At 48.9% G+C, this 52755-nt stretch overlaps 1 protein-coding gene across 1 annotated transcript; it reads left to right on the top strand.

Moving 5' to 3' along the window:
* The first annotated feature begins 30156 nt into the window (after positions 1-30156).
* Positions 30157-42160, top strand: LOC120390506 (intelectin-like protein). Its single transcript, XM_039513237.1, has 7 exons — positions 30157-30246; positions 30714-30872; positions 34748-34995; positions 35360-35589; positions 36774-36832; positions 37096-37199; positions 41901-42160. The coding sequence occupies exons 1-7, from the start codon at positions 30189-30191 to the stop codon at positions 42051-42053; spliced, it is 1011 nt and encodes a 336-aa protein (XP_039369171.1). The 5' UTR covers positions 30157-30188; the 3' UTR covers positions 42054-42160.
* Positions 42161-52755: the final 10595 nt, after the last annotated feature.

The following is a 52755-nucleotide window of genomic DNA, read 5'->3' on the forward strand; positions in this document are numbered from 1 at the left end:
AAACAAATAAATAATTATTTATTTAGAGAAATGAGTGTGTAACCCTGCGCGGGACTCACCCTTGCGGTGCCTCCTGCTTGTACCTTCTGGGAATTAGCTCTCTAGTTGTCAGAGCGCTCTCTCCAGGCCAGTGTCCCGCTTTTCCTGGCCCCCGTGTCCCTCCTGGACCCGTTACCCCTTGCATGCCGGGGGTGGACGAGCACAAGTCCATGGGACTAGATGTACTGCATCCGAGGGTGCTAAAGGAGTGGGTGGATGTGATTGCAGAGCCGTTGGCCATTATCTTTGAAAACTCATGGCCATTGGGGAGAGATCCCGGATGACTGGAAAAAGGCTAATGTAGTGTCCATCTGTAAAAAAGGAAAGAAGGAGGATTCAGGGAACTACAGGCCAGTCAGCCTCACATCAGTCCCTGGAAAAATCATGGCGCAGGTCCTCAAGGAATCACTTCTGAAGCACTTGGAGAGGAAAGTGATCAGGAACAGTCAGCATGGATTCACCAAGGGAAAGTCATGCCTGACTACCTAATTGCCTTCTATGATGAGATTACTGGCTCTGTGGATGAGGGGAAAGCTTGACTTTAGCAAAGCTTTTGATACGGTCTCCCACAGTATTCTTGCCAGCAAGTTAAAGTAGTATGGGCTGAATGAATTGACTATAAGGTGGCTAGAAAGCTGGCTAGATCATCGGGCTCAGTGGATAGTGATCAATGGCTCCATGTCTAGTTGGCAGCTGGTTTCAAGCGGAATGCCCCAAGGGTCGGTCCTCGGGCTAGTTTTGTTCAATATCTTCATTAATGATCCAGAGGATGGCATGGATTGCACCCTCAGCAAGTTTGCAGATAACACTAAACTGAGAGGAGTGGTAGATACGCTGGAGGGTAGGGATAGGATACAGAGGGACGTAGACAAATTAGAGGATTGGGCCAAAAGAAATCTGGTGAGGTTCAACAAGGATAAGTGCAGAGTTCTGCACTTAGGACAGAAGAATCCCATGCACTGCTACAGACAAGAGACCGAGTGGCTAGGCAGCAGTTCTGCAGAAAAGGACTTACAGATTACGGTGGATGAGAAGCTGGATAGGAGTCGGCAGTGTGCCCTTGTTGCCAAGAAGGCTAACAGCATTTTTGGCAGTATAAATAGGAGCATTGCCAGCAGATTGAGGGACGTGATCATTCCCCTCTATTCAACATTGGTGAGGCCTCATCTGGAGTACTGTGTCCAGTTTTGGGCCCCACACTACAAGAAGGATGTGGAAAAGTTAGAAAGAGTTCAGCAGAGGGCTACAACAAATAATTAGGGGGCTGGAGCACATGAGGAGCGGCTGAGGGAACTGGGATTATTTAGTCTGCAGAAGAGCAGAATGAGGGGGGATTTGACAGCTACTTTCAACTACCTTAAAGGGAGGAGGTTCCAAAGAAGATGTAGCTAGACTGTTCTCAGTGGTACCAGATGACAGAACAAGGAATAATGGTCTCAAGTTGCAATGACGGCGGTTTAGGTTGGATATTAGGAAAAACTTTTTCACTAGGAGGGTAGTGAAGCACTGGAATGGGTTTCCTTGGGAGGTGGTGGAATTTCCTTCCTTAGAGATTTTTAAGGTCAGGCTTGACAAAGCCCTATCTGGGATGATTTAGTTGGGGATTGGTCCTGCTTTGAGCAGGGGGTTGGACTAGATGACCTCCTGAGGTCCCTTCCAACCCTGAGATTCTGTGTTTTCCTAAATTTAAACTAACAATATTTTTTACTTAATTAGACCCTTTAGTCTTAAAACTAATTACTGTTTTATGTAAACTAAAATGTCTTGATACTGTCACCACTCTTTTTATGTCCAATTAAGAGAAATGTAATTTTGCAATATTTAAACCCCTTCTGAGATTTTTCTGCAAGCCTCTATTTAAGGTGCTGCAAGATATTTTAAAACAGCTAAAAGCTAAATCTCGTTACACCCCAGCTTTCTTTTTTTTTTAAAGTAAGAATACAGCCCCTCATGGTTGTAGAGAAAAGCTTGTAAATGTGACCCAAGTGCATCCTAAAAGTTCAGAAACCAGCAGGCAAATTAAAAACAACCCATCTTTCCTTTCCTTTGTTTAACCTCAGGATTTTTTGAGGCCTGACTCTCGATTTTTGAAGGTGTGGAGTGGGCAGCACTGCCCTGATCTCTGGCATATACCTCTTTTATGTGAAAGGACAAACCTAGCAGATCTTACTGGCATGTACATCGGATGCTGTTCTGTGCTAGGAAGGGTAAATTAATAGCCACCTAGTTTGTGTAGAGTCAGGAATGTTTATTGCAACTGGGCTGACTGGTTGTTAAGGTGGGGTTTAAAGAGATGAAAAAGAAGCCGCTGTCCTACGGACCTATTCGTTTTAATTCTGCTTTAGTCAACCCTCTCCCTCATTTTGAAAGAAGAGTGTTCCTTGTTTAGTTATGGATAAAATATCTCACCTTGTCATCAGATGTTCAGCTGCGTGTGTGTGTTCTTTGTGTGCTGTCCCAGCTCTGCACAAACAGTTGGCACAGCAGACCTCAATCAACCTGCCCAGTGACCACACGACTGGGTTTAGTAGTGACGGCGCCTGTCCACGAGTATTGTCGACGAAGCACGATAATAGCACCTGGCAGACGATGCGAGGATGCTAAGACATGTATGCCCGTGACAATGGATGCAGCTCAATTAATGGTGGGACTTTCCATTGCCCCCTAGGCTGCACGAAGGGTTAAAGTGAGGTATCCCAACATTTATAGACTGAAACAAACAATCTGGGATAGACAGCTCATGTATCATTTTATGCTTTTCATGCCAGGTTTGTTACTTCCCCTTGTACTTTCCTCCGCAAGTTTCAGACAAAACACTCCTATTCACCACCTGTTTTTGTACTTCCACTCCTAATGGTTCAGACAAAATATCCCTAGTCATCACTTTTGTCAAACCATTTAATCATGTGCTAGGCTGGGGTGTTCTTGTGTCTGCCTGCTGGAATGTGTTCACATATTCAGTGTGTTTTAGCAATGCTAGCAATACTGGTGCCAAGTTCGTGGACCAGACGCTGACTTGCAGACAAGCATCTGCTTTTGGCAGGGCCTGATTGTTGCTCAGAGCATAACTTTTGCAGACTTTGGTTCAGGCCTCAGGCCTTGCACCAGGCCCAGGCTTCAGGCTCTTTCTTTCTACTACATCCCCCCGCTCTTTGTCTTTTTGTGGAAAAGCATACTGCATGGACTGAAGACGACCCCGTGGGCTACGCACTATTATGTGGTCACCTTACTTTTACCATCCACACATACATGCCCCATCTGTCTCTTGGTCCACACATTCCCTTGTACGACTGATGGACAGATTTTATTTTCCAACTGTGTTTAGTCCCTTATGGTCGGCCTGGGACTTTAACTGAGGAATGTAGTTTTATGATTGAGCCTTGGGGCTCTGTGAGTGTGTGTGTGTGTGTGTCCCTTCTGCCCCTCTGAGTCGGCAGCAACAAGGGCCGGGTTCAGTATCCAGGGGTTCCGTTTCAATAACGCAATGCAAAACCGGCTCAAGCCCCCACCCAGTGACCGGGGACAATTACATACCACCCCCCGGGCGCCTCAAGGAGACAATACTTCCCCTCTCGCAAGCACAGAGTCTGAGTGTAGCAAAATCCTTTTAATAAAGGAGGGAAACAATGTGGCATCATATTGGGGAAACACCACAAACAGGATTCATAACGTAAACCATGAGCAAAAGACCCACCAAGTAAGTTTTGGCAGTGTCCTTTTCCTCTTAGGGTCTTAAGTCCAATCACCCCAAAGTCCAACAACCCAAAAGTCTCTGTCCCTGATCAGTGCCGCCTCAGAGTTCAAAAGTTTATCACTGGGTTTTGGCACTCATGTCCCTTGTCTAGCGAGTGCTACTTAATTGATGGTGAGACTCTCTGTCATAAAACAGTCTCATAGTTCCTCATTCACATAATCAGGGTGACAACACTTTATTCCTCCTGCCCCAATAACAAAGAAATTGGGGATCCCAGAACTGTCAAAATAACCATCCCAGGCTGCTTGGGCTATGCTAGGCGGGGTGGGTGTGCAAATGCATACACCTGAAACTCCTTTCCACACTCCCCATAATTCACCACCAGATGTCAGGGTAGAGCTCATCCTGACTCTGCTTACATCTGTAACCCTTCTGATAGCATCTGTAACCCTTCTGAATTGATAGCAGCAAGGGCCGGGTTCAATACATAGGGGTCCCTTGCCTACAACGTAATGCAAACCAGCTCGAGCCCCCACCCAGTGACCTGGGAAAATCCTACACACACCCCAGGGCACCTCAAAGAGGCAATATTTCCCCTCTTGCAAGCACAGAGTCTCGGTGTAGCAGAGAATGTTTAATAACATGAGATAAACAGCATAGCATTAAATTGGGAAAACACTTCAACTAGGCCGTGTCCTTTTCCCTGGGCTCTTGAGTCCAGCAACCCCAAAATCACCCCAAGACTCCAAAGTCCAATACCTCAAATGTTCCAAGAGTCCAGCAACCCAAAAATCACCCACAGTCCCAAAAGTCCTGCAACCCAAAAGTCTCTGTCCCAGGTCAGTGCAGCCCCAGAATTCAAGAGTCTATCTGCAGGGGTTCCCCCCCTCCCCGCCAGCCTGGGTAGAAAGGGGCATCTTACGTGGTCCGGGGCTGACTGCCCTGCCTCTCCGTGGGATTCTGCTTCCGCCTTCCCCACAAACTGCTCAGCTCTGCTCCGCTCTGCCAGCTGCTCTGCTCCACCAGCTGGCCCGTGATCCGCTCTAACCGTCCCCGCAAACTGCCCCGCTCTGTCTGCTGCTCTGCTCCACCAGCCGACCTGTGATCTGCTCCAGCCGTCTTGGCAAACTGCTCGGCTCCGCTCGCTCCGTGGGCACTCCAACTGTCCCACAAACTATTCTGCTCCACCAGCTGCTCTGCTCCGCAATTTAGCTTCAGGCTCCCCCACTAGCTAGCACAGCACTCAGTAATCTCAGCTCAGTAATTTTAGCTCTTTAGTGATTTCAGCTCATAGTAGGGGAGCCCCGGGGCTGGTGCACCATTAGCCCAAAGTGAGTTCAGCTCAACAACCTGTAACTTAGATTCTTAAGGGAATCAAAAATCAGCTCTGATATTCAACGGTGGAGAAAGGAGGAGATGCAATTGGTGCTTCTGGCTCACACAATGAGCCCACACCACCAGGTACAGACACCTATCCCCAGCCTCTCTCAATTCACTGGGTTTTGGCACCCATGTCCTTTGTCTAGCGAGTGCTACTAAATTGATGGTGAGACTCTCTGTCATAAAGCAGTTTCATAGTTCCTCATTCACATAATCAGGATGACAACACTTTATTCCTCCTGTCCCAATAACAAATATTGGGGATCCCACAGCTGTCAAAGTAACCATTTTAGGCTGTCGTGGGCTATGCTAGGTGGGTGTGCCTATGCAAACACGATCAGCCCCTGAAATTCTTTTCTACACTCGCCATAATTCACCACCATATGTCAGGGTAGAGCTCATCCTGACTCTGCTTACATATAATAAATATAATATAATATAATATATATACCTTGGTGGGTCCTGTGCTTATTGGTGGATTTGCTTGCCTCACAGATTCACAGCAGCAAACTTGCTGTTCACTTAGCTAACCTCATCACTGGCCAGCATGGGGAAAGGGAGGAGAACAATCCCTGCAGTTTCTGCTGACCCACCTAGTGGGTCAGGGGACAGGCCAGGGACCTTCCCCTCTGGTGGGACCCACAGTCAGGTCAACTCCTCTTGTATCAAATAGGAAGTTGGGGGGATGGGGGATACACAGGCCCACCCTCTACTTCAGGTTCCAGCCGAGGGCCCTGTGGATCGCAGCTGTCTACAGGGTTTCCTGTACAGTACTGTCCAGCCATGTTACAGGTTACCCTTACTGCTGGTTGTTCCCCTCTGGGATAAGCTTTACTGGGCAGGAAACAGGAACGGCTAGCTTCTCTGTTCCACTGGTTGCATTGCTCTGCGATACCCCAGCAGCTGACACAGGTCCAGTTATTTCTTATAGCTGCTGTCTTCCAGATAACCTACTGAATGGACAGTAGCCAATTTATCAAACATTGCTGTGTCAGGATTTAGTGTTGGTACCCAGACATTGAACAAGGTTGTTTTGAAAAACATGTGCTGTTAGCCCAAAACAGTTTAACTATGGTCTACACAGATCAGAAGATGGGCTGTCTGCAGATCCCACCCCCTCCAGCATCTATCATCGGGTGATTTATTAAGACAGAGGCAGAATAAGATGTAACACACAAATATTTATTATGTCACTAGTCAGTAAACTAGACAAGGACCCCTTCAGACAATAAACATAAGCAAGACACACTCAGTTGTTAACAGTTACCAGAAGCTCAGAGCCCTTAAACCCCCTTAACCTATGGATGTAAAACAGAGGAAAACCCCAATGGGTATTACAATACCATATCCTGAAGACAAGGACACAATGACAAAAACTCAGGATACCGACAGGAATAGCGGTGAAAATCAGGGGCACTGGACACCAAACAGGAACTCAGGAACTGGGTATTCTTCTTCCTCTGGATAGGTCCTCTGGGCAGGTCTTCTCCCTCTTGGGCAGATCTTCTCCCTCAGATAGGTCTTCAGTGCTTGCCCACACAGTCTCTGCGTGACCTTGTAGTCCAGTGCAAGTATGCACTTACTAATGGTGTGTAGCAGTTGAGTTCAAGTATGTTAATAGAGACCAAGAATCCAAAGTCCTATAAGTCCCAGGGCCGCCCAGAGGGGGGGGCAAGAGGGGCAATTTGCCCCAGGCCCCGAGCCCCACAGGGGCCCCCACCAGAGTTTTTCGGGGCCCCTGGAGCGGGGTCCTTCACTCGCTCCAGGGGTCCCGGAAAACTCTTGCGGGGCCGGGCGCAGGAGCTTCTTCCGCTCCCGGTCTTCGCAGGTGGGGGTCCTTCCGCTCCGGTCTGGACGAATTACCGCCGAAGACGGAGTGGGACCCGCCGCCGAATTTCAGCTCGGTCTTCGGCGGTAATTCGGCGGCGGGGGGCCCTTCCTTTCCGGGACCTGCCGCCGAAGTGCCCCGAAGACCCGCGGCTGGGGGCCCCCCGCCGCCGAATTACCACCGTAGACCAGGCTGCGCTTCGGCGGCGGGTCCCACTTCGGCGGTAATTCGGCGGTGGGGGGGGCCCCGCCGCGGGTCTTCGGAACACTTCGGCGGCGGGTCCTGGAAAGGAAGGGCCCCCCGCCGCCGAAGACCCCGGGTCCCCGGAATCCTCTGGGTGGCCCTGATGAGTCCTGGTCCCTCTAGGGCTCCTCGCAGCTAGCTGAACTGTGTGGGACACTGGCTGCCACTCACTAAATAACCTGCAGTTGCTAGGCAGATTATGGTGGTCACATGACTCTAATTGCCCTGACCTTTCCCCTCCTTGATTTGAAAAAGGCTGAAAGGGCACTAAATCATCTGAGGAGAACAGTATCCAAGATGGAGGCTTAGCTGTCCTTTTACAAATCCAAGATGGACATTACATAAATCAGGTCAGAAACAGATTTTACCCAACAGTGCCTCAGTTAGGATGCAGTGTCAGTGACCCCAAATTATGACCGGTGCTACCAGGGAATTTTTATTTATCCGATTTGTAGTTACTGTGTAACGTAAGGTGTATTTTTTTACCAATTTTTTTTTCTTGCCTTCATGTTGTTTGTTGTGAAAATATTAGCCTTTTAGGCCTAGGGTAAAGTTAAGTTATGTTACCAAAGTTATGTTGAAAACTGTTATGGAAAGCTTACAGAACTTATTGAACTGAACTCCTCTACTAAACTAGCTAGTCAGTTGTATCAGTTTTTTTTGCTCCCCAAGTATATGTTGGCTCCAGTATATGTATGCAGGTTCACATGTGTATGCATCCAAAGTATCTAGTACAAAGGTATCTAGGATGTATCTTGTGTCCTTGAATGACAAATGTATCCTCACAACAACTGTATCTCTCTTGTAGCCCCCACAAAATGATATATGATATCCCCATGTATATATCCACCATTTTTAGGGTTTATAGGTCAACCAATACCAAAGCGAAGCGGCTGTTGTGTGTTACCGCTATAAAAAGGTAGGCGTTTGGCCATGAAAGGTGTGTCTCTCTCTCTGGCACTGGAGAGAGGAACACCCACCAGACCGATGATCAAAGGGTGGTGTGGTACTGTCTTCCTGTCTCCGTGCCCCTGCCTCTGTATTTAGGTAAGCAGGGGAAACGAGCCCTTTTGGCTAACAGTTGCCATTCATTTGTTGGTTCTTACCTGTGTTTTGATTAAACAGTTTAGCAAGGTTATGCACAATGTAAATGTTGTACAGCAATAATACAGTAATACAGCAATAATACAGGTGCAATTACGCAGTAACCAAATTTAAATTAAATGACAGTTTAACCTGATCCAGCTAGTGTTTTTTAGCTGATTGCTAACTTAATTATCCATATATCATACACGGAGGTGTAATTGACCAGTCTGTATTTATAAAGCACTTAATTTTTTATTTTCTTGATGTTTGGGGGTTCCTTCACTGTGTACTGATATCTTCTGGTGTCTTTGGGGTGTGATATCTTCTGGTGTCTTTGGTCTGTGGGATGAAACCTTAAACAGCTTAAGTTAGTTCACATAATAAAGTCATTTGTTTGTTTGTTTGTTTGACATTTCTCTTCAGGGCCGGCGCTAGGTTTTTGCTGCCCCAAGCAAAAAAATTTTGGCTGTTCCCCCGCCCCTTGCTTTTTTTGGCTTTTACATATGCTTGCACTTTGCAATTTTGTTTTGACTGTTTAAAATTTAAAAAAAATTAAAACAGAGAATTTGTAGTTAGTGAAATAAAACAATTTCCTACTAGTGTAATTTTAACATTTAATTTTAACAAAAACACAATTACAAACAATTTGAGTTCAACTATACACTGTAATGAAAAACGTTAGTGTCTTCCAGTTTCTCATAAATTAAAAGAATTTATATGAACTGAATTTTTCTGGGTTTTATACTTGCGTAGTCTTTTAATAAGTCAGTGAAATCTAAATTTTTTGCAATAGTAATTTCAATTGAAATTAATGCAAGTCCTGACATACGATTTTGAGACATTGTGGACCTCAAATAATTTGTTAGTAATTTCAGTTTTGAGAAACTGCGCTCACCAGGAGCCACTGATACTGTTGACATTAAAAGAATGCGTAATGCTATAGCAGTGTTTGGAGTGAAAAAATCATTTCTTGCTATAAATTCTAATACTTTTAGAGAAGTTTTAGGACTTATTAGCTCAGATAAAGCTATTAATTCATCATACAATTCTACTGCATCAATGTCAGCAGCGTTATCAGTACTGAGCACTAAATGGAGGTCTTGGCACTGCTTCATGAGGTCTTCTTTGGAAAACTGATTTTTAATATTTCCAATATCGTATAAAAATTCAAAAGTTTCACAATGACCATGCAACTGACAAAATCTTTCTTCAATGGAAGTTATAGCTACATCCAAAATACAATAGAAACATTCAACTTTAAACCTTTCGTTTGGATCGAGAATAGGATCATCATGAGCCTCATAACAAAACTGTCTTGTTTTTTTCCCCGAGGATGAATGAATTGTTGAGGCACAAACATCGGTTCAAAATCAAGATCCTCTGCTATTGTTGTTGCTTCTTTGACAGTTTCTTCAAATCCTTCATCTGAACGGTATTTTTTTAAATATTCCAGCGTTTTATTCAAAATCGTCTTTGCCTCGGATATGTCTATGGTTATGTTCTGCATAACTTTGCTGGTCAAATTAATTTGATTTAGAATATTGTGCCAAATAACCATGCAACATGAAAATTGAAATTGCATCATTTTCTGAGCCAATGTTTCAGCTTCATGTCGAAATGAAGGATCATACGACAAGTCCTGGCTTATTTTGAATAATGCATCGTAAATCTCTCCTGATGATTATCGAAATGGTCTAATAGCGTCTATCCTGCTTTCCCATCTAGTTTGACTTAGAGGTTTAAGTGTGAGTTTTTGTTCAAGATGCTTCTTCAAGACTGCCCAACGGTGTGTGGAAGCACTAAAAAGCTGTAAATTGCTTGCACTGTGGTAAAATATGAAACAGCATCTTTAGATGATTTGGCGGCATCACTGACAACCAAATTGAGTGAATGCGTATGGCAAAGAATGAAAAAAGCTCGATTGTTTAAATTCAATATTCTTTAATGTACACCTGCATGTCGTCCTCGCATGTTTGAGCCATTATCATACCCTTGGCCGTGCATATTTTCTAAAGGTATTCCATAGTGTTCCAATCGCTGTAGAATTACATCCGTGAGGGCTTTCCCAGTAGTTTCATTCACTGGTATACATTCTACAAAGTGTTCACAAATTTTCACTTCTGCATTTTCATCAAATTTCAGAAATCGTAAAACTATTGACATTTGCTCGGTTTTGCTCAGATCTTGAGTACAATGAACTATAATTGAGTAATATTTGGCATGTTTCAAATTTGATAAAATTTCATTACACACTCCATTAGAAATTAATTCTATCATCTCATTTTGTGTATTTTTACCCAAATAATGGGTGTGAATCTCTCCATCTTTCACTCTTCATACATGCTCAGCCATAACATCATCAAATTTTGCCAATAACTCAACCAATTTTAAGAAATTTCCATTGTTATTCTCATATAAAATATCCGAGGAGCTACTGTTCGGCTAGGAAATTAATGATTGCCAGTAAGCATTCCAACACCGCTTGCCAACGTAGAATTTCTGAATTTAGTTGATGTTGCTGTACCGCATCGATTGTTGTACCGGAACGTAATCTGTTTGACAGCTCAATCCAATTTGTCAATGAGCGTAAATGATTTTTTGATGTTTCATGTTCTTTCAAATGCTGATACAAATTTTGCCAGTCATTAAAACCTGCAGTTGCCAGAAGAATGTCCGAGTTACAGAACAGTTTGCAGCAAAAACAAAAAAATACATCTTTGGTCTGTGAATACACTAACCACGATCTATTAATTTGTTCCCCATTTTTCATTTTTTTCTTCATACTGGATGGCATAAATCGACGATTCGACTCATTAAATGGATATTCAAATGCAGGATCTAGTTTTGAAGGACCTTTTTTCACAATAATAATTTGCATTGTATCAGTAATTATTGTCAGCCATGTACTTGGATCCGATCCTATGTCAGTCTCTCCACCTTCCAATAATTGTTCTTCAGTTTTAGATTTGGATAACAGTTCTTCATTTCTGGACTCTTCAGCTGAAGTAGTAAATCTTCGGATGGATTGTGATTGTTCGTCTTTATCAGTTAGCGAAGATAATCTTTGGTCAGATTGTTGTTCATCTTTATCAGTTGATAAAGGTAATCTTTGGTTCGATCGGTCTTCATCAGTTGATGAATAATCACCTTCAATGCATTGCTTAGAGCTTTCTCCTTGATTGTTGACTTTTTAAAAATACTTTTTTGAAGTATGAGATAGTTTTTCAAATTCTTTTTGCAGATGATACTAAACTTCTCAAGATAGTTAAGACCAAAGCAGATTGTGAAGAACTTCAAAAAGATCTCACAAAACTAAGTGATTGGGCAACAAAATGGCAAATGAAATTTAATGTGGATAAATGTAAAGTAATGCACATTGGAAAAAATAACCCCAACTATACATACAACATGATGGGGGCTAATTTAGCTACAACGAGTCAGGAAAAAGATCTTGGCGTCATCGTGGATAGTTCTCTGAAGATGTCCACGCAGTGTGCAGAGGCGGTCAAAAAAGCAAACAGGATGTTAGGAATCATTAAAAAGGGGATAGAGAATAAGACTGAGAATATATTATTGCCCTTATATAAATCCATGGTACGCTCACATCTCGAATACTGTGTACAGATGTGGTCTCCTCATCTCAAAAAAGATATTCTAGCACTAGAAAAGGTTCAGAAAAGGGCAACTAAAATGATTAGGGGTTTAGAGAGGGTCCCGTACGAGGAAAGATTAAAGAGGCTAGGACTCTTCAGCTTGGAAAAGAGAAGACTAAGGGGGGACATGATAGAGGTATATAAAATCATGAGTGATGTTGAGAAAGTGGATAAGGAAAAGTTATTTACTTATTCCCATAATACAAGAACTAGGGGTCACCAAATGAAATTAATAGGCAGCAGGTTTAAAACAAATAAAAGGAAGTTCTTCTTCACGCAGTGCACAGTCAACTTGTGGAACTCCTTACCTGAGGAGGTTGTGAAGGCTAGGACTATAACAATGTTTAAAAGGGGACTGGATAAATTCATGGTGGCTAAGTCCATAAATGGCTATTAGCCAGAATGGGTAAGAATGGTGTCCCTAGCCTCTGTTCGTCAGAGGATGGAGATGGATGGCAGGAGAGAGATCACTTGATCATTGCCTGTTAGGTTCACTCCCTCAGGGGCACCTGGCATTGGCCACTGTCGGTAGACGGATACTGGGCTAGATGGACCTTTGGTCTGACCCGGTACGGCCTTTCTTATGTTCTTATGTTCTTATTTTTGCCATTTCTCTCTTTGTTGCCGGTAAGCAGCACCAGAAAGTCATTTTCGTTTTTGTCCCGGCATTTTAGCTCTATAACCACTGGCACTGACGCGAAACGGAAATTAGCGCAAATGGCGCCAATAGGGCAGCACAGTACACACACGTAATCATGATTTGAGTGACCGTGTCACAACGTGACATGATATTTTTCACGTCATACTCCTATTGCACTATTGTACTTGCCGTAGGTAAAGCGCTAGTCATTGGGGCGAGAGAGCTCCCCACGAGCTCGGATACACACTGGACCCAGCCCTGCTGGCATTTTCCCAGCGCTGAGGCCGCCCAGTTGGGAGCTAGAGGGGCATGCAATGGAGAGAGCTCTGGGGCTGGAGGAGCCAAGGAAGAGGTGCTGGGCTTGCTGGACAGATGCTGCCCCTCTCTGCCAGGTCGCACACCCCCTGCAGGAGGAGAGGCAGAAGGAGACGCCAGGCACTGGAGTGCTGTGAGGGGCTGGGGAGGGAGGCACCAGCCTCTGGGGCTCCAGCAGGCAGAAGCTCCCAAGGGGTCCCGGGGGCCCTCCCGCCCGGCCCAACTCTTACCTTGCTGCGGATCTGGCCCGAGGTGGATTCGTCTCCCATCACCGCCGCTTCCAGGGCCAGGGGTTGGGGCTGTTGCTGGATCCCAGCCCTGCTCATCCTTGGTCTTTGCCTTGGCCCTTGCACGAGCTGGGCTCAGCCCGGGCTGCCACTCTGCTCCCCTCTCCCCTCCTCTGGCAGGAGGTGGTGCAGATGGGAGGAGGAGGCAGAGGTAGGGACAAGCCAAGGAGGAGCAGCCCGCCCGGGCACCATGTTCCCCCCATCCTCTGCAGCCAGGGAAGGACCGCGCTACTAGCTCCCGCCACTCTTCCGCGGTCAGCGGCCGCCACCCCCACCCGCCAGGCAGAGCCGGTAGCGTGGCCCTGCCCCGGCTGCAGAGGATCGGCCGCTCCTCCTCAGCATGTTCGCGCTGCTCTCCTGTGGTTAGCGGCCACCCCCCCACACTCTCCCAGGCGGGAGCCGGTAGCGCGGCACTGCCCCGGCTGTAGAGGATGGGCCGCTCCTCTTCGGATTGCACCTCCTATATGAGGAGCTGTTCGTAAGAAGGATGGGGAAGGAGGGTGGAAGGGTGGGAGGGCAGAGAATTGGAGTGAATATCCCCTCTCTACTGTGCGGAGTACCCAGCAGTCCAATGTAATAGAGGCCAACACATGGTAGAAAGGGGATAAATGGGATGAAAAGGCAAGATGGGATGGATCCAGTCTTTGCACTGATGCGTTGCCCCCGGGAGCACCTTCAAAAGGCAGGATCTGGGCCTGAGGAGGGTTTAGACTGGCCAGAGCCCTGGCCAGAGGAGGGGAGAGGTCTCTTACTTGAGTTCCTATTTCTCCTGTGCGACCCGTCCTGCCTACCAAGAGGTTGATAATTCCTCTGTGGGGGCTGGGGTCTAAAGTGCCTCCGTTGGGTGGCAGGGGTGTGGAGGCCCAGGGACTTCGAGGTGGCTCAAGAGTCCTTGAGGCTGCACAGACGAGAGTCTGGCTTCTCGGAAAACAAAGACTGACCCTCAAAAGGAGACCAGACCTGCAGCCAGGAACGCCTTCTCATGGCCATGGTGTGAGACACTGAATCCACTGCATCCAGGGCCGCCTGCAAGGATTGACAGGAAATTTATTTGCCCTCCTCTACTAGCGCGGAAAACTCCATAGGGAGGATTCTGCCAATTTTTGTATGGCCCCACAAGTATTATAATTGTACTTGCTAATCACCTCCTGATGGTTAGCAATATAGAGCTGCAACTCCTTCCCCATGGAGTAGCCCTGGTGCTCACGCTGGTTGGACATGTTCAGTACCAGGGAATCCAGTTGGGGGTGCATGTAAAGATGTTCATACCCCTTTAAGGGGATAAATTATCTCCGCATATACCTCTTGGCGGTACGCAGCAATGAGGACGGGGTCTGCCACAGGGTCTTTGTGGCATCACTGATGGTTTTAATCAGCAGCAGGGAGATATGGGATGGCCTTGAAGGGGAAAGAATGTCAACCATTGGGTTGGCGTCCTCCACCACTTCCTCAGGTTTAAAGTTCAGGTTCTGGGCCACCCGTCACAGCAACTGCTGTAGGACCCTGCTGTCCTCTAAGGCTGGAGCGGTTGCTGAGCCCACCACTGCCTCATCTGGAGATGAGGAGGATGAGATGGCGGCCGATACCGGAGCCTGCTCCCTGCCGTCAGCCCCTCTGGTGTCCCTAGGAGCGAGGAACACTGAAGCCACAGTCAGCACCGTGGGCAGTGTCGTGGATGGTGTGGTGGTTGATGCCACAGTCAGTGAAGCTGACGATTCTGTGGGTAGAGCCGCAGTCAGTGTCGCTGGTGGTGCCAGGGTTGGTGATGATGGCGGTGCTGCAGTTGCTTACTGTGGCGGTGCCATGGTTGGTGACTGTGGCGGTGCTGCAGTTGGTGTTGTTGACGGTGCCGCAGTTGGTGTTGCTGGCTGTGCTACGGTCGGTGTCGTTGGTGGTGCCGCGGTTGGTGTTGCTGGTGATGCCGTGGGTGACGATGGCAGTGCCGCAGATGGAGCTGCGATCAGAGCTGCGATCTGAGCCACAATCGGTGCCAAGGATTGTGCAACAATCAACGTCTAGATCGTTGACATCGCGGTTGGTGCCGAGATCGTCGACATCAGTGCAGCTGCCAGATGGGTCCCCTGCAGCGGTGCGGAGGGCATATGTAGCAGCCCAAAGGATGTCAAAGCCACCGACATCAGTCTGGAGCCCTGGCTCTGCCACTGGCTCTGGTGATAGGCCCAGGGTGTCCAGAAGGTCCACTGAGGAGCCTGCCAGTGTCCCGGCCACAGTGCCAGGTAGGGCTGTCGGTTGCAGCGGGAGCAGAATCTTCTGCTCCTACTGGAGAGCAATCACTCTGCTTCCAACTCTGAGGTCTCTGACTGTGAAGATCATGAAGGAGCAGAGCCAACTGGGGGACTGGAGCGGCTCCACCACATGGGCCACCGGTGCCAGAGGTTGGCATGCAGAGGATGATACCCTCATCAATGCCATCATCGCCAGCTTGCCCACAGAGTGGATTGGGCTAGGAACCAGTGCCGGCGACCTCTCCCGCCTTGGAGGGGAGGGTGGTGCTGTCAGCGCCAGGAGGTCCGATGCACCTTGAACGCTTCCGGCATGGAGGGAAGCTGTAGGTCCTTGTGGCAGTGGACTGGTGATCAGTGTGGGCAGGGGTGGCTCTATGTTTTTTGCTGCCCCAAGCATGGCAGTCAGGTGGCCTTCAATGGCATGCCTGTAGGCGGTCTGCAGGCACAGGAAATGTGTCTGTACAAATGGCAAGTTACATACAGCTGTGCTATGCTGAATTGATCAAATTCAAACGCAGGGGGGATGGATGCAGGTTACATTACAACTCCATAGTTACACAGAAACCTTCTCACTTGATATACATTACACATCTCATTGCATTTACTATACATTGCATCACACATATTTGGCTTGGCTTGGTTACTTTGCAGGAACCAATCCCTGTGCAGTAGGTGTTGTGTACAAGCTGACCATGATATGACTTGCTCTTTATCTTATCTCTACATTCTTTGTCTCTTCTTATCAAGTTCATAGTAAATACTTCCCCGAGTGCTTTCGTCTGATTTGAGTTGGCTCAAACATTCTGTCTTCTTGGCCTCCTGACTTATCTGATTTAGAACAAACATTCTGTTTGCCACCGAATCATTTATTTCCTTCCCTAATCTTATATTCCAAATATTAGGCTCCCTCCGTGTGTTAATTACTCATGTCAGGCCAGGCCTTAGCTACATTCCCCTGCTTCTTTCTTTTCATATCAGCATTTGTTTCCTTTGCATCATATTCCTGTCTTTCTGTGCTTTCTTCTTCAAGTTTATTACCCGGCAGCTCATTCCCAGAACTGCAAAGGGGGTAATCATTTGAACCTCCATCAATATTAGGCTTAACGTATGAAGTTCACCTCCTCTGGTACAGCCCACCCTGGTGTTTCCACTGGCTAAGCAGTATTATTCCCAATTGCTTGTTGGGCACCAATTGCTCTATTTTCCTTTGTACCCAATGAGCGGTGTTAATGGACAAGGGAGGTACAGGTGCAAAGAGTTTGTCACCAGTGATTCCCATTCGGTGTTGTCTGTCACAGCCTCTGTCACTTTCTCCTTTATCTTTACACTTGGCCATAGGTTGGGCCCTTTGTTTTCAGTTTTTATTTTATTTAATTTTCCCCAGGAATTTACCACAACAACAAAAACAGGTGAAACTCAGTGCAAAAAACTATTAATGATTTTTCTGGGTAAATATCAGAGTTTATTTTGGTGGAAGGAAAGACAGGGGGAACAAGTATTCAGTAGATTAATTCTTTGAATTGTGTTCATCAACATGGTTTGCTGCCGAACTAAAACAGAACTCAGAACACAAGGTCACCTCGGAGTTTAAGAAAACAAAATATCTCTAATGCCCAAATAAAACTTTTCATTTGAATAAACTGTTTATTGTTGTAGACTTAGAACTATTGGGATATAAATATTTACATTTAATGATTGGGCCACACCCTTTGCAGCACATACACTCAACTTCATCCTTTTCTCCTGTTTTTGTTTTTTTTTAATCCGTTGGATCTTCTCACATGCTTAAAGGTAAACACGTGTATAAATCTTTCAAAGATCGAGGCAATACATAGCAGAAAATGTATAAAAACAAAGCTATCAGTTTACCTGTGAGTAAGGCCCTTCATGTTCAGTTTTATTTTGTTTTAAAATTCCTGGGAATTTATCAGTGTTTACTATAAAAAATGGGTAAAAATCAGAGCAAAAAAATAACTTCATTTTTCTGGTAAATATCATGGGATGGGAGGACAGAAAAAACAACATATGGAGAAAAGTAAGAATACTGAAAGTAAAAGGAGTTTAATTCCGAATTTGGGGCCAGTTGCGTCAAACCCCTCCAAGGCAACAACAGTAGCAATTGGACAAGAACTCAATGAAGCACAATGGTAGCAGCTGCAATGACTGGTCCAGTCCTTTCCGGCCGTTCTGTCACCTCACCCTGGACGGACAAATATGACTCACCACCACATAGCCACCATCCCAGGACAGAAGGTGCGAGATCATTATTGACCGCTGCCCAAGAAGATGTGGGGAGTCGTCAGGGAAGAGATAGAGGCTATGCTGACCTTGGGGGTGACAGGGGAATCTCACAATGAGTGGAGGAGCCCCATCATCTTGGTTCCAAAAGCTGATGGATCCACTCGGTTCTGCATAGACTTCTGGAAAATCAATGCGATCTCCGGGTTCGATGCCTGTCCAGTGCCACAGGTAGATGAGCTGCTGGAGCAGTTGGGGAATGCCAAGTTCATATCTACACTTGCTCTGACAAAGGGATACTGGAAAATTCCCCTGACCCCAGCTTCCCAACAGAAGACAGACTTTGCCATGCCAAATGATCTCTTCCAGTTTATGACTATGCCATTTGGGCTACATGGGGCCACTGCAAACTTTCAAAAGCTTATGGACCAACCACTGTGACCACATGAGTAATACACCGCAGCCTATATTGACAACATAGTAATATACAGTCTCAGCTGGGAAGACCATCTTAGGCATCTCACTATGGTGCTGCAAGCTCTTGGGGAAGGAAGGACTAACAGCAAAACCCTCCAAGTATCACCCAGGGCAGAAGGAGGTGGCATATCTGGGATACACGGTGGGGCAGAAGCAGCTGCTCCCACTTGTGGATAAGGACGAAGCCCTGAGAGACTATCCAACCCCCACAGCCAAGGGATAGATGAGGCAGTTTTTTGGATTGGCCCCCTACTACAGACACTTTGTTACGGATTATGCCACCCAAGCAATGCACCTAGAAGGGTACAGTCGGCCAAGGATTGTGAATATGCTTTACAGACCCTGAAGGAACAGGGGATGTTTAGTTGGGATTATGTTTTCCAATGTACATTACTTTGCATTTATCAACACTGAATTTCATCTGCCATTTTGTTGCCCAGTCACCCAGTTTTGTGAGATCCCTTTGTAGCTTTTTTAAAGTCTGCCCTGGACTTTCATCCACACAGCTGCCTCCGTAGGGAGTGTATCCTAATGGTTAGGCACTAGATTGGGACTCAGGAGATGTGGGTTTAACCCCGGCTCCACCACTGCTCTGCTGGGTGACCCTGGGCAGGCTGCATCCCTCTCTCTGCCTCAGCTAGCCCATCTGTAAAAGGGAATATTGCTTTGAGCTCTAACGAGGAGCTCTCCGCCCAAGCAGGGGGTTATTGGAAAGAAATGTGGCCAAGCTGCACTTTCAATGTATCATTTTTAACACCATTTCCTCTCTGCACCTCCCATTTGCTCCTCGCTTAAACTGCCCTGGCCGACTGTCGCTCGTTCACCTAGGGGTAAAGCAGGAGTGACTCCACAGTTGGTCCCTGGAGTGTCGTCAGTGTGAGTAGAGTCAGGCCTGTAACGGGCTGGCTGGGAACCCAGCATTGTTACTGGCATTAGAGACAGAGCAGACAAGCTGGGCAGGCCGGGAGTGTCGGGGGGTTCAAGGAGCCGGGGGTGGGGGGTTGCAGCTCCTCTGGGGTCATGTGCAGGGTCGGCAGCTGAACGCTGGCAATGTGCAGAAAGACCAGAGAGAGGAGAACGCTTGGGCCAGATCTACAGCTGGTGTAAATCACTCCATTGACTTCAGTGGAGCACAGACAATTTACACCCTCTGGGGTCTGGCCCGGTGTGTCTCGCCTGGTATATACAAGAGCCAGGACGAGGCTGAACCAAGGTCCCCTGCCTGTGCCTGGGGGTGGTTTTATGTGGGGGTCAAAGATCCCCTGGCCCCAGGAGAGGAGTTGGGGATGCTCTGCCAGCACCCTACCCACAGCGCCGCAGCAGTCCCACCCCAGGCTGTAACGTATTGATGATGTGTGTGTGCACGCGCTCCAGTGTAATGACACTCTTTGTACTGCTCTTCCTCCAGGTGCTCACACCAAGCCACTCCCGCTCCAAGGTTCTCCCCTTAAGGAGCCCTCACCATGTTTTCACCCCAAACTGCTCCCTGCAGTGCTCACATCCCATCTCTGGATGCTCACACAAACACCCTCCTCTGGCAGGTGTTCATCCTAAACTCCTTCCCCCAGCTGGATACCTATAGAACGGTTCCCCTCCAGGTGCTCACGGAAACGCACTTAACCCAGCTGCTGAACCAAAACCACTCCCCAAGGTGCTCACACTGAATTCCTCCCCCATGAGTGTCCAACCTAAATTACTCCTAGCTTCTCACATCAAACCTCTCCTCTTCTGAGTGCTCACAGTAAACTGCCTCCAAGGGTGCACCCTAACCACCCTCCTCCACAGGTGCCTGGCCTTGGATCAGGGGCTGGATGAGTTGTGTGGGAGACACAGAGCTAGGTGTGATCCACTTCAGGAAAACCCCATAAGCCTGGCCTCCTTGCTATCCCCTCCCTGACTTCAGATACACACTGAGCAACGGCTAAGAGATTGAACCTGTGGCACCCCACGTGTGAGCGCCTTGGGGTTGGGCTCCCCAGAAGGAACTGCCAGTGCCACAAAGTTTTTGCAGAGTTGGAAACAATCACGATTTCACCCCAAGTCTTGAGACATTTGCTGTTTTAATTAAAGCCCCAGCTCCCAGAGCCACATTTGCAGTTAAGTAAAAAGTATTTTTCAGTCCGTCAGGGTTGTGGAGAAAAGCTCAAAGGCAGAGTGTTAATGAGGCTATTAAGAATGCTGGAGACTACACAGTTCATGCAAACAAACATGGCTGTGGCATCACACTTTCTATTTAGGCAAGAGATACCACACACTACAAACTGGAGGCCAATGTTAAGTGCATTGTCACTTGTTCATCTCAAAGTTGAACACTGGTTCCGAACAAGACCAGCAAATGCTCACTATCTTGCTGCAAGAAACTCAACTGACTGGCTAGATGCATGTGGTGCAACAGTGAAGGACTCAACAGTTGAAAAAGTGAAGAACTCTCTCACCACATTAAAAAAATTTGCATACATGGCTGATGAATGCACCAGTGCAAATGGTCATCAAGTATTAAGTCATTGTGTACGTTATCTTGATGTCAGTGGTAGGCCAGTAGATGCATTTCTAGATGTTCAAGTTATAGAAGACAGATTGGCTGCATCTGTGACAACCCACATCTTAGAAGAGTTAAATGCTTGTCCATTGGCGCCCAAACAGATGGCTGCTTGTGCATTTGATGGAGCTGCAAACTCCTCTGGAAGACATGGTGGAGCACAAGCTTTGCTCAGAGAAAAGTGTAACCCTAGTCTCTCCTATACATACTGCAGAGACCATCTACTCCAACTAGCACTAGTATGAGCTGCAGACTCTTCAAAAGACATTTTAAAAGCTATAAATTTAATGTTTTCATTGAATTCTTTTTTCAGCAAGACTCCAAAAAGACTGAATATCTTGGAAAATATAGAAGATACACTGGGACTGAAGTTCAAATTAGTCCAACCTGGGAAAACTCTCTGGCTTTCTCATGAGCGATCCTTGGCTGTTGTCTTAAAATTACTCCAGCCATTATTACTGGCTTTGGAAAGTATCTACCAAGATAGGATGGATCTAAGTAGTGAGGCTGGTGGATTACTTTTGCTACTATGTTCAGAAAAGACTATTGCCATTCTCTCTCTTGTAAGTCTACTGTTGAAACCACTTAGGTCATTAAACAATGCCATCCAGGCATCTGCTACAACAGTAGTAGATCTTTGTCCAGCAACGCTTGTCCAGAAGCTACACTGGGATCAATCAGAGAGCTATTCATTGAAAAAATACTGGAAGAAGCAAAGACTTCAGTCCAAAAGTTGACTAATGAAGGCATTTATATTGAATCCTTAAGTGAAAAAGACAAGAAGTGTTTGTTAAGACAACTGAAAAAGTACACAGACTTGATTCTTAAAAATCTACAACAGCAACTTCTAGATTCTACTCAACCTCTACGTAGCTTTTACAGATCCCTTTCTTATAAAACACCGACAGTTGAGTGGAGTGAGGCACTACCAGCAATGGGGCTGCCATGTGATCAGGACAGAATAGAGGATTTGAACACAGAGTGGAATATCATACGATGAATGAATGAAGATTTGACTTCAACTTCTTTTTTATCATCACTAGTGGATCGACCCAATCTTTATGCTATGTTTTCTGGGCTGAAAGAAGTAGGAATTTCTCTCTTGCTACTGCCAGTCACAACAGCTACCGTTGAGTGTTCTTTTTCATCACTGAATAGAATTTTGTGTTTTGAAAGAAGTTGCCTTCTGCCTGATCATGTGAATGAACTAATGAGCATATCAATTGAAGGACTGGAAGTACCGGACACACGAGAAGCCACCAAAGATGAATGCCTTGCATTCAAGAAGTTCATTAACAGAGTTGTGCAAAAGTATAACAAGAAACCAAGAAGGAGGTAGATGTAGTGCTTCATAGAAGGCTTGAGTAGCCAACTTTAACTTTTGTGATGATTTTAAAATCTAATAAAATGGTCATGAAACATTTTTTCAGTTTTTACTATGGTGCCATACGGCCCACCTTCACCCTCATGGTCTCACCCCTCATCGGCCCCGACTCCCCCGTACATCTGAACACCCCTGTAACATTGTGGACTCACCCCTGCGGCACCTCCTGCTGGTCATCCATGGGAATTAGCTCTTCAATCCCAGAGCACCCTCTGCAGGCCAGGGATCAACTTGCCGTTGGCCCCCCGTGTCCCTTCCTGGACCCAGTGCCCCTTTGACCTGGGATGCAGCCCCTCTGGCAGTAACCCCTCACAGCCTCAGGATCTCCCCCTCCCAGGGGAACCCCCACCCACTATCCCCACTTCGCCTCAGTGTTAGGCTACTGCCAGTCCCTGTCTAGCCTCCACTCACTGGAGCGGACTGCAGTGTAAGCCACTCATCATAGGCAAAGGGGGTTCGGACCTGCTGCCTCTGCCTACCCATGGGCTGCCCCCTGCAACCCAGTACCTAATAGGCCTTACTAGGCCTGCAGCCTGGGGCTTTCCTAGGCCGGAGCGCCCCGGCTCCCTTTGCCTTTCCCCAGCCCTGCTCCACTCAGGTACCCTGTGTAAGCTCCCTGCAGCTAGGCCCTTCTCCCTCTACAGGCAGAGGGAGACTGCCTGGGCCTCTGGCTCACAGCCTGTTATAGGGGCCAGCTGGGCCTGACTGGGGCTTGGTCACAGCTGAGCCTGCTTTCCCCAATCAGCCCAGGCTTCTTGCCCCAGCCACTGCCCTCTCCTGGGCTGTTTCTAGCCCCACAGGGCAGGAGCGGGTAACCACCCTGCTACAACCCCCCTTATTTCAATTCCTGAGGAAACCACTGCACGGAAGTGAGTGTGTCCAGTTTTGGTGTCCACAATGCAAGAAGGATGCTGATAAAGTAGAAAAGGTTCAAAGAAGAGCCATGAGAATGATTAAAAGATTGGAAAACCTGCCTTATAGTGAGAGACTCAAGAGCTGAATCTATTTATGTGAAAGAGAAAGTTAAGGGGTGACTTGGTCACAGTCTATGAGTACCTACATCGGGAACAAAACTTTGATAACAGGCTATTCATTCTGGTAGACAAATATAACAAGATCCAGTGGCTGGAAGCTGAAGCTAGACAACATCAGACTGAAAATAAGGAGCAGATTTTTAACAATGAGAGTATTTAGCCGCTGGAACAATTCATCAAGGGTCGTGATGGATTCTCCCTCACTGGCAATTTTAAAATGAAGATGGGATGTTTTTCTAGAAGATCTGATCCGTTTCAAACAGGAATTAATTCAGGGAAGTCCTGTGGCCTGGGTGATCCAGGAGGTCAGTGTAGATGATCATAGTGGTCCCTTCTGGCCTTGGAATCTAGGAATCGCTTCCAGCGGGAGATGTAAATATGGGTCAGGTCAGGGCAGAGCCAGGATTTGAGAGGAGGAAGAATGTTTGAAAAGACAGAGTGAGCTTGGAGCTGTCACTGTCCGGAGAGTCAGCTGTCTCCTGGTCTAGGATTTTATAATGGCACCCAAGGCAATAGTATCTGTGTGCCCCATTACAGCAACTTGTGTAGGAATGACACACCTCATTATAGGACGTAGGTAGGAATGGTGCACCATTATTTGCTCTCATTCAAGCAAATGAATGCAGGGAAATTCTGTGGCCTGTGTGTAACAGGCCCTCTTCAGTCCTGCTTCAGTTTCGGTCTACAAAACCACGCAGAGACCCTTTGGCTGGTCCAACGCCCTGTGAAGTTTATTTATAACTGTGTCCTACCACCCTCACAGCATACATAGCACCTTTACCAAGCAGGGGAGAACAATCTCTCTCTCCTCGTCACTGCCTGCTCTCCCCCTGGGCTCTTCATCCTGGGCCTCCTTGTGGTTTCTGCTTAATGGCTTAAATAGCCTTTCTGCCTCATCCACCCACAGACTAGGCACAGCCTGGCACAGTCCGCTCCAATCTGCTTTACCATCTTTTATACCTCGCACTCTGTCACACTGTGCTATACAGGAGGCCAGACTAGAAGATCACAGAGGTCCCATCTGGCCTGAAGAGCTATGAAAAATGTTTCATAATTTTTAATTTTTGAACAAAAATTCAAAATGGAGCCAAAATTTTTCATCCCATTTTGAAATTTTTCCATAAAAAACAAAAACAAAATTTCCTCTGAAAAATTTGAAACCAAATAGTTTCATTTGAAGTTTTGAGATTTTTGAACTCTAGGATGATCTACCCCAATGAGCGGCCTAGACAGCATGCATGACAGATTGCTACTTATGTTCCTAAGCACCCAGGTAGCATTTCCCAAACATGGGCTTGCCAGCTGTTGTGATGTTATCACGAGCCTCACAATGTATTTGTTAAAGCAGCAAAGAGTCCTGCAGCACCTTATAGACTAACAGACGCATTGGAGCATGAGCTTTCGTGGGTATTTGTTATTTCTGGAAGCCCTGGTTCCTAAAGTCAAAGGATCAGGTGAGAATCTCAGCTCTCATTTTAAAAACACAACAGTTTCCTGCCCTTGTGGGTGTAGAGAGAATCTGGAAAAGGTGACCTGACTGTGACCCGAAGGCTCTGAATCCAGAAGGCAATGAAAAAGAATCCAACTTTTTTTCTTTTTGTAAAAAATCTCATGATCTTTAGGGCCTGATCCTTGATTGCCAGGGCCTGGTGTTGGCAAAGCTGCAGATGTTTGAAACCTGATCTCCCGTTCAGGACAACACCACAATTCATGGCCCCTCCCATCCCTGCAGTGCCCAGCACATGCTGTTAAAGGCCTGCACTTAAATCCTACATTGTCCTGGCTGCTCCCTCAGGGGAACATACCCCAAACTTTGGATAATGCTCCTGCAGATCTTCATGCACTCCCTCTTCTTCCTTACACACTTTGATGAAATGGTCTATTCCTTGACTTTAGCAAAGCTTTTGATACAGTCTCCCACAGTATTCTTGCCGGCAAGTTAAAGAAGTTTGGGCTGGATGAATGGACTATAAGGTGGACAGAAAGCTGGCTAGATCATCGGGCTCAACGGGTAGTGATCAACAGCTCCATGTCTAGTTGGCAGCCGGTATCAAGCGGAGTGCCCCAAGGGTTGGTCCTGGGGCCGGTTTTGTTCAGTATCTTCATTAATGATCTGGAGGATGGCATGGATTTCACCCTCAGCAATTTTGCAGGTGACACTAAACTGGGAGGAGTGTTAGATACACTGGAGGGTAGGGCTAGGATACAGAGGGACCTAGAGGCTGAGGGACCTGGAATTGTTTAGTCTGCAGAAGAGAAGAATGAGGGGGGATTTGATAGCTGCTTTCAACTCCCTGAAAGGGGGTTCCAAAGAGGATGGATATAGGCTGTTCTCAGTGGTGGCAGATGACAGAACAAGGAGCAATGGTCTCAAGTTGCAGTGGGGGAGGTCTAGGTTGGATATTAGGAAAAACTTTTTCAATAGGAGGGTGGTGAAGCACTGGAAAGGGTTACCTAGAGAGGTGGTGGAATCTCCCTCCTTAGAGGTTTTTAAGATCAGGCTTGGCAAAGCCCTGGCTGGGATGATTTAGCTGGAGATTGGTCCTGCTTTGAGCATGGGGTTGGACTAGATGACCTCCTGAAGTCCCGTCCAACCCTGATATTCTATGATTCTAAAGGCTGGCAAGATCTGAATTAGCTCCTATTGAAACACATGAGCAGTTCATCCCTCAGTTACTGTTTCAGGCTCTCTGCAGACCCAGGCAAATGTCTCTGCCCTGGTTACCCTTGGCCACCTTTTCAAGGTTTTCTCAACAACCAGAACAGCTGGAGGCTGACTCTGTCAAACGCAAACTGAGACTCTGGAGACCAATTATGAGATCTCTCTGTGTCCCCTTGCTCTATAAAATCCCTGAGTGGGTATGACATACTGGAGCACAATCCAGACTAGTGGGGGACTCTATCACCACTTCCCTGCAACCTTGGGTGCCTTCAGTGCCTTGCTGTAACAGCTCAAACTGGTCCTCTCACAAACAGCCTCCAGCATGAAAGCCACCGCCTGCCCGAGTGTCTGTGTGTGACTACTGCCTGCCAACTACACCCTGGATCTCTCCAGCCTTGGTTATATTTCAGGGTGACCCCAACACACTCTCAACCCTGGGTCATCCCCCAGAAATGTATGTCCTATACCGCGCAGCCCTCTCCTGGGCAGTACAAATATATTCCTTTAAGGGTATAATATGTCAGTTTATTATCTTAAAAAGGGTACCCAGATACTTCACTTTAAACATACCGGATTAGATAAAACAGTAAAACAAGTTAATTAATTACAAAGATACAGAGTCTGAATACAAGCAACGAGGCACAAAAGTGAGAAATGATTACAAGAAAAGTAAAGATAAAATACTTACTAAGGCCTAACTTAACAAATGGTATTAGATTCCAGCAAAATTTCTCACCACATGCTCCAGCAGATTACTAACCAAACTCTCAGGTCAGGAGCTCTTCCCTGGAGTCCAACGGCTGTTTTCCTTTGTCTTCTTAAGTATGATGCCAGACAGGGAGAGATATACAATGACAATAGTGTGTAAGCTGTGAACACGGGTATTTTCTGTCACAGTGGGGCACTGACACACCCCACACATTAACCCGATGTGGTGCATGGTTAACTAGATAATGAGAAAGGGTGGTTTACTCTTTGCAGAGACCCAGAGATACTGGCACGACTGACACCTGGCTGTTTGGGGTCCGGGGCCCCATGCCCATGGAGAGTCCGAGAAGACAATGGCTCCTCCAATTGCCAGGACATTTGGCACCTAGCAATTAATGCCCATGGATGGCCCACCTCCGCAGGCAGCCAGTTGGGTGTGACCAGCTGGAGAACAAAGCACTAAGCAGCAGGGTCAGGTGACAGTGTTTTCCCAGGAACAGAAACCAAGGCCAGAGGAGGGGCCCACTGGGGATGTTAAGTGTGGGCTCCTAGAGGCAAGAGACGCTCCTGCACTGGGACTAAAGAGGGGTCAGAGGGCTCTGTTCTCTGGGACTGACCCAGATGGACCAGGCTGTAACTTCCTGTTCTCTGGGCTAACCAAGGACTTTCCATGCTGTGTTCTAGACATCTCAACCTGCTGCCTTTACCACACTGGCTGAGAGTTACTGCACATTAGAGTTGCCAATTTTGTAATATTTTAAAACCGGACACTTCAGCAGGTGTGCTGGAACCTCCCCCATCCCACCTCTTTCCGCAAGGCCCCACCCCTGTTCTCTCCTCTGCCCCCCTCTCCCCTTTGCCCACTGCTTTTCCCCTCTCCCACCGCCTCTCCTCCCCTCTTCCCAGGTGGGAGAGACTCACTTGTGGAGCCAGGGCTGGGAGCTGCAGCCACCTGATGCCAGTAAGAGGTGATCCCAGCTGAATAGGGGCTGGCGCGGATGATGGCCTCCCCACCTCCCCTGCCTCCAGTAACCGGACTTTGGGTGTCCGATCTGTAGATCTGACCAGACACTGTCAGGGCCCCTTTTTGAACCGGACATTCCTGTCGAAAACCAGGCACCTGGCCACCATACTGCACATGGTGAAGGTGGGGGTGCATTGCTCCCTTTGGGTGTTCAAGTCTCTCTCAGGTGTCCAACTCAGGTGGACTGGCTGAAGCGAGCTCATGGTGCAAAGTGGAGTGCTTAAGGCTCCGAGGTTCGGTCTAAGGAGGTGGTGAAGCCAAGAGGCTTACCCTAGTGAGAGTGTGACCCTAAAGCGGGTCTGGGGCACTGAAGGGGTCCTCCAGGGACTGGTCCAGAATTGATCAAGAGCACCAGACCCATGGATCCGTGACAAAGGGCACAGACGCTGTTTCAATGAAACCTAAATAGCAAAGTTCCTGCTTTAAGCTGCCTTGTTATTATATCAGTGGAGGATCTACAGAGCTCCAACTTCCTTCTTGACTTCATCAGGACCATTCAACTCCACCACTTCAATCAACATTCAGCTGCAGCATGCAAATAATTAGTGATAATGCAGTAACGTCAGGCCTGCCATATGCTTTTGCATCAACAGGGAGTTTCCTGGGTGGACTGCCAGAGGTTGTTTTGAAGGGCAATAAATTCAGATACCTGGAAAATGAACTAGATTTGATCCTGTTTAACATTTTCTCTGGAAACCGTCTCCCCAGCCCCTGGGTGGGGTGCCTGGAGAGTTCTGGTATTTGTAAGCTGTGTTTGCTTTTATTGGGTGGCTCCACTCCCTATAAAAGGTTAGATCTGCGACTGGTACATAAGAGAAATAGCTCTGTCTCTCTGGTCAGAAGCTTCTGTTGCTGAACTCTGTAGTTAGACTCCTCAGTGACACTGGAACTGGGAACCAGGTGAGTCCTGACCCTTCCCTTAGTATGTTACTCTGTGATGGCACGTAGCAGTAGTTGTGATAGGTCAGCACAACATAGTAGCTTTAAAAAGCCCAAGACTACATTGGTTTCTCTACATGTTGTGACAAAGTTCCTCCTCTACCTTGGTGGGTCCTGCGCTTAATGGCAGATTTGCTCACCTCAGTGATCTTCCCCACAGTTTGGGTCAACTCCTCCTGTGTCAGATCAGGAGTTGGGAGGTTTGGGGGGAAGCCGGGCCTGCCCTCTACTCTGGGTTCCAGCCCAGGGCCCTGTGGATTGCAGCTGTCTATAGTGCCTCCTGGTACAGCTGCATGACAGCTACAACTCCCTGGGCTACTTCCCCATGGCCTCCTCCAAACACCTTCTTTATCCTCACCACAGGACCTTCCTCCTGGTGTCTGATAACGCGTGTACTCCTCAGTCCTCCAGCAGCACAGCCTCTCACGCTCAGCTCAGCTCAGCTCAGCTCCTTGGGCCTCTTGCTCCCAGATCCTCACACGCACTTCCTCTCCTCTGGCTTCCCCCCTGCCTGACTGGAGTGAGCTCCTTTTTAAACCCAGGTGCCCTGATTACCCTGCCTTGATTGGCTGCAGGTGATCTAATCAGCCTGGCTGCCTTAATTGGTTCTAGCAGGTTCCTGATTACTCTAGTGCAGCCCCTGCTCTGGTCACTCAGGGAACAGAAAACTGCTCATCCAGTGACCAGTATATTTGCCCTCGACCAGACTCCTGGACCCCACTGGTTTGGGTCTGTCACAATCTGTAAAATGAGGATAATGCTACTGAGCTGCTCTGGAAAGTGCTTTGAGATCTGCTCATGAACAGCACTAGGCATTATTATTACACAGCATCAGCATGGGTCCATCTGGCTGCCCAGCACACACAAGCCTCAATGCACTTATCCTCAGAGCACTGGTGAAGTAGGGACAGTTCTCACCCCTGTTTTACAGCTGAGCCCAGAGAGAGCCCATCACCTGCCTGAGAAGTGAGTGACAGAGGGGAGAATTGAACCCAGCTCTCCTGAATCTGAGCCTTAACAAGCCCCCTCTGCCTGCCGCTAGCCCTGGTAGCGGTGCTGCAGGGCCCTTTGGCTGGGCTCGTAAAGCTGTGGCCGTGCCATGTAGAGGCAGATTCCACAGCATGAGTGAAATGTGCTGGCGTCAGTTCTGCCGCAAAGCAGGAGAGAGACTCCTAGAAAAAGGTCTGAGATGGGACTTGAGTACCGATCCCCTCGCTTCCCTTTTCTGGACCTGATCCCAGCGCTGACTGGAGCCACTGTGAGGCATTCCACTGACTTCAATGGACTTCAGGTCAGGCACTATCTGCCTCAGTTTCCCTATCTGCAAAAAGGGTATAATGAGACCTGGCCACCCTACAGCAGTGATGCAAGGCTCAGTTATCAGAGGAAGTGCAGGGGGAGGGCTTGTTCTGTGCACATGATGCTACTTGGATTCCTCTCAGTGCCCCGTGCAGCACCATGGTCCCCGGTGCTCCCCTCCCAGCCCAGCTCACCTCAGCTTCCCACCCCACAAGCCCATCACTGAGTCCTCGGTGGACTCTGAAGATGAAAACTGCTCTAAGGATGTCACTGCAAGGCCATCCCCACTCCGGCAAACCCCCGCTGAACTCAAGGACTACAGGGAGTTAGTGCCATGAGCAGGCTATTCAGAGAGCCAGGGCAGCCCTGGGACCAGGAGATTTGGGGAGGAGCCGCCCCCCCCACACACACTAACTACCCCAACCTGGCTATTAACCAGCTGATTTACTGTTTTCCCTGCTGCAAAGTCAACAATGAAGCAACTCGCTCTCCTGCTGCTCCTCATCTCAGTGACCAGGGCGACCCCTTGCGGTAAGTGGCTGTTTCATTTTCCTCTTCTGGGAACTAATTCTGCCAAACTCTGACCCTGCCTCTGGGGCCAGGGCTGTGATACATGCAGGGGGAGAGCAGGGCGGGTTGCTACAGGGGAGGCTCTGCTGATACACAAGTGAGGCAATAACGACCCCAACTGGCAGGCAGCCTCCTTCCACCCCAGCTCACCAGGAACCTGCTCCGGGGAATTTCTTCTGTCCGTATCCTGGAGCCCAGGTTTGCAGAGGTGGGTGCCTCATGGGATTACTTGTATTACTCCGGGTTACAGTCGTGCCAAGGTGCCCCGGCCCTGGACCAGTTCCTGTGATTCCAGGCGCAGTACAAACCAGAACAGCCCCTCACGGCTGACAATCTAGGGTATAAAACGTTTGACTCTGAAGCCGTTCTGGCCCCATACATAGTAACAGAGAAAACTCCTAACTAACCCCTAGCCAAACCCTGTGCAGCTGAGAGCGTGGGTGCTGCTGAACTGAAACTCGCCATCCGTGACCTGCTGGAGAACTGGAAAGACAAGTCCTGCTCCCAGAGTGGCCAGAGCGGCCAGAGCTACCAGAGCCTGCCCCGCAGCTGCAAGGAAATTAAATCCACCCAGGCCGGAGCTGGAGGTGAGTGCGGAGGCGGTGTCCCCAGACCTGCAGAAGCTGCTTTACCTCTGTTGGGTGCCTGCTCCAGACCCAGTGTAATGGTCACAGCTGGGTCTCATAGACTCATAGACTTTAAGGTCGGAAGGGACCATTATGATCATCTAGTCTGACCTCCTGCACAATGCAGGCCCCAGAATCTCACCCACCCACTCCTGTAACAACCCCCTAACCTATGTCTGAGTTACTGAAGTCCTCAAATCGTGCTTTGAAGACCTCAAGCTGCAGAGAATCCTCCAGCAAGTGACCCGTGCCCCGTGCTGCAGAGGAAGGCGAAAAAACTCCAAGGCCTCTGCCAATCTGCCTTGGAGGAAAATTCCTTCCCGACCCCAAATATGGCGATCAGCTACACTCTGAGCATGTGGGCAAGACTCACCCGCCAGCACCCAGGAAAGAATTCTCTGTAGTAACTCAGATCCCATCCCATCTAACATCCCATCACAGACCACTGGGCATACTTACCTGCTGATAATCAAAGATCAGTTGCCAAATTAATTGCCAAAATTAGGCTATCCCATCATACCATCCCCTCCATAAACTTATCAAGCTTAGTCTTGGAGCCAGACATGCCTTTTGCCCACACCACTCCCCTTGGAAGGCTGTTCCAGAACTTCACTCCTCTGATGGTTAGAAACCTTCGTCTAATTTCAAGTCTAAACTTCCTAGTGTCCAGTTTATACCCATTTGTTCTTGTGTCCACATTGGTACTGAGCTTAAATAATTCCTCTCCCTCCCTAATATTAACCCCTCTGATATATTTATAAAGAGCAATCATATCCCCCCTCAACCTTCTCTGGGTTAGGCTAAACAAGCCAAGCTCTTTGAGTCTCCTTTCATAAAACAGGTTTTTCATTCCTCGGATCGTCCTAAGAGCCCTTCTTTGTACCTGTTCCAGTTTGAATTCACCCGTCTTAAACATGGGAGACCAGAACTGCACACAGTATTCCAGATGAGGTCTCACCAGTGTATAATGGTACTAACACTTCCTTATTTTTACTGGAAATACCTCGCCTGATGCATCCTAAAATCGCATTAGCTTTTTTAATGGCCATATCACATTGGCGGCTCATAGTCATCCTGTGATCAACCAATACTCCAAGGTCCTTCTCCTCCTCTGTTACTTCCAACTGATGTGTCCCCAATTTATAGCTAAAATTCTTGTTATTAATCCCTAAATGCATGACCTTGCACTTTTCACTATTAAATTTCATCCTATTACTATTACTCCAGTTTCCAAGGTCATCCAGATCTTCCTGGGAGGGATAGCTCAGTGGTTTGAGCATTGGCCTGTTAAACCCAGTTGAGGTCATCCTTGAGGAAGCCACTTAGGGATCTGGGGCAAAAATTGGTCCTGCTAGTGAAGGCAGGGGGCTGGACTTGATGACCTTTCAAGGTCCCTTTCAGTTCTAGGAGATTGGTATATCTCCAATTATTACTATTACTGTATGATATCCTGGTCCAGTCAGTTCAGATGCACCTGGGCATCTCTGTCTGCCTATGGGCACAGTGGGGAACCGCATTACCAGAGCTGGCTGAGAGACACTCTGCTAGCCCTGCCAGCCCCAGCAGGTGGGAGATGTGCTGCAGCTGACAGCTCCCTCCTGCTCCAGCTTGTCTGTCTTGTCAGCAAACTCCTCAGGGCCCTCCCAGCCTAAACCTCACCTGGCCGGTAACTCCGTGAACTCCAGCCCCCGAGCTCCATGGAGACGTCTCTCTGCAGCACGCAGCCCCTAGCACTGCACAGGACAGGAACAACAGCTTGTTATCTTGACCGGAGCTAACAAGCACCTCAGTTCAGTCAAAGCACGGGCTCGGGTTAGAGAAACAGTCAAACCAGTTTATTGAGTAAAGCGAGGGAGGCTTGAAGTGAGTTCCAGTAGACGGGCTCCAGACAGAAAAGGCTCCCAACAAACAAAAGTAAAACGACGCTGTCTAACGGCAAAGACGTAACTTCACAAGGTTTGTTCCAGGCGTTTCCCGACCAAACTTCCTTTCCCAGCAGTGGCTGGTTAGTTCTTATCAGGATCCCCAGAGTCCCAGGTTCTGCTTTTCCTTGTCTCCTCCGGTGAAGGAAATTTAGGGGTTCACTCCCCTCACTTTATAGCCCAATAAACCTTTGAAATGGATGCGGCCAGCGTTCCTGTTCCTGCTGGGGCGGGTGCCAGGCTGTCTTCACCCTGCTGGTGATTTTTACAATGCAAACGAGTGACACGAGACCTCAGCTCTCTGCGTGGCCCTGCTGCTTAGGCCCTTACCACACACAGCAGCTTCCGGCAGAGAAAAGCTCATTGGGGCTCCTGCTGCCTCATCTGGGGCTGGCTGGTCTCCCCGAGCCCCTTTGACAGTCCAGGTGTAGCCAGTGGGTGGCAGATTCTTTGCCTGGCTCTGTTCCACCCATTGTCCCGCCCCCAGACCGAGTCACCGCAGGCTCAGGCGCAAAAGAGGGACACAGCGCAGGGACATAGACAGCAGGAGGGGCAGGGGGCTCTGAATGAGGCCTGGGGCCTTCCCTTAGCACAAATTACCCCCGGGCCTGATTCTTGGTTACACTTAGGCCTGCTCTGCGCACGGTGTCTGTCCCGATGTCACTGTGTCAGGTCGGGGGATGGTTTTTCCTCATATATTGATACCAATCCAGCCCCAGTGTGAACACAGTTATACTGGGAGCAAGGTGCCTTAGACAGGGACGGCCTATTTCCCTCCCCTATGGGAATGGCTATCCCAGTATAAAGCCCCTTTAAGCCGGTATAAATTGTGTCCACACTAAGGATGGAAGAATCCCATGCACGGCTACAGGCTGGGGACCAACTGGCTAAGCAGCAGTTTTGCAGAAAAGGACCTGGGGATTACAGCGGACGAGAAGCTGGATACGAGTCAGCAGTGTGCCCTCGTTGCCAAGAAGGCTAATGGCATATTGGGCTGTATTAGTAGGCGCATTGCCAGCAGATCGAGGGAAGTGATTATTTCCCTCTATTCAGCACTGGTGAGGCCACCTCTGGAGTATTGCGTCCAGTTTTGGTTCCCCCACTACAGAAGGGATGAGGACAAAGTGGAGAGAGTCCAGCGGAGGGCAACGAAAATGATTAGGGGGCCTGGGCATATGACTTACAAGGAGAGGCTGAGGGAACTGGAGTTATTTAGTCTGCAGAAGAGATGAGTGAGGGGGGATATCAACTACTTGAAGGGGGGGGGGGGTTCCAAAGAGGATGGAGCTTGGCTGTTCTCAGTGGTGGCAGATGACAGAACAAGGAGCAATGGTCTCAAGTTGCAGTGAGGGAGTCTAGGTTGGATATTAGGATCACCAATTCACTACGAGGGTGGTGAAGCACTGTAGTAGATTACCTAGGGGGTGGTGGTGGAATCTCCATCCTTAGAGGTTTTTAAGGTCAGGTTTGACAAGGCCCTGGCTGGGATGATTTAGTTGGGGTTGGTCCTGCTTTGAGCAGAGGGTTGGACTAGATACCTCCTGAGGTTCCTTCCAACCCTGATCTTCTATGATTCTAACGAGTTGTAGTGCTGTAACTACAACAGTATCATTAAAGTGCTACAGCTTGTGTGTGGAAAGGCTCAGGCCCCGTCCTCTGGGAGTCCCCGTAGTTTGCACTCACTTCCCGCTGCCAAGGGGGCTTTATTGTCCCTGGGAATCGGGCCACTCTGCTCCCAGACGCAGGGGCAGGTCCTGCTCCAGTGACTCCGGGTTTGCGCCCTGCTGCAGGGCACTAGCAGCTCCTCACCTGAGCGTTTCCCATTTAATGGCTGGCTCCGAGAGGGACCTGCCCCTTTCCCCGGCCCTGGCTGACCAGCTCGGTGCTCCCCCCTCCCCACCCCACCCCCTGCAGATGGGATTTACACCCTGCGCACCGAGAACGGCGAGATCTACCAGACCTTCTGCGACATGACCACCAAGGGGGGCGGCTGGACCCTGGTGGCCAGTGTGCACGAGAACGACGCCTACGGCAAGTGCACCAATGGCGATCGCTGGACCAGCCAGCAGGGGAGCAACGCCAACTACCCAGAGGGAGACGGCAACTGGGCAAATTACAACATCTTCGGCTCCGCGGTGGGCTCCACCAGTGACGACTACAAGGTGGGGTCCCCTTCTCCATGGCCAATAGCCACCTGCTGGGAGAGAGGGTGCGTTAGAATGTGGTTCAATGCACATGGGCATGGAGGTTATATGGGGGGATGGTCCAGTGGTGAAGGCACTGGCGTAGGGCTAGGCAGCCCTGGCTTCCCTGCCCTGCCCTGCCACAGGCCCCCTGTGTGACCTAGGGAAAGTCACCTAGTCTCTGTGCCTCCATTCTCCCCTGTACAATGGGAAAGGTGCTTCTCTGCGGGTGTTACAATAAATATACCACAGCTGGTGATGTGCCCAGATGCCCCGGTGATGGGGGGCCGGGTAAATACCTGGGATGTGGCTGAGAGGTTTCAACTGGGTCCTCGCTTTTCAGAACCCTGGTTATTATGATCTGCAAGCCCAGGACCTGTCCGTGTGGCACGTAACCAACAAGACGCCCCTGAAGGAATGGAAGACCAGGTCCATCCTGAGGTACCACACCGAGACCAGCTTCCTGTCCTTGGAGGGGGGGAACCTCTTCAAACTCTTCCAGGTGATGGCGCTGGGCTGGGGGTTTTGGAGGGACGTGTGCAGGAGGGTCCGGGTGGCTCTGCTGGCCCCAGTGTAGATGGAGGAGCTGGGGTGGGAAAATTCTCAACACTCGAAAAGCGCTCCATGCTGGGGGGCCGATAATGGGACAAGGTGCCTTCCCCTCGACACAGCCCGTTGGAGTCTGACTGTGACCTCGGTGTGAGATGAGCTGGCCGCTCTCAGGCAATTGCTGGTGTTCACGTCCCAAACCAGCCACCCCCAGAGCCCAGGGATCCAAAGGGAGACACAGACTAATGCTGGGGCCCGGGCAGGGCTTGCACTGAGTTTGCTGGGCGCTGCCTCCTTCCCTTCGCTGCCGGGAACCCTCTAGCTCTCTCCCCCTGCCCCCAGCAGTGTCTTCTATGTGTGAGCTGGGCTAGGCTGGGTCCAGCAGCCCCTACTGGTGGCCAGCAGCACTGCAGCCCATTTCTGTGAGGGAAAGGAAATTTTGCGCAAAAAAAAATTAATTTCTGCATTGTGCAGTACCACAGAATTCCCGCAGAAGTATTTCCCAGAGTGCCCCCCCATTTCCCTGCCCCCAACATGCTATAAAAACTCCAGGGGAGGGGGTGAAAATGTTTACCAGAGGGAGGGATAGCTCAATGGTTTGAGTATTGGCCTGCTAAATCCAGGGCTATGAGCTCAGTTCTTGAGGAGGCCACTTAGGGATCTGGGGCAAAAATCAGTACTTGGCCCTGCTAGTGAAGGCAGGGGGCTGGACTTGATGACCTTTCCAGTTCTAGGAGATTGGTATAATGTTCTTTATTTAGTTCTGCTCTGGACAGCTGCCTCTAAATTTAAGCCCTGGGCCTGTTCCAGTCTGGATGATCTTGGTTTAGAGCAGCGATACTCAGACCTCAGAGGTTCAGGAGTCAAATTAGCGATCAGCATTACCCAAAAGAGTCACAGGAGTGAGAATTCATTGTTTCATTTACTATAGTACTAGTCATGTTTAAATAGTATGACAGGGGAAATATTTATATATTATTCTCACAGCAACTAAGTTAATAACTTAGTGCCAGTTGATAACTTAACTGGTTAATAACATAGTTAAATTAGTTAAAGTAGTTAAAAGCATCCTGATTGGTTAATAACTTAGACTGGTTAATAATTAAATCAAACAGTGTTTTAAAAGCATGTGCTGCAGAGAGCCGCAGGAGACACATTGAAGAGCCACTTGCGGCTGGCAAGCTGCCGTCTGAGTATCACTGATTTAGAGAAAGGGAAAACGATGCAACAAGAGAGAGCAAATGGAAAATCCCCAGGAGAGAGCACGGTGTGTGTTCCCCACTTTAACATGCTACATGGCAACTGCACACAAACCAGCTCTTGTGAATGTAAAGATGCCGTGACAGTGACAGATCTGTGAACAGCCCAGCTGAGCCTCATAGTTCCTGATCATTTGTGGGACTGGAGTTCCTGAACCTTAGTCCCTGGTCATTCCCAGTTCAACAGGACCAGCTGGGATCAGAGCTCTGTCCCTTCTCTCCGCCTCTCCATGGCAAACAATGGTCCTGACCTGCCCTTTTCTGTCACCAGCTGAATTTGTTCCTGGCTACATCCAGTTCCGCGTGTTTAATGCTGAGAAGGCACCCATGGCTCTGTGTTCTGGACTGAAAGTGACCGGCTGTAACACTGAGCATGTGAGTATCTGGCCAGGGTGGGGGTTAGCTGTGGAGCAAAGACCAGCTGATCAGCCTTGGGGCTGCCTAGTGTCACTGTCAGAGCTGGCCGGCTGCACAAGAACTGCTTTTACCTCAGCACTGGTGAAGGGAAGGTTCAGTTTGTGCCCCCTGTGCCAGCAGGGACAGCTGTACACATGGAGGCAATCATCCCCCGGGACAGGCCAGGGGGTGGATGTTAAATCTCTCCTTTGGGGAGACTTGCTGGGAGGGAACAGCTCACAGGAGCTCTGTTGTCAGAAGCTGCGGTGGGCACTTTGCACCACTGGGAAGTCTTCCAAGGTGTCATTTCTGCCAGCAGGGGGCCTGCAGCCCAAGCGCCTGCCACAGGGAGCCGAGAGTGACTCAACCCCACGCACGGTCTGCTCCTGACCCAGAGAGGTCCAGGGGGCTCTGAGCTGTAGCTAGGGCCCCACCAAATTCATGGCCATGAAAAATGTGTCATGGACCATGAAATCTGATTTTCCCCCATGAAATCTGGTCTTGTGTGTGCTTTTACCCTATACTATGCAGAGTTCCTGGGGCAGACCAGCATATCTCAGATTGGGGGTCCAGACCCTAAAAGGGAGTTGCAGGGGGTCACAAGGTTATTTTAGGGGGGTAAGGCATTTGATACGGTTCCACATGGGGAATTATTAGTTAAATTGGAAAAGATGGAGAGCAATATGAAAATTGAAAGGTGGATAAGGAACTGGTTAAAGGGGAGACTACAATGGGTCGTACTGAAAGGTGAACTGTCAGGCTGGAAGGAGGTTACTAGTGGAGTTCCTCAGGGATCAGTTTTGGGACCAATCTTATTTAATCTTTTTATTACTGACCTTGGCACAAAAAGTGGGAATGTGCTAATAAAGTTTGTGGATGACACAAAGCTGGGAGGTATTGCTAACACATAGAAGGTCCGGGATATCCTACAGGAAGATCTGGATGACCTTGTAAACTGGAGTAATAGTAATAGGATGAAATTTAATAGTGAAAAGTGCAAGGTCATGCATTTAGGGATTAATAACAAGAATTTTAGTTATAAATTGGGGACACACCACTTGGAAGTAACAGAGGAGGAGAAGGACCTCAGAGTATTGGTTGATCACAGGATGACTATGAGCCGCCAATGTGATATGGCCGTTAAAAAAGCTAATGCGGCTTTAGGATGCATCAGGCGAGGTATTTCCAGTAAAGATAAGGAGGTGTTAGTACCATTATATAAGGCACTGGTGAGACCTCATCTGGAATACTGTGTGCAGTTCTGCTCTCCCATGTTTAAGAAGGATGAATTCAAACTGGAACAAGTACAGAGAAGGGCTACTAGGATGATCCAAGGAATGAAAGGAGACTCAAAGAGCTTGGCTTGTTTAGCCTAACCAAAAGAAGGCAGAGGGGGGATATGATTGCTCTTTATAAATATATCAGAGGGATTAATATTAGGGAGGGAGAGGAATTATTTAAGCTTAGTACCAATGTGGACACAAGAACAAATGGATACAAACTGGACACTAGGAAGTTTAGACTTGAAATTAGACGAAGGTTTCTAACCATTAGAGGAGTGAAGCTCTGGAACAGCCTTCCAAGGGGAGTAGTGGGGGCAAAAGACATATCTGGCTTTAAGACTAAGCTTGATAAGTTTATGGAGGGGATCGTATGATGGGATAGCCTAATTTTGGCAATTAATTTGGCAATTGATCTTCGATTATCAGCAGGTAAGTATGCCCAGTGGTCTGTGATAGGATGTTAGATGGGGTGGGATCTGAGTTACTGCAGAGAATTCTTTCCTGGGTGCTGGCTGGTGAGTCTTGCCCAGATGCTCAGGGTTTAACTGATCGCCATATTTGGGGTCGGGAAGGAATTTTCTTCCAGGGCAGATTGGCAGAGGCCCTGGAGGTTTTTTGCCTTCCTCTGCAGCATGGGGCATGGGTCACTTGCTGGAGGATTCTCTGCAGCTTGAGGTCTTCAAACCACAATCTGAGGACTTCGATAACTCAGACATAGGTTAGGGGTTTGGTGAGATTCTGTGGCCTGCATTGTGCAGGAGGTCAGACTAGATGATCATAATGATCCCTTCTGATCTTAAAGTCTATGAGTCTAAGTCTGTGCTGACTTCAGAGCTGGGAAGCTGGAAGGTAGCAGCTGTTGGCCGGGGGCCCAGCTCTGAAGGCAGTGCCACACCAGCAGCGGTGCAGAAGTAAGCGTGGCAGTACCATACCATACCAGGCCATCCTTACTTCTGAGCTGCTGCTGGTGGCAGCTCTGCCTTTGGAGCTAGGATCCCACCCAGCAGCCGCTGCTCTCCAGCTTCCCAGCTCTGAAGGCAGCACCGCCGCCAGCAGCAGCACAAAAGTAAGGGCAGAAGTTCTGCAACCCCCGCTACAATAACCTTGTGACTCCCTCAATTCCTTTTTGCGTCAGGACTCCTATGAGGAGATAACTAGGTCTGTGGATGAGGGGAAAGCAGTGGATGTGTTATTCCTTGACTTTAGCAAAGCTTTTGATATGGTCTCCCACAGTATTCTTGCCAGCAAGTTAAAGAAGTATTGGCTAGATGATTGGACTATAAGGTGGCTAGAAAGCTGGCTAGATCGTCGGGCTCAACGGGTAGTGATCAACGGCTCCATGTCTAGTTGGCAGCCGGTTTCAAGCGGAATGCCCCAAGGGTCGGTCCTGGGGCCGGTTTTGTTCAATATCTTCATTAATGATAAGGAGGATGGCGTGAATTGCACTCTCAGCAAGTTTGCAGATGACACTAAACTGGGAGGAGTGGTTGATACGCTGGAGGGTAGGGCTAGGATACAGAGGGACATAGACAAATTAGAGGACTGGGCCAAAAGAAACCTGATGAGGGTCAACAAGGACAAGTGCAGAGTCCTGCACTTAGGATGGAAGAATCCCATTCACTGCTACAGACTAGGGACCGAATGGCTAGGAAGCACTTCTGCAGAAAAGGACCTAGGGGTTACAGTGGACGAGAAGCTGGATATGAGTCAACAGTGTGCCCTTGTTGCCAAGAAGGCTAACGGCATTTTGAGCTCTATAAGTAGGGCGCATTGCCAGCAGATTGAGGGATGTGATCATTCCCCTCTATTCGACATTGGTGAGGCCTCATCTGGAGTACTGTGTCCAGTTTTGGGCCCCACACTACAAGACGGATGTGGATAAATTGGAGAGAGTCCAGCAGAGGGCAACAAAAATGATTAGGGGGCAGGAGCACATGACTTATGAGGAGAGGCTGCAGGAACTGGGATTGTTTAGTCTGCAGAAGAGAAGAATGAGGGGGGATTTGATAGCTGCTTTCAACTACCTGAAAGGGGGTTCCAAAGAGGATGGATCTAGACTGTTCTCAGTGGTAGCAGATGACAGAACAAGGAGTAATGGTCTCAAGTTGCAGAGGGGGAGGTTTAGGTTGGACATTAGGAAAAACTTTTTCACTCAGAGAGTGGTGAAGCACTGAAATGGGTTCCCTAGGGAGGTGGTGGAATCTCCTTCCTTAGAGGTTTTTAAGGTCAGGCTTGACAAAGCCCTGGCAGGGAAGATTTAGTTGAGGATTGGTCCTGCTTTGAGCAGGGGGTTGGACTAGATACCTCCTGAGGTCCCTTCCAACCCTGAGATTCTATGATTCTGTGATTCTAATTACAACACCATGAAATTTCAGATTTAAGAACCTGAAATTATGAAATGTATGATTTTTAAAATCCTATGACCATGAAATTGACCAAAATGGACCATGAATTTAGTAGGGCCCTAGCTGTAGCATTTGTAATAATAATCCCTAGCTCGGGTATGGCTTTTTTCATCAAATTTTAAAGTGCTGCACAGAGGAGTCAATGGCATCATCCCCATTTTATAGAAGGGGAAACTGAGGCACAGAGGCAGAGCCAGGAATAAAGCCCAAATCACCCAAGTCCCAGTCTTGTGCTGTATCTACTAGTCCATGCTGCCTGCCCAGCTCAAGACTTGATTTCTGTTCTAGGGTGTGATACACACCAATGCAGCCCCTTCCCCAGCAGCCTCTTCTCTGGTGCCTTCACAGAGCCACAGATGCAAAGGCCAGAAGGGCCAGTATGATGGATCTTCTAGTCTGACCTCCTGCATAGCACATGCCAGAGAAGCCCCCGCAGGGATTCCTGCATCAGGCTTTCTGGCCCCTGCCAACCTTCTCAGTGCAGGTCTCCCCCAAACTCTTATGGTAAAAGATAAATTGTGAGCACCTTGGGGCATGGGCCGTATTTATGTTCTGTGTCTGTACAGCACCTAGCACCAGAGGGTCTGTCCAGGACTGGGGCTCCGAAGCGATACTGCAATGCAAATAATAAATAATAATAACAAAACCCAATGGCCTAAACCAGCCCTGCCCTTTGTGCAGACGATCACACCAGTGCAAAGTGAGTGGCAAACGCTGGCATGTGGGGGGCCCATTGCACGGGAGTAAGGAACTGCACAAGAGTTAGGGCAATGGAGGCTCTGGTCCCAAGAGTTAGGAAGGGATTTAAACCCTCATGCTTCAGGGCACCTGCTGACCTCTGACTGTGAGGGGTCAGGAGGTAACTTTCTCTGTGGGCAGATTATTTGCCAATTGGCTATAGCAGGGTTGCTTGCACCGGCCTGGAGACAGGAGAGTGGCTAGATGGGCTCCTGCTCTGCTCCTGCCTGGCAATTTCTCTGTTCTCTCCCCAGCACTGTATAGGTGGAGGAGGATTCTTCCCAGAAGGAAACCCGATTCAGTGTGGTGATTTCCCTGCCTTTGACTGGAATGGCTACGGAACCCATCAGCACTGGAGCGTATCCAAGGAGATGATTGAATCCGCAGTGCTGCTGTTCTACCGCTGAGTTCGGATAGGCTGGCATGACCCAGTGAAGGACTCTGCATCGCTCCAGACACAGCTACTCCCTGGGAGGAGAATTATGGCCTCAGCTGTGGACATCTGTGATGCAAATAAAGAAAGTGAAGTGCTCTGGGGTCTCCGTGTGATTTACTCCCTTGTGACCCAGAGAGGGCTGAGAAGTTCTCAGCACCAGTCAGGATCAGGCACTGCTCTCATTACGAACACCTAGCCCTTAGCTAGCGCTCTGGATCCCTAGATCTCAAAGCACTTTACCAAAGAGGACGGCACACTTTTTTACATATTACAGATGTGGGGAATAAGGCCCAGGAGGTGATGAAGTTGTCATGGCTCCCGAGTTAAGGTTAAGCTCCTCTGACCTTCTCATGGCTCCTCGAGGGACTCCCACCTCACTGTCAGGCCTTCAGCTGTCATTCTTCTCGGGGCTGGATTCTGCAATCCCCTCCCTTCAGAGCTGGGCCTGAGGCTGCAATTCAAAATGATCAGCTCAGCAGAGGGGTCAGTTCAGCATCTGCAGCTCTGTTCTCTGCTGGGCCGTGGCTGGGTTAGGCAGTGACCAGGCAGTGACCCCGTTTATTCACAACAAAAGCATTTCCGAGCAAACGTCTCTGAACCCAATAAACAGTGTATCCAAGGTCTAGCTCAGCAGGTGCTCATCACCGTCCCCAGGGTGACCCTGGCAGGTTTTTAAGTACTTCAGATCCCACCACAGGTCCTGTCTGGTCATCAATTCAGGTCAGTTCTTGGACCCTCCTTTGATCAGGCTGAACTTTTATACAGTAGCGTTACTTTTTCCTTCGTCGGCGTCTTGAGCCAGGTCCAACCAGTCAATAATATTCCCCAGTGGGTCAATCTTCACAAGCCTTGTTACCGACATTGTTTGTGTGTTGGAGATTTGTGTTAATTACCCACCTGTTGTCTTTGTTTCCTTGAGCAAACAGCTCTTCTTTCACCCATGGAGCCAAGAATATCATCACTAGCCAGCCCCTAAAGATACAGATCCCACTGATAGAGTTGATACAAAAAGAAAGTCAATGAATGTTCCCTGTCTTCGTAGCTCAGCATCTGTCACAGATGTAACTTTCCCAAGGTCGCCCAGCAATCCGCTGACAGAGCCAGGAATAGACTGTAGGTCTCCTGAGCCCCAGTCCAATGCTCCCTCCCCTTGCTACAGGTGGGGCTGGTTGCACACCCAATTATTAGTGCCTCATACTGCCCAGGCCAAGACCCTGTTCTCAGCTCCATCTAACTTTACCAAACTTCAGCCCTTTGGGCTAGAGTTTTCCATGCCGGCTGTCTGCCTCATGGCGGGTTTCATTATCAATTATTTTATTAATAATTATTATTATTATTATTTTCAGCCAAAGAGTTCAGTGGTTTCTGAGATCAAGAACATTGTTTTTCTCATATGATGCCATTCTGACAACATTTTATCTGGAGTGCTCCAACCCGCCAGGGCGTGGAGCTGGGAGTTGTGATGGTCTTTGAGTCAAGAATGTGCCTTTTGCCAGTCTGGTGAAAATCAGCCCAAACTTGGCCAGAGTATAAGCCTTTGGGAAAACTGTACTTCACACGTGCTCAGTAGAAGCTTTTTTGATTGTGGCAGCTAAGTTCCCTGAAGATTCCATTGTGACCATTAGGGTCCAGAAAGGCCAAGGAGAGAAAAGAAAGTTTAAACCCTAAAAATAAGCAGATAAATCCCTCTGATTGTGTTCACTGTTACTAGACTAGAAGAACAGGCCGAGTAAGGTCTTTTATGAAAGCTTGTAGTGTTCTAAGTTCAATAATGCTTATAAGAGATGTGGACAAACTGTGAGTCAGAATCGATGCATTTGTGTATAGAAAAAACTGTGCTCAAACAGTGCTATGAATTCAACTACAGTCACAGCAGGGAGGTGAGCAGGCAAACGGGGTGTTGGTCATTCTAGCAGTGGAGATGTTGTGACAGATTGTCACTCTGGGAGTGCAGTCTGGGAGCCATTGGAACCGCTGTGACCCCTAACAATTCAGCTGGGTTGGCCACTCCCACACTGCTCTGCTGGTGACTAAGCCAAACCTGATATCTCCAGGTCCTGATATCTCCAGGTGATCTCCAGGTCCTGATATCACCCAATATGACAGCAGGTGGCGCCACACACCCAACTGAGTTACCTGAGTGCTTTACCTAAGCCACTTATGGACAAACAGGAGACACCAGCCGATTTGCCAGCTCCCCAGCCTGGTACACCTACTGGAGTATAAACCCAGAATTAATCCATCTTGCACTGCACAGGGATTCATACAGCACAAGCTCATTAATAGAGTTTGCTCCCCCCTTGATGTAGGGAAGATATGCAACAAGCCTGTGATAACTAAGCTGAGATTGTCCCAAACACTTCACTCAAAACATACTGGTTAAGATCAAACATAAAACAAGTTTATTAACTACAGAAAGATGGACATTAAGTGATTATAAGTGATAGCAAACAGATCAAAGCAGATGACGTAGCAAATAATGAAAACACAAATGAAGCCTAATATACTGGATAGATGGCGTTTGAATTAGCCATATGTCATCCTGACTGATGATACAAGCAGGCTTGTGGATTCTTAAGGCACAAACTGCATCTATCTGCCTTGCAGCTTGGGTTCCCCTCACCCGTTCCCAGTCCTTTGTCTTCCAGAGCTTCTTCTAGGTTTTGAGTTGTGGGGGAGTGAAGGCAAATCATGACCTCACTCCCCACCTCATATAGTTTCTCCATATGGCAGGAACCCTTTGTTTCAAGCTAAGTTCCCTGCCCAGTTTGTGGAAAAATAAAGGTGCCAGAATGGAGTTTAGTACCATGTGATGTGGTCCCATCCCCTTGCCTGCTCCCGAGGAGTCATAGCAGCCATTGGCCATAGGCTGTGAGTGTCACCCAGGTGTAACCACACTTGAAATACAGATACATAGTCAATCTTCATAACTCCAAACACAAAACTGATACATGCACACAAATGGGATAATCATATTCAACAAACCATAACTTTTTCATGGACACCTCACATGATACTTTTTGTACAAGATGCATCAGAACTATGTCATAAATAATCATATCATAATGATACCGCTATGATGAAATGGGGTGGATCACAGATGTGTCTGCAGGTTTTGCATAGGTTGTTCTGGCAGGGCCTGGTGCTGCTTTGAGTTCCTGGTATTTGGAGACTTGGCTTCTGAGGATGAGCTTGGCAAAGCTGGGGGTTGTTTGAAGGGCAGAAGAGGGGGGTTGGGAATGATTTCTTTCAGGATGTGGTCCCCATCAAGTATGGGCTGTAATTGTTTGATGATACCCCATATAAGGTCCAGTGTAGGGTAGTAAGTGACAAGCTGGGGTGTGTAGTCAGTGAGGCAGTTTTCTGCATTGAAGCAGGTTCTCTCGAGGTATCTCAGTGGCCCATTCCATGATGAAATGGACTTCGCTGGTGGAGTGTCCTTGTTTGGTGAAGGTGCTTTAAGTGCATTAACGTGTCTATCCTGAACCTTCTCTCAAAGCATGTCCTGTGATATTTGAGTGCCTGCCTCAAGAAGGCTGGATGGCTTTCTCTGCCTTCCAGTCAAGGACTGACCCTGTGAACTGCGCGGACAGAGAGGGAACTAGATTTGGCTTGTTGAGGTTGAGCCTGAGAGGCCCACCGACAAAGGAATCATTTCCAGACTCCTCACCACAGCTGGCAGCCCAAACCCTGCTTGAGCATGTGCCCAGCTGTCTGAGTTCATATCCTGGGCTCTTTCAGAGGCTTACTCATCCACGTAAATGTTGAGGTCACAATCAGTCTCAGTGATTCTGCCGTCACCATGGCGAGGGATCTCTTTAGTGCCAGAGAAGCCAGCAGAGAGCAGAGCTGAGGAAAGGAGCCCTGGAAAACAAACCCCAGAAAGGAGAAGGCCCAGCAGGGATCAGATTCCAGAATGCAGAAAGCCAAGGGAGAGTCCAGAAAGGGGAGAGTGCAGCTAGGGCCGTCCTTGGGATTTATGGGGCCCTACACAGTATTATTAAACTGGTGCCCCTATGCCCGACGGCAGCCCGGGCTCGCAGCCTGGCCAGGGGGGAGGGACGAGGCAGCAAAGGATACCGAGATGCCCAGCCCGCCTCACGGTGGAGGAGAGTCCCAGTTCCCCGCAGAGACCCCCGTACCCTCACACAGAATGTACAGCACCGGCGCATTCGGCTCTGTGAATATGGCCCCTGCCGAAGGAAATTGCAGTGCACACTGGGTGCGCGGGAGCCGACCCGCTCTTACCCGCTGTCATGGGCGGTGAGTGAAGCTGCCGCTTGGAGAGGCTAGCTCCCCAGCCCACCTGTGGTCCTGCCCATACTCCACCCCTGCTCTGCCCCAGACCCCGCCCCCACTGCCCAGGCCTGGCCCTCTCCCCACTGTCTCCCTCCTCTCTTCCCTTCCCCTCCCTGATCACCCCCTTCCAGCCAAACCCCTGAACCCAAATGAAGCAAATGACATTTGAAAAAAAAAAACATTCTTCTGCAATTTCTTTCTAAAGAAAATGGAGCATGTTTTCCACTGCACGCCAGGAGGTGAAGACTGGACATGCAGAAGGTAACTAATTAAAAGCACTAAACTTGGGAATAAAAGATGTCAGTCACAGGTTTTTTGATATACCCTGAAGTTTGTCAGAGATTTATTTGCAAAAACTTTGTAGTAAGGGCAAGTCAGCTGTCCTGCTGAATACAACTGTCATAAATATAGAGAGAAGGGTAGCATAAAATCCCTCCTTGGCAGCTGTACTGAATCGCCATACCTGTAAGGGGTTTATCAGTTCAAATAACCTAGTTAGCACCTGACCAGAAGGACCAGTGAGGAAAGAAGATACTTTCAAATCTGGGGGGGAAGGATTTGTTTGTTGTTCTTTTTGTTGTTCCCTCTCTGGATGGAGGGAGAGACCAAGCAGGTACAACATCTCCTGAAAATATACCTGGAATAATCCATCTAAAATTACAGAAATTGTACATAGGCAAGGAAATGCGTTAGGTTATCTTTTGCTTTAGCTTGTGAATTTTCCTATGCTACAGTGTTAGTTTTATTCCTGTCTTTGTAACTGTGAAGTGGAGCCAGAGGGGAATCCTCTGTATTCTAAATCTTTTATTTACCCTGTAAAGTTACCTTCCATCCTGATTTTGCAGGTGTGATTCTTTTATTTTTTTCTTTATAAATAAAGTTCTTCTTTTAAGAACCTGATTGATTTTCAGTGTCCTGAAGACAAAGGGTCTGGTCTGTGCTCACATTGCTAACCAATTGGTTGGTATATTATGCTCAAGCCTCCCCAGGAAAGGGGTGAAGGGGCTTGGGGGATATTGGAGGGATAGGGATTCCAAATGACCCTTCCATGAATTTTTGTATAAATCACTTGGTGGTGGCAGCAATACCATCCAAGGACAAGGAAAGGAATTTGTGCCTTGGGGAAGTTTTTAACCTAAGCTGGTAGAATATAAGTTTAGGGGGTCTTTCATGCGGGTCTCCACATCTGTATCCCAGAATTCAGAGTGGGGAGGGAACCCTGACAACAACGTTAAATATTATGGACTACATGACGCAGCTCTTCTCTGTTTTACATTTTCTTAATCAGTATTTCTAAGCTCATTTTATATTTTAAATGTTCTCTTAAGCCTTCATAAAGTAATCATTCCAGATTGCTACATATTTAACTCCCTGAAACAAAGACATTATTTTAAATTAATCAGTCACAGAGGTTTAGTGTGTTCATAACAATGTTCATTGCTTTTAGAAAAAGAGAAAACTAATTTACTTTGTGTGATCTCCATAACAATAGACATGTTTATGAAATTTCACCAACTTTTAAAAATATGTTTCCAAAGATTTTAGGCATAACAAAAGATTTTATATCTTACTAAGGTACTGATTTTACTAGAGGGTTCTCTTAAAACTAGTTCATCAAATAGTCAGAAGTAAAGAAAGGGAAACTCATTTATCCAGCTATGTCGCAGGAAAGGGGAGTTGTCCCTCTAAGGGCTCTCTTCAAGGATTTTTTCGAGATGTGATTTTATCATCTTCAGCAACACACTAATGAAATATTTTTAAAGCAAATTATGAACTAAATTAGTCCTGTAGACTAACGTGTTCTGAGTAAATATTACAATAATGCACAACTGTTTTTGTCAGTAAATTCAGAAACTGACAGTAGATACCTGGGGGTTGGCAAATGCCTGTTAAATGGCTTCATTTCCACTTGAATGGCTCTTTAACAGTTTCAGTGTTGTGCTAATAGGTCTCGCAGGCTAGAAGGCTTTTTCACTTTTAAATTACTAGACCCTCTCCGGAGTAATAGTCACCAGGCTGCAGCAGCCGGCTGTGGGAGCCCGCAGGAAGGGTCAGAACAGGAAGATGTGGAAGGGTGGACACTAAGACCCAGAGGTGCCCCAAATTTTCGGCCAGTATGCTGCATATGCCTAAGGGTGGCCCTGAGTGCAGCAGAGCCAGAGACAGGAGGGCAGAAAGGTCATAGGAGCTGGAGCCTGGGCAGCAGCACCAATGAATCCTAGCTTGGTCAATAATTTACCATCAAGGACAACCAGGTCCACCCTCATGCCTAAGACAGGGGTAAGGCATGGCGACGCTAGCACTGCCGGTGGGAAAAATCACACCATGACAACTCAGCATGCTGGCACTGTGGTGACCAGGGGCGGCTCTAGGCACCAGCAAAACAAGCTGGTGCCTAGGGCGGCAAAATCTAGGGGGCGGCAAAAGGCCCGTCCCCTGCTGCCGGGGGGGGCGGCAGGCTGGGCCGGCGGACCTGCCGCAGTGATGCCTGCGGGAGGTCCACCAGAGCCCCGGGACGACTGGACCTGCCGCAGGCATGACTGCGGAGGGGGCGCTCGTCCCGTGGCTCGGCGGGACCTCCCGCAGGCATGACTGCGGCAGCTCAAGCGGAGCCGCCGGACCCGCGAACCATCTGCAGCCGCGGGAGGTCCAGCCGAGCCACGCAGGACCAGCGGTCCCTCTGCAGTCATGCCCGCGGGAGGTCCGCTGCTCCCGCGGCTCCGGGGCGCCTCCCGCGCATGACTGCTTGGGGCGGCCAAAAAGGTAGAGCCGCCCCTGGTGGTGACTGCATGGTTACCAGAGGGAGATTACAGTTTTGTGGGGCCCTGGGCCAGAGCAAGTGGGAGCCCCACCCCATCCCACCTGCAGTCCCCCACCGCCCCTTGCTCAGTCAGGACATGGGGGCTTCCCCTGCTCCCTGGCAGAAGCACTGGGCAGGCAGAGCGGGCCGCTTTGGCCCAGTGGATAATCCTCCTCTGGTGGTTACAATGGCGGTGGCAGTGATTTAACTCCTGAAAGTTGTGAGTTTAGGTCAGTGTTGTACTGGGAATTACAGCCCAAAGATCAAAGTTCCCCCAAGCCAATGGCTTAGCAGGCTGGTGCAGTTGTGGCATGTGTGTTTCACAGCCAACGGTACTCAAGGGAGGGACGTGCCAGCATCACGTCCAGCTGCCTCTGAGTGCCCTAACCCGATGGATTGGGTACCCGCTCTGCAGCTGGGTGAGCTCACAGTGGCCTTTCACTGCGAGATTGAGCGAGAGCCAAACACAAAACTTTCAGGATTATAATTAGGCACCGTACCCACCGCAGGGGTGGGGTGGCAGGGGGGCCATGGGGCCGCCCAACTCCACCACGTCCCAGCCCAGGGCCCGAACAGTGGCAGAGGGGTCCGCCACTGGGGATCCGCCCACAACACGCTGACCTTGTACTTGGCCAGCTCTCAAGCAGACGGTTGTCTAGTTCCCCTGGGCTACTCCCTATCTCCCCCACGGGGTGTACCCGGGTCCGTGCGGGTTCTGCTGGGTTGTCCGGGTGGAAGGCCAGCGGCAGTCCCGGCAACTTGTCCGGAGCTTGGTCTGCGGGTGGGTCTGGCAGAGTCGGCCAGACCTCAGCACCACAGGAGCCTGCAGCAGTCCCCAGCTCGGGACCAGCGTCTGGCTCCTTCAGCAGCTGCCTGCCAACTGAGCTCCCAGACCTGCCTTTTGTACTTCCTGTCCCACCCATTGACTTCCTGTGGGAGGGGTGAGCACAGCCTGGCTCCGCCCACCAGGGCTCTGCACGTGGTCCCTCCCCCTCTGGGTCCACGGGACGCCATTCCGCCTCACTACACCTCTCCTCCCATAAGCCCAGCTATGGTCTTCAGATCTGGTCTCTCAACTGCCCCCCAAGAGAGACAAAAAATCCGCTTTGGCATTATCTTTACCTGCCCTGCATCTGATGGTAAAGGCATATGGCTGGAAGGTAAGATACCGCCTCATGGTATCTTTCATGGTGTGTAGTCATTTTAGGGGTGCGTGGTCGGTGATTAGTATGAAAGGGGCTTTGAGAAGTTAGTATCGTAAGGCATCAATAGCCCATTTAAAGGTGAGAGCCTCCTTCTCTATAACTGAATAGTTGCAGACTCAGGGGGAGAGCTTGCGACTGATACAGAGGATGGGATGCTCTGCTCCATCCACCTCCTGGAAGAGGACCACCCCAAGCCCCACCTCTGAGGCATCTGTTTGGACCAGGACCTCACGGCTGAAGTCGGGGCTAAAGAGCACAGGTTCTCGACACAGGCTCTCGTTCGGGGTTTGGACTGCGTCCTCACATTCTGTCGACCAATGTACCTGTCCTTGGTTAAAAGCCAGGAGAAGTGCTGCAATAGATGCAAACTGGGGGACAAAACATCAGTAATACCCCGCCAAGCCCAGAAACTGTCACACCTGTTGCTTCATAGCTGGTGTTGGTCAGGCCTGCAGCACCTGGACCTTCCCTACGAGGGGGCGCACGAGGCTTCGCCCCAGGGTGTATTCCAGGTATGTAGTCTCCTGCTATCCGATCCGACATTTCTTTGGGTTGGCAGTGAGGGCCAGCACCTCAGAGGGTTTGCAGGACAGCAGCTACCTGGTTTAGATGATCTTCCCAAAGGTGACTGTAGATCACTACATCGTGTAGGTGTGCTGCCGCGTAATCCATATGGGAGCTTAGGAGTCGGTCCATCATGCGCTGGAAGGTTGCCAGGGCCCCATGGAGGCCAAAGGGCACCCAGATGAAGTGGAATAACCCAGTCGGGGTGGCAAACGCTGTCTTCTCCCTGGAGCTTGGGTCCAAGGGGATTTGCCCATACCCTTTCGTGAGACTGAGTGTTGTGATGTACCTGGCTGTTCTGAGACAGTTGAGGAGGTCAATGATCCGGGGAACTGGGTAAGCGTCGAACTTTGAGATCGCATTTACCTTCTGGAAGTCTATACAAAATCAGAGAGTCCCATCGGGCTTCGGGACTAACACGATGAGACTGCGCCACTCACATTGTGATCACTCTACGACCCCCAACTCCACCATCTCTTGGACTTCCCTCTCAACAATCTCCCGCATCTGTTGTGGGAGGGGCGGGCGGTCTCCTGAACTACCTTCCCAGGGGTTGTCTGGATAGTTTGCCACACAACCGTGGTCTGGCCTGGGAGTGCGGTGAAAGTTTTGCAGAAGGTCTTTAGCAAGCTTGTTTCTGTTGCTCGGCTGACAGGCTGTCCCTCAATTGTGGTTCCTCTGTCTCAACCATATCAGGAACCTGGGGTCCTAGGGCTGGCTTGGGAGGGTACAGGGCAATCAACAGACCCGCACGGGCACCCCATGACTTCAAGAGGTTTAATCTCCTTCTTCTTTTTCCCGTCCGACTGATAGATCTCATATGTGACAGGTCCCACCCAGCGGACTCTCTTGTAAGGGCCCTGCCAGCAGGCTAAAAGTTTCGACTCCTCTGAGAGGAACAGGAGGAGCACCCTGTCCCTGGGCTCAAACGTGTGAGGGCCTGGGCCCCCTGACTGTAGTTTCACTCCTGGGCTCCCTGGGCCACTTGCAGATTTTCTCTCTCAAGGGCCCCGGCCCGAGTCAGGCATCTCTGCAGCTGCAAGACATACTGCAAGAGTCCCTGGGCGGCTGACTCCTATGCTCCCAAGTCTCTCTCATCAGATCCAACAGGCCCTGGGGCTGGTGGCCGTAAAGGAGCTTGGCAGGGGAGAATTTGTTAGATGACAGTGGCACGTCCCGGATAGCAAGCAATAGTGGTGGGATCAGCTGGTCCCACTGGCGTAGTTCTTGTGGGGGGAAGTTTCATAGCATGTCTTTTAGGGTCCTGTTAAAACACTCAACCAGCCCATCGGTCTGTGGGTGGTACAGCGAGGTCTGTAGATTCTTAATGCCCAATATGGTGCACACCTGGTGGAGCAGCTAGGAAGTGAAGTTGGTCCCTTGATCGGTAGGACAGTGGCAGGTGCCGGACAACTAGCCACCGGGGAGTGTGGCCGCCAGACAAGCAGCCACCGAAATGCCGCTGAGAAGCAGCGTCATCAAGAGGCGTTGCCGCTGAAATGCCGCCGAAAATCAGCGGCATTTCGGCGGCATCGCTTCTTGACGTTGTCGCTTCTTGGCAGCATTTTGGCTGCTGCTTGTCCGGCGGCCAGTAGGCGGGGGCACATAGATGCCCCGGCGGGTGCCATGGCACCCACAGACACCAGGTTGGGGACCACTGTGTTGGGATCTCCCAGGGTAATCCAAGTTGGGCAAAGATCTATACCAGCTCTGCCGCGATGGTGTGGGCATGGGTGTTCCGTAATGGGACCGCCTTGGGGAAGCGGGTAGCGTAGTCCATCAGGACAAGGATATACTGGAATCCT

Source organism: Mauremys reevesii, linkage group 24 (assembly GCF_016161935.1).
Source record: "Mauremys reevesii isolate NIE-2019 linkage group 24, ASM1616193v1, whole genome shotgun sequence".
NCBI lineage: Eukaryota > Metazoa > Chordata > Testudines > Geoemydidae > Mauremys > Mauremys reevesii.

Bases quoted from the DNA above. Each gene is read 5' to 3' on its own strand.
- LOC120390506 (XM_039513237.1), top strand. From the start codon at position 30,189: ATGAAGCAACTCGCTCTCCTGCTGCTCCTCATCTCAGTGACCAGGGCG. The intron at 30,873-34,747 runs GTGAGTGCGGAG...CACCCCCTGCAG, and splicing joins CACCCAGGCCGGAGCTGGAG to ATGGGATTTACACCCTGCGC. The intron at 37,200-41,900 runs GTGAGTATCTGG...TTCTCTCCCCAG, and splicing joins CCGGCTGTAACACTGAGCAT to CACTGTATAGGTGGAGGAGG.